This window comes from Bos mutus, chromosome 2 (assembly GCF_027580195.1).
Source record: "Bos mutus isolate GX-2022 chromosome 2, NWIPB_WYAK_1.1, whole genome shotgun sequence".
Taxonomy (NCBI): Eukaryota; Metazoa; Chordata; class Mammalia; order Artiodactyla; family Bovidae; genus Bos; species Bos mutus.
The window spans coordinates 121,284,029-121,356,117 of record NC_091618.1 but is presented as its reverse complement, the minus strand read 5'-3'; the positions used below and the strand labels follow the sequence as shown (position 1 = coordinate 121,356,117).

The window sequence follows — 72,089 nt, the reverse complement described above, 5'->3', positions numbered from 1 at the left end:
AAGTCACACAACTGCTTTATATTTCTGCCTCATTATCATCTTAATGCATTGTATTTATCTCTCACAGTAGTCCTTTAGGGTTATTTCCCTGCTCTACAGACAAGAAAATAGAGTTTCAGAGAAAATGTGTGCTTAAAATAGTAATGAATTTGAAAATGTTGCTGCTGCTAAGTCACTTCAGTCGACCCCAGAGATAGCAGCCCACCAGGCTCCCCCATCCCTGGGATTCTCCAGGCAAGAACACTGGAGTGGGCTGCTCCAATGCATGAGAGTGAAAATTGAAAGTGAAGTCGCTCAGTCATGTCTGACTCCTAACGACCCCATGGACTGCAGCCTACCAGGCTCCTCCATCCATGGGATTTTCCAGGCAAGAGTACTGGAGTGGGGTGCCATTGAATTCGAAACTAGGTGTAGCTATCTCAAAAGCTCTTGCAATTTCCCCCTATATCTTATGAGATTCCAGCACATAATCTTTACTTTGAGAATTGTACATTCTCACATAGAAAGGATATCTCCATTTTTCTTCAGAGAATGAGAGGGAGGCAATTGTAAAGAAGGGAAGGGGGCGGGGGGCGGGGGGGAAATGGTGTTAAAGAACTGCCACTCTATTACTCTAACATGTTTCCAAACTTACCTTACACTAACCCTACACAGACCTTATATTGTCCCAAATTGGATTCCCACAGTTCCTGGAATACACCTTATCTAGCCTCAGCGTCTTCACTCTTTTCTCTCTTACAATGCCTGACCTTTCTGCTCTGCTTACTGAAAGCCTGCTCATCCTGCAAAGTCCATTTCATGAGTCACTCCCCTCTCATGAGGCTGTTTGAACCTCAGTTTTCTCAATCACAGAGTAGAGAAAAGAATTCTGACTGAGATAATCACATCTACTTGGCAGAGTCATTTAAATGATGACTGACACTTCCATCAGTGATAAAAGGTAAAAAAATAAATAAATATTTTTTTTCTCACTGTTAAACATCAAATTTTAGTAGATCCATAGCTTTTATACTTGCTCTTAGGTCATGTTTTGGCATTAAAATTTCTAATCTAGTCTAACAATTGCAAAGATGGAGGCTAGTTCAATAAAGAAATAAATGATCTAAACTTTTATATGGTATCAAGCTTTAACCATTGATGGAGGTCTGGGAAAGGAGGGGAGGGGTGCCCTTCAAAATTAGCTTTGGAAGAAACTCATCTTCTGCCTCCTTTCTGTTAATTAAGCCACTGTTCTAGTCTCTCTCAAGTCAGCCTGGGAAAAGAGGGACTGGAGGGAAGGGGCCATGGCTGCATGCTCTCTTCTGAATAACTGTTTTGAGCATCTAGGAATCCACCATTTCTTCATGTACCATCACCCACCGAGGCTGTCTTTTTGGAGGAGATTCCTTTTGAAGATGACCCATGTCAACTCACTTTTGGAAGCGGTCTCATTTTGTTCCCACAAGCCAACTGGAGTGGAAGTGCATACCATCACAATGGTGTCTCCTTACACCCCTTGACTTTAGACTTCTGAAACTTGAACACCATTATCTGTCTCCTTCAATCTCCAGGACACAAATATCAGAATCTCCCCATTGTCTTTGCTCATTGGCATGAGGTGAAAATAAATTATCTTTCTATTTCTGTGAGAATGGAGAAGAGAATACAAGGCTCACACGAAGAAATCTCTCTACTCTGCAAACCTCGTCCTTATACCAGGGGTGCCTGATCAAGCTGGCAAGCTACCTGATAACAATCCTGTTATCCCTTAACATCATGCACAGCACTTCACTTTGAGATAGAAATTGTTAGGCAGTTGAGAACTCAAAGTGTGGGAACTCTGAGACCTCGGCCTGTTTCAATAAACATCCCACTCCATTAACCTAAAACTATATTCCTTTGTCCCGAGTTCTTGACTTTCGGAGAAATGTGTCCTTGGTCTGATAAACTATCAGCACTCAGATCCAGGAGAGGGTAGTAATTGTTCCTTGTCTGAAGGAAAAACAACTGGTGATCATTGATCTTTAGCCCTTACATCTGATCTATTGTAAAATGGCCAGAGGTCATGAGATAAGGTCACAGGATGACTGACTTAATGTCTAAGAAAAATAAGAATCTGAAGATCAAAAGAAGCCACAAAGATGTCAAGTTAAACATTGTGACCTTTAAGCTGATTGGTTAGAAATGACATATGTTAAAAGTAAGAACCAATCAAAAAGGTACAAATCAATACTAGTATAACTGTTTAAACTGCTCTAAGTCCCGCCTTTTCAGGCATGTCACCCCCTCTCAGTGTCTATGATGAGAGCTTTGAAGTAAATCCTGTTTGCTTGCTCTTTGCTTGCCATTTGAGTGTTTGCATGTTTGCTAAGTTCATTCTTCAGCTCTGAGAACAAGAGCTCAGATTCCTGTTTCAACTTCATTATCTGGACCATTGGGTGAGGGAAGGAAATTATTCTTTGGAATCTATTATACTGATCTTTGTCTTTGGGCTCCATTTAACAACCTGTTCAACAGATAAAGGGTTTAAGGGGTAATTGAACCGTAAATGTGAAAGTCGTCAAGAGCCAAGGAAACTCTTCTGTCTTTCCTTCTCTGTTGTGAAACGGCTACCGTAACTCTGCTTCTTCCTGCTCATAATCCATTTCATTCTCCTCTTCCTGCCCAAATTTTCTTTCTTTGTTTCTCTCTGTATCAATACATACAAAAAACAGCTATCCCACAGCTTCCAATGTTATATATTTGCCCCCAGAAGCCATAGAAACTGACTAGCTTGAATCTCACTCACTTCAAAATTCCTAGAGAGAAAATACAATTGGCCTGGTCCAGACTAAATATCTATTCCTGATCCACTGACCCTTGTTCAACAAACAGGCTATCTGACCCCATCCCTAAGGACAGGGAAATTCTTAAAGAAAGGAGGTAATAGGTTAGGTCAATAATCTCCAGGGCTGCCTACATGACTCAGTGGTAAAGAATCTACCTGCCAACTCGGGTACTCGAGTTCGATCCCTGGTTCAGAAAGATCCTCTGGAGATGGAAATGGCAACTCACTCTAGTATTCTTGCCTGGGAAATCCCATGGACAGAGGAGCCTGGCATTTTGCAGTCCATGAGATTGCAAAGAGTAGGACACAACTTAACTGACTAAACAGCGTTAGCAGTAGATATTCCCCCAACAGTGTCAGAAATACACATATTGCCTGCCACAGGGTCTGGCATAAATAGATGCTTAGCATGTTCTTCTGCCTTTTCAAGACATTTATTGTCTTCTGAGGACTTAGATAGAGCAGATATTGTGGTTAGCTCTCCAAATTACTCTCCCTTTCCTTAGTCACTGCCCCAGTTTTCATTCAGATATCTTCACCTCCCCTGGGCATCTCACACTAGCAGTGGAGCAAGTGGCTGGAGCCCAACTAATGAACATAATCCCTCTCCCTAGTCACAGTTATTTGTTCCGGGATGACTGATCAGGCTAAGGAGATCAAAGTAGAGGTTATCTGGTGACTTCTGGAGAAAAAGTGTCCTCCCCCTTCAATTTCCAGAGCTGGCAAGAGTAAGTTTTTGTCTTTGTTTTTAACTTCATAACCTCTCCTTTATATGTTAAGAAACAAAGCACAGAAATCTGAGGAAAGTATTTTTCTAAATATGAAGCATATAAGAGATGACAGGAGGGAGTTTTGGGGTCCAAAAAACAGAAACAAAAAAGTAACAAAACTCCTCCTTAGGTGTGGTATCTTAGACTGCTTGGGTTGCTGTAACAAAATACCGCAGACTTGGTAGCTAAACAACAGGGATTTATTTCTCATAGTTCTGAGCTAGGAAGTCCAAGGTTAATTTAGTTCTAAATTAGCAAGCCTGAGGACTTTCCTCCTGGCTTGCAGGTGGTCAGTTCTCTTTGTGTCCTTGTGTGGCAGAGAGAGAGAATGAGGATATGGGTGTCTCCTTATAAATATGCTAATTTTATCAGATCAGCTTTTTTCTGTTTTTTTTTTTTTTTTTAAGTATAGTTGATTTACGATGCCTATTATGTTAGTTTCAGGTGTATAGCAGAGTGATTCTATGTGTCTGTGCTTAATTTCTCAGTCATGTCTGACTTTTTGAACCCTTTTGGACTGTAGCCCACCAAGCTCCTCTGTCTGTGGGATTTTTCAGGCAAGAATACTGGAGTGGGTTGTCAATCCCTTCTCTAGGGGATCTTCCCAACTCAGGGATCGAACCTGTGTCTCCTGCATTGCAGGTGGATTCTTTACCTGCTGAGCCTTCAGGGAAGCCCTAGTAATTCAATAATATATATATTTATATTCCTTTTAAGATTCTTTTCCCTTATTATACAATATGTATATAGTTCCCAGTGCTATATAGTAGGTTGTTGTGGTTATCTGTTTTATATATATCAGTGTGTTTATGTTGATCCCAAACTCTAAATATATCCCTCCTCACCCCCTTTTCCTCTTTGGTAACCATGAGTTTGATTTCCTAATCTGAGAATCTCTGTTTTGCGAGTAAGTTCATTTGTATCATTTTTTTTAATAGATTCCACATATGAGTGATATCAAATGATATTTCCTTTGTCTGTCTTAATTCAATTAGCATGATAATCCCTGAGTCCATCCATGTTGCTATATACAAATGGCATTATTTCATTTGTTTTTATGGCTAAGTAGTATTCCATTGTATGTATATGTATATGTGTGTGTGTGTATGTATATATATGTATAGATATAGATATACTGCCTCTTCTTTATCCATTCATCTGTTGAAGATATTTAGATTATCTCTATGTCTTGGCTATTGTGAATAGTGCTGCTATAAACATAGTAGTTTTGCATTCTAGTTTTGTCTGGATATTTGCCTAGGAGTGGGATTGCTGGATCATATGGTAATTCTACTTTTAGTTTTCTGAGGGACTAAGAAAACTAGTGTTCTAGTTTTCTAGTCACTGTGTTCCTTAGTGGCTGCACTAATTTACATTCCCATCAGCAACAGAGGATTCCTTTTTCTCACACCTCTCCAGTATTTGTTTTCTGTAGACTTTTAATGATGACCATTCAGACTGGTGTGAGGGGGTAGGGCACCTCATTGTAATTTTGATTTGCATTTCTATAATAATTAGTGATGTTGAGCATCTTTTCTTGTGCCTGTTGGCCATCTGTATTCTTTGCAGAAAGTTTATTTAGGTCTTCTGCCCATTTTTCAATTGTTGGGGTGTGTGTGTGTGGGTGTGTGTGTGTTTGTTAAGTTGTATGAGCTGTTTTTATGTTTTGAAAATTAATCCCTCATTGATCTCATTTGTAAATATTTTCTCCCATTCTGTAGGTTGTCTTTTCATTTTGTTTATGGTTTCCTTTACTGTACAAAAGTTTATACGTTTGATTAGAATTCAGTTTTTTTTGTTTGTTTGTCTTTATTTCTATTGCCTTGGGAGGCTGACCTAAGGAAACATTGGTATGATTTATGTCAGAAAATATTTTGCCCAATTTTTTCCTCTATGAGTTTTATGCTGTCTTATGTTTAAGTCTTTAAGCCATTTTGAGCTTATTTTTGTGTACAGTGAAAGGATCTAACTTTATTGATTTACATGCAGCTGTAAATCAGAGACTGTAAAAAACAGACTGTCTTTTTCCCTTGCCCAAAGGAGCCAAGGTATATTCTTGCCTCCTTTGTCAAAGGTTAATTGACCGTAACTGTGTAGTTTATTTCTGGGTTCTCTCTTCTGTTCCATTGATCCGTATGTCTGTTCTTAAGCCAGCACCATGCTGTTTTGATTACTGTAGCTTTGTGGTAGTGTCTGGAATATGCCCCCTGCTTTGTTATTTTCCTCAGGATTGTTTTGGTGATTCTGGGTCTTTAACAGCTCCATGTGAATTTTAGGGTTATTTGTTCAGTGCATGTGTGCTCAGTTGTGTCTGACTCTTTATGACCCCATAGACTGTAGCCTGCCAGGCTCCTCTTTTGATGGAATTTTCCAAGCAAAAATACTGCAGTGGGTTACCATTTCCTGCTCCAGGGGATCTCTCTGACCCAGGGATCAAAACTGAGACTCTTGCATCTCCCACATTGTCCGGCAGATTCTTTACCAACCTGCACCATCTGGGAAGCCCCAAGTTCTATGAAAAGTCATGGGTAACTTGATAGGGATCACAGTAAATATACAGATCAGAACATTTTAAAATTAGTTTTGTTTATTCTTCTGGAGCCTTTAGCAATTAACTAAATTAATCTTTGACACTTGCTAATTTTGTATTTGTCAGAATTGTATGTTTAATTTTTTTGAATATTATGTTTTGATGACCATCAAATGCAAATGGTGAGTAAGCTCAGTTTTAAAATAAAAACCTACATTTATAAACATTTAATTCACAATGCATGAATTAAAAACATTTCAGTTGAGTCATAGGATTGGCTATCTGCATGGGAATTTTTATTTTAAAGAGATCAGCCTTTTCCCACACTATTCCTTAGGCTAATCTCCCAAGAAAAAATGTCAAAGCACTAGGCATACACAGTCTTACTAGCTGACCCTCAAGATAAGTACACAGATCTGTACTTTTATGTTTCACTAATGTTTATTTTTGGAAAACAAATGGACATGAAAAATAATAAAAATATTGGGAAACCTACAAAATACTATTTAGCCATAACTACATTTCAGTTCAGTTCAGTTCAGGTCAGTCACTCAGTTGTGTCTGACTCTTTGTGACCCCATGAATTGCAGCATGCCAGGCCTCTGTCCATCACCAACTCCCGGAATTCACCCAAACTCTTGTGCATCGAGTCGGTGATGCCATCCAGCCATCTCATCCTCTGTCATCCCCTTCTCCTCCTGCCCCCAATTCCTCCCAGCATCAGGGTCTTTTCCAATGAGTCAACTCTTTGCATCAGGTGGCCAAAGTACTGGAGTTTCAGCCTCAGCATCAATCCTTCCAATGAACACCCAGGACTGGTCTCCTTCAGAATGGACTGGTTGGATCTCCTTGCAGTCCAAGGGACTCTCAAGAGTCTTCTCCAACACCACAGTTCAATAGCATTAATTCTTCGGTGCTCAGCTTTCTTCAGAGTCCAACTCTCACATCTATACATGACCATTGGAAAAACCATAGCCTTGACTAGACAGACCTTTTTGGCAAAGTAATGTCTCTGCTTTTGAATATGCTATCTAGGTTGGTCATAACTTTCCTTCCAAGGAGTAAACGTCTTTTAATGTCATGGCTGCAATCACCATCTGCAGTGATTTTGGAGTCCCCCCAAATAAATCTGACACTGTTTCCACTGTTTCCCCATCTATTTCCCATGAAGTGATAACTACATTTAAGACCCTCCAAATTCCTTTAGTCATCATCTGTTGCATACAGTCCCTAATTTCCTTTTGACCGAGTGATAGGAAATCCTATTAAATTGTTTTACATGAACTTTGAAGTTCACAAAATTTGTCCCTCTTCTTCCTGAAAATAATCCTAAAGAAAGAGTATGTGGGCTTCTTTCTACAGAAGTCCTTCTTCTTAGCCCATGTTTTATGTAAGTCGTCAGAGTTGAACTGTGGGTGCCTGGTTTTCATTTCTCTTGATACTCTGCCATGGAAAGATCGTAGTTGCTGGCTTGTGCTGGTGATGAGTTTGCTCACAATACAGTCAAAAGGTGAGGGCCATGTTGATGGATGGCAGAAACCAACACACTATTGTAAAGCAATTATGCTTCAATTAAAAATAAACAATTTTTTTTAAAAAGATGAGGGCCATAGTGGAGCCCTCTCAAATGTGGAGTCCAGAAGAGTAGCTGCTTCTTTTTTAGTGTTGGAGAATGAGACCTGCCTCACAATCCTGAAATAAGGGATTATAAACCTTGATTAGTATCTTCTAATTGCAGAGAGAAGAATACTAAGGAAATAATCATAAATTAATATAAAAAATTATCCGACCAGAACAATCAGGAATAAAGGCCTGACAGACACTGATTCTGTTAAACTATACAAAACTAGACTGATAAACAACTAAATGTGAAATTCCACCCTTGCTCAACATTAGGTCTTGAGATAATGACTTGACTAAGTTGGTATGTTTCTTTCTTTCTTTTTTTTTTTTTTTCAAAAATTTTATTTAAAAAAAAATCACATGCTCCCCATCCTGAACCCTCCTCCCTCCCAACCTCCCCATACCATCCCCCTGGGCCTTCCCAGCGCACCAGCCCCAAGCATCCAGCATCGTGCACTGAACCTGGACTGGCATCTCGTTTCATACATGACATTTCACATGTTTCAATGACATTCTCCCAAATCTTCCCACCCTCTCCCACAGAGTCCATAAGACTGTTCTATACATCAGTGTCTCTTTTGCTGTCTCGTACACAGGGTTATCGTTACCATCTTTCTAAATTCCATATACATGCGTTAGTATACTGTATTTATGTTTTTCCTTCTGGCTTACTTCACTCTGTATAATAGTCTCCAGTTTCATCCACCTCATTAGAACTGATTCAAATGTATTCTTTTTAATGGCTGAGTAATACTCCATTGTGTATATGTACCACAGCTTTCTTATCCATTCATCTGCTGATGGACATCTAGGTTGCTTCCATGTCCTGGCTATTATAAACAGTGCTGCAATGAACATTGGGGTACACGTGTCTCTTTCCTTCTGGTTTCCTCAGTGTGTATGCCCAGCAGTGGGATTGCTGGATCATAAGGCAGTTCTATTTCCAGTTTTTAAGGAATCTCCACACTGTTCTCCATAGTGGCTGTACTAATTTGCATTCCCACCAACAGTGTAAGAGGGTTCCCTTTTCTCCACACCCTCTCCAGCATTTATTATTTGTAGACTTTTGGATCGCAGCCATTCTGACTGGTGTGAAATGGTACCTCATAGTGGTTTTGATTTGCATTTCTCTGATAAAGAGTGATGTTGAACATCTTTTCAAGTGTTTGTTAGCCATCTGTATGTCTTCTTTGGAGAAATGTCTATTTAGATCTTTGGCCCATTTTTTAATTGGGTCATTTATTTTTCTGGAGTTGAGCTGTAGGAGTTGCTTGTATATTTTTGAGATTAGTTGTTTGTCGGTTGCTTCATTTGCTATTATTTTCTCCCATTCTGAAGGCTGTCTTTTCACCTTGCTAATAGTTTCCTTTGATGTGCAGAAGCTTTTAAGTTTAATTAGGTCCCATTTGTTTATTTTTGCTTTTATTTCCAATATTCTGGGAGGTGGGTCATAGAGGATCCTGCTGTGATGTATGTCAGAGAGTGTTTTGCCTATGTTCTCCTCTAGGAGTTTTATAGTTTCTGGTCTTATGTTGAGATCTTTAATCCATTTTGAGTTTATTTTTGTATATGGTGTTAGAAAGTGTTCTAGTTTCATTCTTTTACAAGTGGTTGACCAGATTTCCCAGCACCACTTGTTAAAGAGATTGTCTTTAATCCACTGTATATTCTTGCCTCCTTTGTCAAAGATAAGGTGTCCATATGTGCGTGGGTTTATCTCTGGGCTTTCTATTTTGTTCCATTGATCTATATTTCTGTCTTTGTGCCAGTACCATACTGTCTTGATAACTGTGGCTTTGTAGTAGAGCCTGAAGTCAGGTAGGTTGATTCCTCCAGTTCCATTTTTCTTTCTCAAGATCGCTTTGGCTATTCGAGGTTTTTTGTATTTCCATACAAATTGTGAAATTATTTGTTCTAGCTCTGTGAAGAATACTGTTGGTAGCTTGATAGGGATTGCATTGAATCTATAAATTGCTTTGGGTAGTATACTCATTTTCACTATATTGATTCTTCCAATCCATGAACATGGTATATTTCTCCATGGTATGTTTCTTTCTAAGTAAATGATTTTGAATCCAGAACAAGTGACTAGTTGTTCGAATAATAGAAAATCATTTGTATAGAACTTGTCTAGAAATGCTAACTCATGGGGCCAAATTCTGTATATGTCTCTACGAAACTTGGGAAACACAAACAAGGGAAGCTCCTTCACATTTTTAGCTTTCTATAAACAAAGATGACAGAGAAAAGGATGAGCTGCTGATGTTTTTCCATTTCATCTTGTGAACATTTCATTCTGGGAATTAGCACCAGGGCTAAGGTCTTTGGGCTCACCATAATTGGACTGTTTTACAAGGAATGCAGCCCAACTGGTACTTACTTAGTTACTGTGGACAATGGCAGTACATGCTGCACAGGGAGAGACATACTTCACACGGGATCCGAGACAATCCCAAATATGTACATGCTGTAACACTGACTTCCAGTCGCCAAATACTAAATGCAAATGAAAGTATTTTTCATATATGTAACTTCAGTTCACCCCCTTAAGCTTAACATTATTGAAAGAATAAAAGGAAACGTGGGATAATTCTCTGTTGCTTTTCAAATGGGATTCTGCCAGTATTTACTATTTCTACTGACAACATTTGATATGATATTTTTGTCCTACTTTTTTCCCCACAATCCATGAAACATTTCTAATAGAAGCAATGTAATCTCCTTGTTCTGGGATTTATGGCTAAAGATATTTAAGTAAATTTTTCAGTCACACCAAATCTAGTAAGACAAGTATCATCTCCATGATCATCAAGAAAAGTATTGCAGTAAATAGAAGATAAAACCTTGTCCTGATCTTTGACAAAGACTGCATATGTCTGCTCTGAAACATTTAGTGTAGTTCTGGCCAATAGACTTTAAGAAAGACAGAGCAAATTCAGAAAATAGAAAAAGGAACTCATAAACTATTGAAGCAAAGTAGATGGTGGGTAGTGGGTAGGAGGAGATCTCATTTTTGAGAGTAAAAAATATCTAGTGTTTTGCAATCTGAAAGTCAGTGTGATCATTTATTTGAAACCTTTTAAAACTTATTATTAAGGCTTCCCTGGTGGCTCAGATGGTAAAGAATCTGCCTGCAATGTAGAAGGCCTGGGTTTGATCCTTGGGTTGGGAAGATCCCTGGAGAAGAGAATGGCTACCCACTCCAGTATTTTTGCCTGGAGAATTACATGGACAGAGGAGCCTGGCAGGTTACAGTCCATGGGGACACAAAGAGTTGGACACGACTGAGAAACTAACACTTTCACTTTCACAACTTACCAAAATGATGGATTAGAGACTTCTGGTTTTTACAATTCCAGTAATATTAAAAACAAGAAAATGCCCTTCAAAACCAGAAACATGAAAATTTAAGACACGTGAAAGAAAATACTTTGCTCAAGTGAGGCAATAAATAATCTGATCCAGCACAAAGGCAGTGGGAACTGACAAGGGCTGCCTCCTTTTTGGAGGATTTGGGGATCCAAGGCCCTCTTAATTTTATATCTTTCTTTCAGTCTAAGCAGATACAATTTTTTTTTTAAAACTTGAGAGTTTCTTATGTATCAGTTTATAACCAGCTCCATTAGACAAAATTCATATCCAAAAAACTCTTAAGGTAAACCCTTATATAGTAAGGCTTCTTTTGAGACTCCTGTGGGAAAATACACTTGAGAATCTTAGAAGTCTGACTATTTAACAGAAATGATGTGGCCAGGTGGAGAAGGCAAGGCACCCCACTCCAGTACTCTTGCCTGGAAAATCCCATGGATGGAGGAACCTGGTAGGCTGCAGTCCATGGGGTCCCTAAGAGTCAGACACGACTGAGCGACTTCACTTTCACTTTTTGCTTTCATGCATTGGAGAAGGAAATGGCAACCCACTCCAGTGTTCTTGCCTGGAGAATCCCAGGGACAGGGGAGCCTGGTGGGCTGCTGTCTATGGGGTCTCACAGAGTCGGACACGACTGAAGTGACTTAGCAGTAGCAGCATGTGGCCAGGTAGATATTAAGGTTTCTTAAGGACCTTTCCTTTGTTGAAATGTTTTATGAACAACTGTCTTAAATTCTTCTGAGGTATTAACAAAGATCTTATAGACTCATCTTCGATTCAATCTTTCCCAGCACCATTTTTTTAAAACTTAGTAATTGTTTTACAGATTTGGGGTATGAAAAATGCTTTTATTTAAAACTCAGCAAGTTTTGGTTCTTTTATATTTAATAGTTTATTCTTTAGATAACTTCTCTGTCCTCACGTTTTATCTTAGACAATGAAAAAAAAAAAAACCCAGGTGGCATTTTGAATATTATTCCTAGAACTCTCCTTAGCTAGGTCATTTAGTTTATTAGGTACATTCTTCTCTTTGCCACATTATTACAGACAACTATGTTGGCAGACTCTGACATCACAAAAGTTTCCATTCCTTAACCTTCCAATAATATTTTCCTCTCCTTTTTAATGACTTTGCTGACAGTCTGCTCAGGGCCTTGTAGGTCTTCCACAACCTGTTTCCCTAAGACCCCTTTGGTTTCACTAACAGTCTCCTCAACACCATTCCAACTTCTCCACACAGTCCAATTCCAAAGCCAGTGTCACATGTAGAAGGTTTTGTTATGGCAGCATCCCTGTTTTAGATACCTAAATTAGTAGTTGTTTCCTGTTGATATACAGATTATCCTCCAAACTTAGTGGCTTAAAGTAAAAACCATCATTTATTTTGTTCATTAATCTGAAATTTGGGCATGATTTAGCAGGGACACCTGTCTCAACTCTACATGGCATCATCTGGGATGACTTTCCTGGAAACTGGAGAATCCAAATTCATGATAACTTGTTCACATACTCGGCACTTTGGTGCTGTTCATTGGCTGGCAGTTCAGCCAGAAGCTTCTGTTTTTCTCATAGGTCTCTTCTTCCAAGATGTTTTGGCCTTCCTTACAGGGTGGTGGCTGGGTGCCAAAACCAAACATCCTGAAAGAACCAGAATGACATGCATAACATTTTTGTGTTCTAACCTGGAAAGTAACAATCCACATTTCTACTACACTCTAGCGTTTGAAGTAGTCATAAAGTTCCAACCAATTGCAAGGGGAAATAATATATATTGCAGCTCTTAATGGGGAGGTAGCAAGGTTTAGAAGAGTGCATGGGAAAGGAGATATTCTTGGGCCCATCTTTAGAAAATAGAATCTGCTACATTAAGTTAAAAATTATATAAAAGTTAATATTTTGGCAGTATATTTCTTATCACTGATACCAAAACTGTGAAGCATAGCTTTATAGCATAGCTCTTGTTCCTTTGAAAGTAAATGAAATTTGTCTAGATGGATTATAGATCTAACCCAGTTTGGGAATCTTTTTATGCCCATCTAAAATGGACATATCTTTGCACATAAAGTACATGTATACAATTGTTTTCTAAGAGCATTGAGTTGTTTAGGTAATAATAAGAAGAGTTATGCTGTTTTTTATAATGTTCAATACAGTATATTTACAAATTCCTTCAATAGGTGAATACTTCCAATTAGCAAATAGTGAGGGCTTCCCAGGTGGCTCAGTAGTAAAGATTCTGGTTTCCAATTCAGGAGTCACAGGAGATGTGAGTTCAATCCCTGGGCCAGGAACATCCCATAGAGTAGGAAATGGCAACCCACTCCAGTATTCTTGCCTGGAAAATTCCATGGACAGAGGAGCTTGGCAAACTACAGTCCATGGGGTCACAAAGAGTTGGTCATGAGCACGCGCATGCTTGCACACAATAAAATACAAGTTAGTTTCTAAATGTTAATCTAAATAATCACTCTTGCCTCCAAAACTATTCATCCTCCCCAGTAAAAAGTACTATGGTTCTGACTGTAAAATTAACATGTCTGATGCAGTAGCATCCTTTGGAATCATCTGTAGCAAGTTCCTGAACAACTTTTGATCCTGTTCTGACTCACAACCTTTATCAAGTGTTTAATGTCCTTTTCTCATCAACCAATAACATATGCTTTTTTATTAAATGCATGGCTTGCAGAATACAATAAATAATTTGACCTGAGTTTTTAAAAAAAATGGGCATATCCTTATAAAATATAGCTATCAAGTAATAGTGCATGCTTCGATCAAAATAATTTATTGTTTTTTAATAAGAAAAAATGTCTATATTTACCATCCAGTTCAGTTCCATTTGGGCTTCCTTGGTAGCTCAGCTGGTAAAGAATCCACCCGTAGTGCAGGAGACCCCAGTTTGATTCCTGGGTCTGGAAGATCCCCTAGAGAAGGGATAGGCTACCTACTCCAGTATTCTTGGGCTTTTCTGATGGCTCAGACTGTAAGGAATCTGCTTGCAATGTGGGAGACTTGGGTTCAATCCCTGGGTTGGGAAGATCCCCTGGAAGAGGGCATGGCAACCCACTCCAGTATTCTTGCCTGGAGAATCCCCATGAACAGAGGAGCCTGGCAGGCTACAGTTCATGGGGTTGCAAAGAGTCAGACATGACTGAGTGACTAAACACAAGTTCCATCAAGTATATTTTGAATATCTGTTAGATGCCAAGCATTGAGCTAGGTATACTGTGGTAAATAAGGCCTGTTCTCTTTGCATAGTTCTAAAGGCATATACTCCTGAAAAAAAAATTAAAAGTATATACTGTATCTACATGAAAATCAATGAAGTTGGACCCCTACCTCAAATTATATATTAAAATTAAAACTTTCAGTATCCATACAGATCTAAATGTAATAGCTTAAACCATAAAACTCTTGGGAGACAACATAAGAGTAAATCTTCATGACTTTGGGTTAGGCAGTGGTTTCTTTGATATGATACCAGAACACAGGCAATGAAAGAACAAAATAGATCAGTTGGATGTCATTCAAATTAAAAACTTTTGTGCTTCAAGGACACTATCAAGAAAGTGAAAAGACAGCACACAGAATAGGAGGAAAGGTTTTCAAATCATGCATATGATAAGGAACTCATATCTAGGGTATATAAATAAAAGAGAAATAGTTTGATTTTTTTTAAATGGTAAATAGATTAGAAGAGACATTTTTCCAAAGAAGATAGGCAAATGGATGATAAGCACATGAAAAGAGACTCGGTGTCATTCAGGGAAAGTTAGTCTTTCAGTCGTGTCTGACTCTCTACAACTCCTGCCAGGCTCCTCTGTCCATGGAATTCTCCAGGCAAGAATACTGGAGTGAGTTGCCATTTCCTCCTCTAAGGGATCTTCCTGACCCAGGGTTTGAACCTGGGAAATACCCATAGAAACCACAATGAGATATGACCCCTCACCTATTAAGATAGCTAGAGATTTAAAAAAAATTTTTTTGTCAAAAATGTGGAGAAACTGTAATCTTCATACACTCCTAGTAGAATTGTAAAATGGTTTGCATGGTAACTCTATTTAGCCTTTAATAACTCTAACTATGGGGTTCCTTTGTGGCTCAGCTGGTAAAGAATCCACCTGCAATGCAAGAGACCTGGGTTCAGTCCCTGGGTTGGGAAGATCCCATGGAGAAGGAAAAGTCTACCCACTCCAGTATTCTGGCCTGGAGAATTCCATGGACTATATAGTCCATGGGTTGGCAAAGAGTCAGACACAACTGAGTGACTTTCACTTTCAACTCTAACTAGTCACTTTGGAAAACAGTCTGGCAGTTCTTTAAAAGGTTAAACAAAGAGTTGCCATATTCCCAATAAAATCCACTTCTCAATATTTATCCAAGAGAAATAAAAATATATATCTATACAAAAACTTGCACATGAAAGTTCTTAACAATGTTATTATTAATAGGCAAAAAATGAAAATACTCCAAATGTCCATCAAATGATGGATAAACAAAATGTGGTATATCCATACAATGGAATATTATTCAGCAATAAAAAGGGATGAAGAATTGATACATAATATATATGTGGATGAACTTTAAAAACATTACGTTAAATGAAAGAAGCCAGTCACACAACTTAACATATTGTATTATTCTGTTTATCTGAAATGTCCAGAATAGGCAAATCTTTAGAGACAGAAAGTAGACTAGTAGTTGTATAGGAAGGAGGTGGGATGGGAAAAAATGGAGTGACTGCTAAGGGGAACTGGATATTTGGGGAGGTAATGAAAATATTCTAAAATTAATTGTGATGATGGTTTCCCAACTCTATGAATATACTGAAAACTGTAGTTTTGTACACATTAAATAGGTAAAATGTATGATATGTGAATTATGTTTTAATAAAGCTTATATTGGAGAAGGAAATGGCAACCCACTCCAGTGTTCTTGCCTGGAGAATCCCAGGGATGGCGGAGCTTTGTGGGCTTCTGTCTATGGGGTTGCACAGAGTCGGACATGACTGACGCGACTTAGCAGCAAAGCTTATATACTCATATAAAGATATGCACTAGGTAAAGTGGAGGTAAAGTAGTTATCTCTACTTGGTGGATTCCAGAGGGCTTCTAGGAGAAAGATATGCCTAGTGGGTGGTACTGGAGAAAAAGGAAAGGACTTCTAAGCAGAGAGAACAGAAATGTACAAATACAGGGAATGATGGAGTGGCATGGTTGAGTGTGGTTGAAGCACAGTTGCACATTGAGAGCTTTCCAGAAATGAGACTTGGAGATGTAAAAAGGGATGCATTTGGACTTTTAACTGCAAAACAATGGGAAGTCATTGTAAGGCTTTGAGCAAATGTATGAAGGTAATGGCATCATATTTGCATTCAGAATAATATTCAAACAATATGGAATAATATGGACTGTAGATGAATTACTAAATGCAGAATGGCCTAGGTGAGATATAGTACCATAACTCAGGCAAGAGGTCTTAACTGAGATATTAGCAATGGAGATGATTAGATATGAAGGAGCTAGACTCTCAGGACTTGTAAAGAAGCAAAATACCTAGCAAAAAAAAAAAAAAAAGGCAATATTTGCTAAGCAAAAACCAGAACTTGGGGCATTTACTCTGCTATTTCAACAATGGAAAAATGTAAAAAATTATGTGAAATGGCTAATGCCTCAAATGACATAATTTTTGTATGTAATATTCCCTTGAATGGAAAGACATGACATATGGCACAGTCTAGAAATGTATATTTATATAATTATAATCTATAAAAGTGGGCTCAAGTATATAAAATTGTTTATACAAACTCTTCAAAGAGAAGCCAAGAATTGATGCTTTTGAACTGCGGTGTTGGAGAACACTCTTGAGAGTCCCTTGGACTGCAAGGAGATCCAACCAGTCCTTTCTAAAGGAGATCAGCCCTGGATGTTCTTCAGAAGGAATGATGCTAAAGCTGAAATTCCAGTATTTTGGCCACCTCATGCGAAGAGTTGACTCATTGGAAAAGACTTTGATGCTGGGAGGGATTGGGGGCAGGAGGAGAAGGGGACGACAGAGGATGAGATGGCTGGATGGCATCACTGACTCGATGGACCCGGGTTTGAGTGAACTCCGGGAGTTGGTGATGGACAGGGAGGCCTGGCGTGCTGCGATTCATGGGGTTGCAAAGAGTCGGATACGACTGAGCAACTGATCTGATCTGATATAACTACTAAACCAGGGGCTTATTTTAGATATTTAGAAGTTTTTTTTAGAGTTATTTTTGTGAATTAGTGTCATTATTAATTAGGAGTCCCATAATGTTTGAGAAATAACTATGACATTTTGTACCAGCAACTGTAAAAATAGATGGACAGGGCAGCAGCACCTGCTGCATATGGGATGTTTTTTTAGCATCGTGCCAGAAAACTTCAGAGAGGTCTAAATTTTCCTTGTTTGAAGAAGAAACCAGGAAGTTGGCAGTGAACATCACTTCTCAAAAGTGCTTCTTCTTTTTTGCTTCTAATTAGATATCAGGTCATGAAACACTGATGTCCACACGTCCTTATTTTCAGTCTTTGAGATATACAAGTCATGATTAAGTAAGTATCACTCCCTTAGCAATCCTTATCACCCAGAGCTATAAACTCTCCCTTCTAGAGAGAAGATGCTAACTGCTCCATTGTACTGACTTAAAAGTTTGTTGTTGAAATTATATGAAATTTCTGCCAGTTGAATATTCAACTTTAGGTTGTATGTCTTTCAGAATTATATTAGCTTGAAAATAATTTGACCGTTACATATCCATTAGAGCTCTAATATTCTAATAGTAGAACCTCTCAAAAGTAAATAAATAGTCCAGGTATAGTATATTTTATTTCTAATATTTAAGTGTTGATAATAAATTGGCTTGATATATTAGTTTTTTTCAACTTTTTAAAACCCACACCTCACCAGTTCAGAAGATTTTGAAAGGTTGTGTTTTAAAAGACTTACATGCCAAAGAATTATTTCTTCAAATATAAAATTATAAAACTGAATAAAAACAACACACCTATGCATATATGCATAAATTGAAACACATAGACAGAAAAGCTTGGTGTGCTGCAGTCCGTGAGGTTGCAAAAAGTTGGGCACAACTTAGTGACTAAACAACAGCATGCACATTCACACATACAGCATATATTCTCATAACTGCCTTTGGCCAACTGAGAATCTCTGCTTAGAGGATTTTTAAAAGCTCAACTCTGTGGTTCATTAATTCATTTTTTAAAACTGAGAAACAGAAAAGAAACAGGAGTATTATGCTAAGAGGAACAGGAGCTTCCCTGTATCTCAGATGGTAAAGAATCTGCCTGCTATGCAGGAGACAAGTGTTCGATCTCTGAGTTGGAAGGATCCTCTGGAGAAGGGAATGGCAACCCACTCCAGTATTCTTGCCTGGAGAACTCCATGGACAAAGGAGCCTGGTGGGCTACAAGTCTGTGGGGTTGCAAAGAGTGGGACACAATTGAGCAACTAACACATACACATATGCTAAGAGAATGTTGTCAAGGACATTCTTATTAAAAAAAAACGATGAATGATTGCAGATAGCCAAAACTAAGGATTCGAGTTTTCTGAAACCCCAAAGCCTTCGAATAGGATTTGATACAGGATAAAGCATCTCATCATTGACAATTACCCTAATTAATCATTTATTGTGGTGCCAATTAAGTGTATTATAAATAATAGGAAAGACAAACTTCTGACAAGTGTACCTAATGTTGAGCTTTTCCTGAATTAAATAAAGCTTTAGCAAAACAAATCAAAGAATTTTGATTATGGTTCATTTAACATAAAGTTGGGAAAAGTCAACTGTATTTTCACGCATATTTGACTCAGATAATCAATACATCATCTTGATAGTTAATACAGTACTGTCTATTTTTGCTTTCTATTCTATTGTTATTATTCCTACCTTTTGCTAATAGCTAATATTAATTGAGCTCTTGTCATATGCTAGATGATATCCTAAATACCCTTATATTATTATACCTTATTAATCTCCTCTAGTAAACCAGAGAGGAAGGTGCTATTGTTATTTTCAGGAGACTGAGTAAAAAAGTGGCAGAGCTAAGCCTGGAACTGAGGTTTGTCTGCCTCTAGATTGGGACTCTTAATGCTTACATTCATCCACTCCCTTCAGTTAACAATATTTTCTCGTTAACTAAAAATACTGTAAATACTGTAAAAATATATGTGAACACAGATGTCTTTTTTTTTTTTTTAGCACACTCAGTACAGATTCAAACATGTAGCCCAGGTCACAGGAAGAACTAGTTTGTTTTACATACCTAAAGTCTCAAGCTCATTGTTCAAGGAACAGTGACATTGAAAGGAACATTTATTGATAAAATGTTATATTCTAAGCCACTTATGATATTTTAATCTATAATCAGATATGGTAATGCACAGATTTGAAAAAGGAAGCAATCTTCTTAGAGCAGAAAAGTAGGATTCAAGAAATCTCTTGGTGAGGAAATAATTTGTAGGCCTTGAAGAGCAAGAGGTAAGAAAAGAAGAGGAGAAAGGAAATGCTGAAATTGAGAACAAACTATAAAAGAAATACTCATTGCTCTAGAGTACCTGGGTTTTTCAATCATAGAAGCATTTCCTTATCTAACAGTTTAAGTTCATACTATTACTGATTGTCCTAACTGGCTCCTGTGTTCCTTTTATTTTTGTTATTAATTGGAAGGTATAGCACACTTTGAAGAACCTGGTTTACTGCCAGTTTTGGTACAAGTCATTTAATCCGTAAACCAAGACATGTTGTAAATGAATGGTTATCTGTTTCATTGGTGGTCCATGTTGGGTTCCAGGTTTTACTGATGAAGCCAAGCATTCTGTCACTTGGATTTCTAAAAATTAGTTTATTTATAAAATAGACACAATTCAAAATCTTTGGAAGGTTAAGCCTGTTTTGGGAAACTGTCCCCAAAACCATGAGTGATAATTACAACTGTATTCTGTATCTCACATAGTTTCTGATCATGGATACAGTTTTGTTCACTGCTACTGTCTATGGGATTGCACAGAGTCGAACATGACTGAAGCGACTTAGCAACAACAACTGTGTCTTTTTATAAATAATTTCTGTCAAATATATATCTAAAGTCTAAAGAAGTAGAACATCTTAAAAAAGATGGGGTGTTTCACTTTTTACCTTTCCCGTTATGTGCATTCCTGATGCTGCTGCTAAGTCGCTTCAATTGTGTCTGACTCTGTGCTACCCCATAGATGGTCGCCCACCATGTGCCCCCGTCCCTGAGATTCTCCAGGCAAGAACACTGGAGTGGGTTGCCATTTCCTTCTCCAACACATGAAAGTGAAAAGTGAAAGTGAAGCCGCTCAGTCGTGTCCTACTCTGCGACCCCATGGACTGCAGCCAACCAGGCTCCTCCATCCATGGGATTTTCCAGGCAAGAGTACTGGAGTGGTATGCCATTGCCTTCTCTGGTTATGTGCATTACAGGCAAAATAGACCAAGAAAAGACTCTCCTAGGAAATTAACGTTTACTCCAAAAACTGGTTTAGGATTATACCTGACAGAATCTGTGATGTTATTTGTGTTCTGGTTTTCACTTCTTGGACAGCAATTGAAAGACAACAACAACAACGAGAAGATGCGCCAAAATAAAATTTCTCTTTTGTTGAGAAAGTTGATCCAAATGCTGGCAAATTTGGTAATTTAGCCAATGTGTGGATGTGAGAGTTGGACTGTGAAGAAAGCTGAGCTCCGAAGAAGTGATGCTTTTGAACTGTGGTGCTGGAGAAGACTCTTGCGAGTCCCTTGGACTGCAAGGTGATCCAACCAGTCCATCCTAAAGGAGACCAGTCCTGGATGTTCACTGGAAGGACTGATGCTGAGGCTGAAACTCCAGTACTTTGGCCACCTCATGTGAAGAGTTGACTCATTGGAAAAGACCCTGATTCTGGGAAGGATTGGGGGCAGGAGGAGAAGGGGATGACAGAGGATGAGATGGCTAGATGGTATCACCGACTCAGACATGGGTTTGGGTGAACTCCGGGAGTTGGTGATGGACAGGGAGGCCGGGCGTGCTGCGATTCATGGGGTCCCAAAGAGACAACACGACTGAGCGACTGAACTGAACTGAACTGAACTGAAAATAAAACCAAAGTGCTCCGGCCGTGACAGACCACGCAGAAGCACGGCGGAGACGAGCTACCCTACGCCTGAGGTCAGGGACAGCGGCAGAGGAGCTACCCCACATCCGAGATCAGAGGCGGCGGCAGAGTGGAGCAACCCCACATCCAAGGAGCGGTGGCTGTGTGGGTGCAAGAGGGCCGAGGGGAGCTACTCCACGTTCAAGGTCAGGAGGGGCGACTCGCCCAAAGTAAGTAGTGGCTGCGCTTTGCTGGAACAGCCGTGAAGAGATACCCCACGTCCAAGTAAGAGCAACCCAAGTAAGATGGTAGGTGTTCGAGAGGGCATCAGAGGGCAGACACACTAAAACCATACTCACAGGAAACTAGCCAATCTGATCACACGGACCACAGCCTTGTCTAACTCAATGAAACCAAGCCATGCCGTGTGGGGCCACCCAAGACAGGCGGGTCATGGTGGAGAGGTCTGATAGAATGTGGTCCACAGGAGAAGGGAATGGCAAACCACTTCAGTATTCTTGCCTTGAGAACCCCATAAACAGTATGAAAAGGCAAAATGATAGGATACTGAAAGAGGAACTCCCCAGGTCAGTAGGTGCCCAATATGCTACTGGAGATCAGTGAAGAAATAACTCCAGAAAGAATGAAGGGATGGAGCCAAAGCAAAAACAATACCCAGCTGTGGATGTGACTGGTGATGGAAGCAAGGTCTGATGCTGTAAAGGACAATATTGCATAGGAATCTGGAATGTTAGGTCCATGAATCAAGGCAAATTGGAAGTGGTCAAACAGGAGATGGCAAGAGTGAATGTTGACATTCTAGGAATCAGCAAACTAAAATGGACTGGAATGGATGAATTTAACTCAGATGACCATTATATCTACTACTGTGGGCAGGAATCCCTTAGAAGAAATGGAGTAGCCATCATGATCAACAAAAGAGTCTGAAATACAGTACTTGGATGCAATCTCAGCAAAGACAGAATGATCTCTGTTTGTTTCCAAGGCAAACCACTCAATATCACAGTAATCCAAGCCTATGCCCCAACCAGTAATGCTGAAGAAGCTGAAGTTGAACAGTTCTATGAAGACCTCCAAGATCTTCTAGAACTAGCACCCAAAAAAGATGTCCTTTTCATTATAGGGGACTGGAATGCAAAAGTAGGAAGTCAAGAAGCACCTGGAGTAACAGGCAAATTTGGCCTTGGAATACGGAATGAAGCAGGGCGAAGACTAATAGAGTTTTGCCAAGAAAATGCACTGGTCATAGCAAACACCCTCTTCCAACAACACAAGAGAATGCTCTACACATGGACATCACCAGATGCTCAACACCAAAATCAGATTGATATATTTTTGTAGCTAGAGATGGAGAGGCTCTATACAGTCAACAAAAACAAGACCAGGAACTGACTGTGGCTCAGATCATGAACTCCTTATTGCCAAATTCAGACTTAAATTGAAGAAAGTAGAGAAAACCACTAGCCCATTCAGATATGACCTAAATCAAATCCCTTACAGTTATACATGGAAGTGACAAACAGATTCAAGGGATAAAATTTGATAGAGTGCTTAACGAACTATGGATATAGGTTCATGACATTGTACAGGAGGCAGTGATCAAGATCATCCCCAAGAAAAGGAGATGCAAAAAGGCAAAATGGCTGCCTGAGGAAGCCTTACAAATAGCTGAGAAAAGAAGAGAAGTGAAAGGCAAAGGAGAAAAGGAAAGATATACCCATCTGAATGCAAAGTGCCAAAGAATAGCAAGGAGAGATAAGAAAGCCTTCCTCAGTGATCAATGCAAAGAAATAGAGGAAAACAGTAGAATGGGAAAGACTAAACATCTCTTCAAGAAAATCAGAGATACCAAAGGAACATTTCATGCAAAGAGGAGCACAATAAAGGATAGAAATGATATGGACCTAACAGAAGCAGAAGATATTAAGAAGAGGTGGCAAGAATACACAGAACTATCCAGAAAAGATCTTAATGACCCAGGTGACCATGATGGTGTGATCACTCACCTAGAGCCAGACATCCTGGAATGTGAAGTCAAGAGGGCCTTAGGAAGCATCACTACAAACAAAGCTAGTTGAGGTGATGGAATTCCAGTTGAGCTATTTCAAATCCTAAAAGATGATGCTGTGAAAGTGCTGCACTCAATATGCCAGCACGTTTGGAAAACTCAGCAGTGGCCACAGGACTGGAATAGATCTTCATTCCAATCCCAAAGAAAAGCAATACCAAAGAGTGTTCAAACTATCGCACAATTGCACTCATCTCACACGCTAGTCATTCCCCGTGGCTCAGACGGTAAAGCATCTGCCTGAAATGTGGGAGATGTGGGTTCGATCCCTGGGTCAAGAAGATCCCCTGGAGAAGGAAATGGCAACCCACTCCAGTATTCTTGCCTGGTAAATTCCATGGACAGAGGAGCCTGGTGGGCTACAGTAGATGGAGTTGCAAAGAGTCGGACACGACTGAGCAACTTCACTTTCTTTCACATGCTAGTAAAGTAATGCTCAAAATTCTCCAAGCCAGGCTCCAACAGTTCGTGAACCATGAACTCCCAGATGTTCAAACTGCGTTTAGCTGGATCAAATTGCCAACATCCATAGGATGATAGAAAAAGCAAAAGAATTCCAGAATAACATCTACTTCTTCTTTATTGACCATACCAAAGCCTTTGATGTGTGGATCACAACGAACTGGGGAAAATTCTGAAAGAGATGGAAATACCAGACGACCTTATCTGTCTCCTGAGAAATCTGTGTGCAGGTCAAGAAGCAACATTTAGAACTGGACGTGGAACAACAGACTCTTACAAATTGGAAAAGGAGTACATTGAGTCTATATATTGTCACCCTTCTTATTTAACTTATATGCAGAGTTCAGTTCAGTTCAGTCCAGTTGCTGTCGTGTTCAACTCTTTGTGACCCCATGGACTGCAGCACTCCAGGCCTCCCTGTCCATCACCAACTCCCAGAGTTTACTCAGACTCATGTCCATTAACTTGCTGATGCCATCCAAACATCTCATCCTCTGTTGTCCCCTTCTCCCGCCTTCAATCTTTCCCAGCATCAGGGTCTTTTCAAATGAGTTGGTGCTTTGCATCAGGTGGCCTAAGTATTGGTTTCAGCTTCAGCATCAGTCCTTCCAATTAATATTCAGAACTGATTTTGTTTAGGATGGACTGGTTGGATCTCCTTGCAGTCCAAGGGACTATCAAGAGTCTCCTCCAACACCACAGCTCAAAAGCATCAATTCTTCCATGCTCAGCTTTCCTTATAGTCCAACTCTCACATCCATACATGACTACTGGAAAAACCATAGCTTTGACTAGATGGACCTTTGTTGGCAAAGTAATGTCTCTGCTTTAAAAAATATGCTGTCTATGGGTTTGTCATATATAGCTTTTATTATGTTGAGGTATGTTCCTTCTATTCCTGCTTTCTGGAGGGTTTTTATCATAAGTGGATGTTGAATTTTGTCAAAGGCTTTCTCTGCATCTATTGAGCTAATCATATGGTTTTTATTTTTAATTTGTTAATGTGATGTATTACATTGATTGATTTGCAAATACTGAAGAATCCTTGCATCCCTGGGGTAAAGCCCACTTGGTCATTATCCTCAATGGTGAAAAATTGAAAGCATTTCCCCTAAAGTCAGGAACAAGACAAGGGTGCCCACTTTCACCATTACTATTCAACATAGTTTTGGAAGTTTTGGCCACAGCAGTCAGAGCAAAAAAAGAAATAAAAAGAATCCAGATTGGAAAATAAGAAGCAAAACTCTCACTGTTTGTGGATGACATGATTCTCTACATAGAAAACCCTAAAGATTCCACTAGAAAATTACTAGAGCTAATCAGTGAATATAGTAAAGTTGCAAGATATAAAATTAACACACAGAAATCCCTTGCATTCCTATACACTAACCATGAGAAAACAGAAAGAGAAATTAAGGAAACAATTTCATTCACCATTGCAACAAAAAGAATAAAATACTTAGGAATATATCTACCTAAGAAACAAAAGACCTATATATAGAAAACTATAAAACACGGATGAAAGAAATCAAAGAGGACACAAAAGATGGAGAAATATACCATGTTCATGGATTGGAAAAATCAATATAGTGAAAATGAGTATACTACTCAAAGCAATCTATGGATTCAATGCAATCCCTATCAAGCTACCAATGGTATTTTTCACAGAACTAGAACAAATAATTTCACAATTTGTATGGAAATACAAAAAACTTCAAATACTCAAAGCAATCTCGAGAAAGAAGAATGGAACTGGAGGAATCAACCTGCCTGACTTCGGGCTATACTATAAAGCCACAGTCATCAAGACAGTATGGTACTGGCACAAAGACAGAAATATAGATCAATGGAACAAAATAGAAACCCCAGAGATAAATCCACGCACCTATGGACACCTTATTTTCAACAAAGGAGGCAAGAATATACAATGGAGAAAAGACAATCTCTTTAACAAGTGGTGCTGGGAAAATTGGTTAACCACTTGTGAAAGAGTGAAACTAGAACACTTTCGAACACCATACACAAAAATAAACTCAAAATGGATTAAAGATCTTAATGGGAGACCAGAAACTATAAAACTCCTAGAGGAAAACATAGGCAAAACACTCTCTGACATAAATCACAGCAGGATCCTCTATGATCCACCTCCCAGAGTAATGGAAATAAAAGCAAAAATAAACAAATGGGACCTAATTAAATTTAAAAGCATTTTTACAATGAAGGAAACTATAAGCAAGGTGAAAAGACAACCTTCAGAATGGGAGAAAATAATAGCAAATGAAGCAACTGACAATTAATCTCAAAAATATACAGCAATTACTGCAGCTCAATTCCAGAAAAATAAACGACCCAATCAAAACATGGGCCAAAGAACTAAACAGAATTTTATCCAAAGAAGACATGCAAATGGCTAACAAACACATGAAAAAATGCTCAACATCACTCATTACTAGAGAAATGCAAATCAAAACCACAATGAGGTACCATATCATGCAGTCAGAATGGCTGCTATCCAAAAGTCTAGAAACAATGAATGATTGAGAGAGTGTGGAGAAAAGGGAACCCTCTTACATTGTTGGTGGGGATGCAGAGTACAGCCACTATGGAGAACAGTGTGGAGATTCCTTAAAAAACTGGAAATAGGAATGGCATATGACCCAGCAATCCCACTGCTGGGCATACACACTGAAGGAAACCAGAATTGAAAGAGACACGTGTACCCCAGTTCATTGCAGCACTGTTTATAATAGCCAGGACATGGAAGCAACCTAGATGTCTATCGGCAGATGAATGGATAAGAAAGCTGTGGTACATATACACAATGGAATATTACTCAGCCATTAAAAAGAACACATTTGAATCAGTTCTAATGAGCTGGATGAAACTGGAGCCTATTATACAGAGTGAAGTAAGCCAGAAAGAAAAACACCAATACCGTATACTAACACATATATATGGAATTTAGAAAGATGGTAACAATAACCTTATATGGGAGATAACAAAAGAGACACAGATGTATAGAACAGTCTTTTGGACTCGGTGGGAGAAAGCGAGGGTGGGATGATTTGAGAGAATAGCATTGAAACATGTATATTATCATAGGTGAAACAGAATGCCAGTCCGGGTTCAATGCATGAGACAGGGTGCTCAGGGCTGGTGCACTGAGATGACCCAGAGGGATGGGATGGGGAGGGAGGTGGGAAAGGGGTTCAGGATGGGGAACACATGTACATCCATGGCAGATTCATGTTGATGTATGGCAAAGCCACTACAATATTGTAAGCTAATTAGCCTCCAATTAAAATAAATTTTAAAAAATATATGCTGTCTAGGTTGGTCATAACTTTTCTTACGAGGAGTAAGCATCTTTAATTTCATGGCTGCAGCCACCATTTGCACTAATTTTGGAGACCAACAAAATAAAGTCTGTCACTGTTTCCACTGTTTCCCATCTATTTGCCTTGAAGTGATGGGACCAGATGCTATGATCTTAGTTTTCTGAATGTTGAGCTTTAAGCCAACTTTTCACTCTCCTCTTTCACTTTTATCCTGAGGTTCTTTAGTTCCTCTTCTCTTTCTGCCATAAGGGAGGTGTAATCTGCATATCTGAGGTTACAGATTATTTCTCCCAGTAATCTTGATTCCAGCTTGTGATTCATCCAGTCCAGTGTTTCTCATGATGTACTCTGCATAGAAGTTAAATAAGCAGGGTGACAATATACAGCCTTGACGTACTCCTTTCCCAATTTGGAACCAGTCTGTTGTTCCATGTCCAGTTCTAACTGTTGCTTCCTGACCTGCATACAGATTTCTCAAGAGGCAGGTCAGGTGATCTGGTACTCCCATCTCTTTCAGAATTTTCCACAGTTTGTTGTGGAAACAACAGTCAAAGGTTTTGGCATAGTCATTAAGCAGAAATAGATGTTTTTCTGGAACTCTCTTGCTGTTCTGATGATCCAATGGATGCTGGCAATTTGATTTCTGGTTCCTCTGCCTTTTCTAAATCCAGCTTGGACATCTGGAAGTTCATGGTAAATGTACTGTTGGAGCCTGGCTTGGAGAATTTTGAGCATTACTTTACTACCATGTGAGATGAGTGCAATTGTGCAGTAGTTTGAACATTCACTCTTTGGCACTGCCTTTCTTTGGGACTGGAATGAAAACTGACCTTTTCCAGTCCTGTGGCCACTGCTGAGTTTTCCAAATTTGCTGGCATATTGATTGTGGCACTTCCACAGCATCATCTTTTAGGATTTGAAATAGCTCAACTGGAATTCCATCACCTCAACTAGCTTTGTTTGTAGTGATGCTTCCTAAGGCCCTCTTGACTTCACATTCCAGGATGTCTGGCTCTAGGTGAGTGATCACACCATCACGGTCACCTGGGTCATTAAGATCTTTTTTGGATAGTTCTGTGCATTCTTGCCACCTCTTAATATCTTCTGCTTCTGTTAGGTCCATAACATTTCTGTCCTTTATTGTGCCCCTCTTTGCATGAAATGTTCCCTTGGTATCTCTGATTTTCTTGAAGAGATGTCTAGTCTTTCCCATTCTACTGTTTCCTTCTATTTCTTTGCACTGATCACTGAGGAAGGCTTTCTTATCTCTCCTTGCTTTTCTTTGGCACTCTGCATTCAGATGGGTATATTTTTCCTTTTCTCCTTTGCTTTTCACTTTTCTTCATTTCACAGCTATTTGTAAGGCCTCCTCATACAGCCATTTTGCTTTTTTTCATTTCTTTTTCTTGGGGATGGTCTTGATGTACTTGATGCAGAGTACATCATGCAAAATGCAGGGTTGGAGGAAGCGCAAGCTGGAAACAACTTTGCTGGGAGAAATATCAATAATCTCACATTCGAAGATGACACCACCCTTATGGCAGAAAGTGAAAAAGAACTAAAGAGCCTCTTGATGAAAGTGAAAGAAGAGAGTGAAAAAGCTGGCTTAAAACTCAACATTCAGAAAACTAAGATGATGGTATTTGGTCCCATCACTTCATGGCAAATACATGGGGAAACAGTGACAGACTTTATTTTCTTGGGCTGAAAAATCACTGCAGATGGTGAATGCAGCCATGAAAGTAAGACACTTGCTCCTTGGAAGAAAAGCTATGACCAACCTAGACAACATATTAAAAAGCAGAGACATTACTTTGCTGACAAATGTCACCATAGTCAAAGCTATGGTTTTTCCAGTGGTCATGTATGGATGTGAAAGTTGGACTATAAAAAAAGCTCAGTGCTGAAGAATTGATTCTTTTGAACTGTGGTTTTGGAGAAAGCTCTTGAGAGTCCCTTAGACTGCCAGGAGATCAAAACAGTCAATTGTAAAAGAAATCAGTCCTGATATTCGTTGGAAGAACTGACAATGAAGCTGAAGCTGCAATACTTTGGCCACCTAATGTGAAGAACTGACTCATTGGAAAAGACCCTGTTGCTGGGAAACGTTGAAGGCAGGAGAAGGGGACGGAAGAGGATGAGATGGTTGGATGGCATCATTGACTCGATGGACATGAGTTTGAGCAGGCTCCAGGATTTGACGATGGACAGAGAAGCCTGGAGTGCTGGTCCATGGGATCTCAAAGAGTCAGACATGACTTAGTGACTGAACTGAACTGAACTGTCCAACTTTCCCAACCCCCCTTGATGAAGAGCCTCTTTTTCCCATTGTATATTCTTGCTTCCTTTGTCAAAGATTAATTGACCATAAATGTGTAAGTTTATTTATGGGTTCTATGCTGTTCCATTGATCCATATGTGTGTTTTTGTGCCAGATCATGATGTTTTGATTACTGTAGCTTTGTATGATTGTCTGGAGTATGTGACCTACTTTGTTCTTTTTCCTTAGGATTGCTTTGGCAATTCTCGGTCTTTTAAATGGTTCCATATGAAATTTAGGATTATTATAGTTCTGTGAAAAATGTCATGGATAATTTGATAGGGATCATATTAAATATGTAGATCATTTTGTGTATTAAGGCCATTTTAACATTAATTCTTCCAATCCAAGAGCTTGGAATTCTTTCCATGTCTTTGAATCATCTTCAGTTTCTTTTATTAATGTTTTATGGTTATTTCTAGCATTGTCTTTCACCTCTTTGGTCAGGTTTATTCCTAAGCTGTTTTTTTTTTTTTTTTTGATGTGATTTCAAAAGCAGTTATTTTATTATATCTTTTTGATATTTCATTGTTAGTATAAAGAAATGCAACAGATTTCTGTATGTTAATGTTGTATCCTGTGCTACTGTGATTAATCTTTTTATTCATTCTAGTACTTTGAATGTAGAGTCTTTAGGGTTTTCTACATAGAATGTAATATTTTCTGCATATTGTTGTCATTGTTCAGTTGCTCAGTCATATCTGACTTTTTGTGATCCCATGAACTGCTGCACACCAGGCTTCCCTGACCTTCACTATCTCCTGGAGTTTGCTCAAATTCATGTCCATTGAGTCGATGATGCCATCCAACCATCTCCTCTTCCATCTCTCCCTTCTTCTCCTGCTTTCTGTCTTTTTCAGCATCAGGGTCTTTTCCAGTGAGTCAGCTCTTCTCATCAGGTGGCCACAGTATTGGAGTTTCAGCTTCAGCATCAGTCCTTCCAATGTGTATTCAGCATTGATTTCCTTTAGGATTGACTGGTTTGATCTCCTTGCTGTCCATGGGATTCTTAAGAGTCTTTTCCAACATCACAGTTTGAAAGCATCAGGTTTTTGCTGCTTAGCCTTCTTTATGGTCCAACCCTCACATCTGTACCTGACTACTGGAAAAACCATAGCTTTGACTGTCTGCATATAATGAATTTTATCTCTTCCTTTCCAATTTGGATACTTTGTCTTTCTTTTTCTTGCTTGATTACTGTGGAACTTCTAATACTGTACTATTGAATAGCAGTGGTGAGACTGGGGGATCTTTGCCTTGTTCCAGATTTTATCAGGAAGACTATCAGCTTTTCTGGAGAAGACAATGGCACCCCACTCCAGTACTCTTGCCTGGAAAATCCCATGGGTGGAGGAGCCTGGAAGGCTGCAGTCCATGGGGTCGCTGAGGGTCGGACACGACTGAACGACTTCACTTTCACTTTTCACTTTCATGCATTGGAGAAGAAAATGGCAACCCACTCCAGTGTTCTTGCCTGGAGAATCCCAGGGACGGGGGAGCCTGGTGGGCTGCCGTCTATGGGGTTGCAGAGAGTCAGACACAACTGAAGCGACTTAGCAGCAGCAGCAGCTATTCACACCATTAAGTATCGTATCAGCTGAGAGTCTGTCATAAGTAGCTTCCATTCTGTTGAGCTGTGTTCCCTCTGTATGCAATTTGGTAAGAGGTTTTTATCATGAATGGTGTTGATATTTATCCAATGCTTTTTCTGTATCTATTGGGATGATTATGTGGGTTTTTTCTTTTGTTGATGTGGTGTATCATATTTGTTTGTTTTAAACCATCCTTGTAGCTCTGGGATGAGTCTAGTCTGGTCATGGTCTTTGATGTGTTGTTGGATTTGGTTTGCTAATATTTTCTTGAGAATTTTTGTATCCATATTCATCAAAGATATGGGCTGTAATTTTCTTTAGTATCCTTATCTTGTTTTGGTATACATTTGTTTCCAGTTACTACCTTTGGGCTATAATGAAAAGTTCCCTGAAGATGGCCTCTAAGTTGACATACCTTTGGATATAAAAATTCCTTTTCCTGCTTACCAACTGTCACGTGAGTGTATGTTCCTCGGTTCTTTGTCTCGTCACAACAAAGATTTGGAGCGACGGACATTAAAGCCCTCGGCGCATCACAGCTCTTGGGTCTTGGACAAACTGTGCTACAGCTCTTAGGCAAATCAGTGTTACAGCTCTATTTTATTTAGAAGATAGCAGGAAAGTGAGAGAGAGAGAGAGAGAAAGAAAAGAGCGCACGCACGTGGGAGAGAGAGTCCATGAGAGAGCGCTTTGGCTCCTCCTTTTATATGTTTTTTTCCTCCACCTGGGCCTGCCCTATGCAAATTGGGCTTAGCCAGGAGTGCTGTTTGTTCTGTTTGTTCTGCCTGAAGTCTTCACTCTGGTCCTCAGACCTTCCTTGTCTTTTAGCCACCGCAATTTTGGACTCCTTTTCCCTATTCTACCTACCTAACACAACTTTCTCTCTCCAAAGTAACTAGCAGATAGGTAGTAAGACTTACTAATATAAATCCTTGCTACTAAAAGTACAGTTAATGGATTAGAAGCATCAGTTTCTCCTGAGTGCTTCTAGAAATGCAGGAATGTGGAGCCAAGAAAGTAGGACCAGGACCTACGCAATCAGAATCTTCATTTCCACAAAATCTCAGGTAATTCGATTTCCATGCGTGGAGAAATATAGAAGCATTACTCTAAGTGGTATTTCATGAGAATTTTTTGTTGTTGTTCCAAAGGAACAAAATTGAAAATTGAAATTCAGTATTGTCCACCTTCCACTTAAAAAAGGTGAAAGATATAACCAACTGAATTCAGTTTCAAAGAATAGCAAGGAGAGATAAGAAAGCCTTCTTAAGTGAATAGTGCAAATAGAGAAAAACAATAGAATGGGAAAGACCAGAGATCTCTTCAAGAAAACTGGAGATACCAAGGGAACATTTTATATAAGGATGGGCACGATAAAGGACAGAACTCATTAGCATGACTTAACAGAAGCAGAAGAGATTAAGAAGAGGTGGCAACAGTACACAGAAGTATACAAAAATGGTCTTAATGACCCAGATAACAATGAGGTGTAGTCAGTCACCTAGAGCTAGACATCTTGGACTTCACAGTCAAATGAGCCTTTGCAAACTCTACTATGAACAAAGCCAGTGGAGGTGATGGAATTCCAGTTGAGCTATTTTAAATCCTAAAAGATGATGTTGTTAAAGTGCTGCACTCATTATGCCAGCAAAATTGGGAAATTCAACAGTGGCCACAGAACTGGGAAAGGTCTGTTTTCATTTCAGTCCCAAAGAAGGGCAAATGCCAAAGACTATTCAAATTACCTTATGACTGCGCTTATTTCACATGCTGTTAGTAGCAAGGTTATGCTCAAAATCCTTCAAGCTAAGCTTGAACAGTACAAGAACCAAGAACTTTCAGATGTATAAGCTCAGTTTAGAAAAAGGCAGAGGAACCAGAGATCAAATTGCCAACATCCATTGGATCATAGAAAAAGGAAGGGAATTTCAGAAAAACATCTATTTCTGCTTCACTGACTATGCTAAAGGCTTTGACTGTGTGGATCACAACAAACTGTGTTAAATTCTTAGAGATGGGAATGCCAGACCACCTTACCTGTCTCCTAAGAAACCTGTATGCAGGTGAAGAAGCAACAGTTAGAAACAAGCATGGAACAATGGACTGGTTCAAAATTGGGAAAGGAGTATGTCAAGGCTGTATATTGTCACTCTGACTGTTTAACTTGTATGCAGAGTATATCATGCAAAATGCTTGGCTGGATGAATCAAAAGCTGCAGTCAAGATTGGCAGAAGAAATGTAACAGCCTTAGTTATGCCAATGACACCACTCTAATGGCAGAAAGTGAAGAGGAACTAAAGAGCCTCTTGATGAGGATCAAAGAGGAGAGTGAAAAAGCTGGTTTAAAACTCAACATTCAGAAAACTAAGATCATGGCATCTTGTCCCAACACTTTATGGCAAATAGAAGGGGAAAAGTAGAAGCAGTGACAGATTTTGTTTTCTTGGGGTCCAAAATCACTGTGAACAGTGACTGCAGCCACGAAATTAGAAGATGCTTGCTCCTTGGTAGGAAAGCTATAACAAACCTAGATAGTGTATTAAAAAGCAGAGACATCACTTTGGCAACAAAGGTCCATAGAGTCAAAGTTGTGGATTTTCCAGTAGTCCTGTACAGATGTGAGAGTTGAACCATAAAGAAGGCTGAGCACCAAAAAATTGGTGCTTCCGAATTTTGGGACCCTTGAAGAATCCCTTGGACAGCAAGATCAAACCACTCAATCCTAAAAGAAATCAATGCTGAATATTTCATTGGAAGGACTGATACTGAAGCTGAAGCTCCAATATTTTGGCTACCTCATAGGAAGAGCTGACTCATTAGAAAAGACCCTGATCTGGGAAAGACTAAAGGCAGGAGGAGAAGGGGACAGCAGAGGATGAGATGGTTAGGATAGCATCACCAACTCAATAGACATGAATTTGAGCAAACTCTGGGAGATAGTGAAGGACAGGTGAGCCTGGCCTGTTGCAGTCCATAAGGCCACAAACAGTCAGACATGACTAAGCAACTGAACAACAAGAACTAAAATATTCTTAATTACTTAAACTCCATCCTTTCTATTTCCCATTAAGACTTTACTGAAACTAGGTCTTCTTGGTAAAGACTTACATCTCCAACCATCCCAGGCTCCCTCCTGCAAATTCTTTTTATGATTTTCATGTTTTTTATTTGGTACTTCTAAACTTACCCATTCAGGAAAAAAAGGTGCCCTGTTCTTCCATTTAGACCCCCTCTCATTCATTTCAGCAGCTAGCAGGGTGGCTTGAATACAGTAGCTTTCAAATGTTTGAGTACACAAGCTTTACATGGGCGTCAACATGAAACTCTGATAGTGCTTGAGTTCATTTTATTTTACATGCCAACTCTGTAAGGGATTTGCCCATTGAATCAAGCTATTTAATACTGATTATCAAATTCTGGGTTCTTATATAGTCAGAAAAGAACTGTTAGTGGCTACAAAGCTGATTAGTTAAAAATCATTGATATCTGTATTAATATTAGTATTAATATCAGTGCTTGGTTTATATGTATCATTACTATTATTAGAATTGGGTAGTCAAATTGCTGAATTTGAATTTGGCCAGAGAATAAAGTAGTATTTTAATGTCTGTTCTTTGTAGCTTAACAGTACAGTTTAAAGAAAATTTTTGACTCAGATGGTAATAATTAAAACGACAGAACTAGATGAGACCAAGAGGCATCAGTGTGCATTCTTTCTCCATGGTGGTCTAGTATTAACCACATTTTTGAAAGCATCGTAGACGCCTTTTCAGGAAAAGAGAATTTTAGCCTAATAGATTATATGCTCCAATTCTTTTGGGTCTTGTTACTTATCAAATCTAATCCAAATTCTTCATGTTGTGGTTCAAGAAAATAAATCACTAAAAACATGTTAGGCAAAATAAATACTTTATTAATTTTTTTTTAGAAATCAGCCTTTGTGTGATGTGATAATTCAAACATTTAAAAAACCTTTTAGATATTCTTTCAAAGTATATTGTTAACCTCTCAACCACTTTTGATTAAAATTTCACACAAAGAAATATAATAGGAGTTGAAAATTATAAATGCTAAAGAATAATTCTAATAACATCTGGTTGTTACTTTACACATTTATTTAACATATATAAAACCAAATAGGAAACTACCTTCCTTTTTTTTCCCCCCCATAAAACAAACAGTTCTCACTGGTTAAGAATGAATTAAAATTTGTTTATGAGAAAACAAAAATCTAAATTACTTCCATTATGAAAAAACAAAACCAGCTTATTCATTTCTATCCATTCAAGTCACAGGCCCCATTATTTTGGCAATAATCTACTATTTAGTCTAAAAGAAGAAACATGTCCTTATAATAAAGAAGTCTGGACAATGCAAAAAGTACATAGTGTTTAACATAAGACATGTTTCCAAAAAAACAAACAAACAAAAATCCCCAAACTACATAAGCTACAATAAAATTACAATTGTCTTGGGTAAAATAACAATGCTTACAGTGTAAGAACATTAAGTAGTTTTAGGTAACATAAATTCTATCCTACTGCTATTAGTAACCTCCTCAAGAATTAAAAGCAGTTTTTACAACAGGATAATTTTTCTTCTTGGAAGTGACACTAATTAACAGCAGTGGAGGGAGTATCATTGGTTGTTTCAAGCTCTCAAAAAATGAATCAGTTATTGCACAGTAAATACCTCATAGAGGTCAGTGTTTTAAGAAGCTAGTCTGAAGAAATATGTTATTTATAAGTTGGTTAATTATGGAAGTTTTCAAGTTTTAAAATTAATTCTACCTAGGCAATCAACTGGAAAATACTGACATACAAATAAATATTAGGCTTTTCAAATGGCTATGGTTTTGATAGTTTAGAAAAGAAATAAAGTCAGCAAAGTGCCTATGTTTCTATGTTTTTTGAAAAGATATGCACAGAAGAAATAAACATTGTATACAGTAGCCCAGCTCAGCAGCAAGTATCTTCTGAAGCACAAATGACACCCCCACCAGTGTATATCCTTGATAACTCCAGTATCACGCAGCTAACAGGACCCACGCAAACCTTAAAAAAAGGAAGAAAAGTAAAAATTAAGCATTTTTCAATTATTACTGAAAAGTCTTTAAAAGGAAGGATGAGAATAAAGATTCTCCATTATCTATTATGACATGATTAGATATGAGACCTAATGTACTATGTACAATGAGATCTATGGGATATGTTTCTTTAAAAAACAAAAGACACTAAAAATTTATGATTAAATCTTGAAATCTTGGTATGCACGCATGCTTGAATTCTTCATCCATTTGAAGTAATATTATAATCAGGGCAGTGCTATCAAAATTCAGGTTTGAAGGACCCAATTTCCCCAATTCCAGAATTTATTTACTATAATGAAATTTCAATAAAATGATAAAATATCAATATAACTTGGAGGTTTGAGATTATGAGATTTGAATCACTTACACTTCAAATGAGGTTATAAAAGGTTTTCACACTGTAAAATAACATATTACATACTTCCTAAAAATAAAAATTTAGCTAGGGAAACAGACCTATATACTAAGAAAAAGCATTAAAAACTAAGTACTAAGTTACCTTTAGCTAAACAAAGAAATTCAGAAAAATTTACCTATAAATTCCATTAGTGACTATCTTGCTTAGAATTGGATGCTTTACTTGAAGATACTGCTGCCAGAAGTCCACTTACAATTTCCCGTCTGATTTCCCCAACAATAGACTCTTTAATCTAGAATGGAAAAAAGAAGAAAACGAGAACTTAACAGTATCACTATAATCCATTTTATTCTGTTATCAGAAAAAACAAGTAAATAACATTTAATTTCTACAGTCAGCTAAACTACAGAGAAAACTAAATCTTTGTGTAAATCCTTCATGAAATAGAGAGAGAGAGCAGGGAATCACATCCATCTATCCTCAAACTCAGATCATGTTCTGAGATCTTGTCTAGCATAATTCAAATAACTCCATTACAAAATAACACAATTCTCAAGTTGAGAGCATTAACAAATGTTAAAGCTTCATAGATAATTTAGCCTATGACACAAAATAACCTGAAAGAACTGATTAAATATTATGTTCACTTTTATGTTGTTTTTCTTTTAAATTAATGTCTATCTACCTAAAGGCAGAAAGCAAAGAGGGACTAAAGAGCCACTTGATGAAAGTGAAAGAAAAGTGTGAAAAAGCTGGCTTAAAACTCAACATTCAAAAAACTAAGATCATGGCATCTGGTCCCATCACTTCAAGGCAAATAGATGGGGAAACACTGGAAACAGTGACAGACTTTATTTTCTTGGGCTCCAAAATCACTGCAGATGGTAAATGTAGCCATGAAATTAAAAGGTGCTTGCTCCTTGGAAGAAAAGCTATAACAAACTTAAGACAGCATATTAAAAAGCGGAGACATCACTTTGCCAACAAAGGTCCATGGTTTTTCCAGTAGTCATGTGTGGATGTGAGAGTTGGACCATAAAGGAGGCTGAGAATGGAAGAATTGATGCTTTTGAACTGTGGTGTTGGAGAAGACTCTTGGGAGTCCCGTGGACAGAAAGGAGATCAAACAAGTCAATCCTAAAGGAAATCAACCCTAAATATTCATTGGAAGGACTGATGCTGAAGCTGAAGCTCCAATACTTTGGCCACCTGATGCAAAGAGCTGACTCATTAGAAAAAACCCTGATGCTGGGAAAGATTGAGGTAGGAGGAGAAGAGGAAGACAGAGGATGAGACGGTTGGATGGCATCACTGACTCAATGGACATGAACTTGAGCAAGCTCCAGGAGATGGTGAAGGACAGGGAAGCCTGGCATGCTGCAGTGCATGTGGTAGGAAAGAGTCGGACACGACTGAGTGACTGAACACCACCACCAAAACAACCATAAACTCTAAATAAGTCAATATTTAGTTGTATGGTACGTTTGTCACCTGACTGAAAATTTTGCTTTGGATGAGGATTTACATGTCATTTTATTGTTAGAAAACGCAAACAGATCTAGAGGCAATGACAATTCCCTCGAGATTTTCTTCTCCAGATGCCCAAACACTACACATGCACACCTACATCTTTTTCTCTCTGATTTGTGACCCCATGGAATGCAGGCCACAAATCTCTTCTATCTATGGGATTTTCCAGGCAAGAATACTTGGGTGGGTTGCCATTTCCTCCTCCAAGGGATCCTCCAGACCCAGGGATCAAACCCACAGCTCCTGCATGTCCTGCATCGGCCACAGATTCTTTACTAACTGAGCCACCTGGGAAGCCCAGTGCATCAGCTCTGAGTAGCCCCCTGAAGGCTTTACATGTGTGCTTCCTCAAATAAACTGGTAATGCCTTCCCGAACCAGCACTCAGGACACACTCAACCAGCTTTTAAAAATTCTACATTTTCAGTTTCCTGCCAGCCTGATCTCTTTCCTAAAATGTTCCTAAGTACATCCTGAACACATCTCAATGGAAGTCTTTCCAAAAATGGCTCTGTAATAATGTCATGCAATATATACGTTACAGAATATATATATTGTGGTGTTGGAGAAGACTCTTGAGAGTCCCATGGACTGCAAGGAGATCCAACCAGTCCATTCTGAAGGAGATCAGCCCTGGGATTGCTTTGGAAGGAATGATGCTAAAGCTGAAACTCCAGTACTTTGGCCACCTCATGTGAAGGGTTGACTCATTGGAAAAGACTCTGATGCTGGGAGGGATTTGGGGGCAGGAGGAGAAGGGGACGACAGAGGAGGAGATGGCTGGGTGGCATCACGGACTCGATGGACAAGAGTCTGAGTGAACTCCGGGAGTTGGTGATGGACAGGGAGGCCTGGCGTGCTGCGATTCATGGGGTCGCAAAGAGTTGGACACGACTGAGCGACTGAACTGAACTGATACATAAATATTCAGAGAGACAAATGCTCCTTAACTACCAACTATCTATACTGAAATATATTTAAATAAATAAAATCTTCTCATTTTACCTTCTAAACTTTAAACATCAAAGGTCTGTTAAGTTCATAGTCCTTCAGATTTGTTTTTTAAACAAATATATATTGGACACAAATATGATACCAGAATTTCTTTGCCACAGCATACAAGTACAAATGCAGTGTGTTAAATTAGATCCTCTGTAAATCCATATTTACAAAAGACGATGACTTAGCAGAGTCTTTCAGTCCTGTTGTCCAATGCACATCTCATCACACTTCACTCAAAAATTCTTTTTCATTCTTCATCATTCAAAAACAAACTAGCCCAAAGTATTATCTACAAACCAAAAAAGTATGCCAACATTTGGAGGGTAGGGATAAGTACAGACATCACTGCAGTAAAACATAAAAAGTCTCTACCAAGGATGTCATTATCTATGTGTGCTCAGAACAAACATTTCATAAAATATTAAAAAGGAAAAACTGTTAACTCATTAATGACGTAAGAACAGAATAAAAAATGAGAGACTAGTATGGGATAGAAGAGGAAAAAGTTATCAGAGAATAGCGAATTTTAACATAGTGATGAAAAAGTGAGGCCAACTGCAGACAACAGTGAGGATGAAAGCAGTAGCAAGAGCACCTTAAGAGAGGGAGCAGAAAGAAGCCTAGCTGGTAAGATAGTCCCCACTAGTCAGAGAGCAGAAGGGAATCAGAATGGAAGGGGTGCACTCAAATGGAAGTTTATCAGTGTGTTCTGGCACACAGTAAATGCTCAATGAATGTCTGAATAAATGCCTTCAATGAGAGACTGAAAGAATATCACACACAAAAAAGAACAGAAAGTGAAAAAAAAAGGACTACATATAAGCACTGGAAAACAACAAAATGCCTTTGATTATTTATTGAAGTAACAAATGTATGAACACAGAAATTAGTTCCAAAGTCTCCCACGTTACAGAGGTGGGGAAGGATAAGTAGTGAGAAAATCAGTGGAATGGATGGTGAAGTCCATTTTATAACTTCCAAAAAGTAATATCCACTGAAGACCGACTCCTTGAGATCAAGGAACGCACATTGGCATATTAACAAGATGACAGCAAGCCTAAAGTGTGGGACAACACATCCATTTATTAGCCTCTACTGAGTGCCTCCTGTGCGGCAGCCATTATTACAGAGATCACTAACAGAATTGTAGTAAGGACACAGGCAAGCTGTGTAGTTACCAAAATACATACAAAAGTGTGCCAGATGAAATACAGTTACTCAGAGGCATGGACCAAGCCTAGGAACGTCAATGAACAAAGAAGAAAACTCTATACAGAGCAATCTATCTTTATACTCTGACATTTAATTCTGTTCAATTTGCTTCTGTGGACACATGCTCATTTATTCTATTAAGTTATCTTTTTAACTTACTTTTTCTTTCAGTGTTCTCTTTCAAAAGAATTCTACTGTATCAGTATTATAAGTAATGAAAGCATTCTTTTAAAAAACTTCACATATGGTGAAATAATGGAAACAAAGGCCTGACAGACATCGTTGTTTTCATGCACCCATGAGAGCAATAAGAAAACTTCCCTAAAAGTGTTTGCCAAACATGCTTAATCCTCACCTGCAAAACTGTTCAACCCAAGCTTAAATCTTCCCTTCCTGAATAATGGCTTTGTTTATAGGGTTAGGGACCCAGAATTTGCTGGGAAGACAATTCTGTTTTTCTTGGTAGCTGATACAATAAGAGTTTAAAAAAACTGGAATTCAGTAACATTAAGGGAAAAGATTACCCATTTTAAATGAACAGAATCAAGACTAATCTGAATTTAAATATTTTACAAAGTTTAACAGAACACCATTGTAACTGAGCTAAAATGATAATAACCCAAATGATTTTTAAAATTATAGATGACATTAGACTAATTTATCCATTAACATATGCTTTTAAAGTGCTTCAAAAGTTTTTTTTTTTTAAGGACATCAATGTTCCTCTTATGCCCTGTTTCATCTACTATACAATTTGCTTGGTAAGCTCTTCTTTGGAGACATTTAAAAGGGTCAGTGTTAAGCTAAAGTTCCTCCAAACTATGTCAAATTCTGAATCAGGAAGTTTCTAATTAATAGTAACAAATTCTGAAAAATTCTTCAAACATTTGTCTCACATGTCAGTCCTTCAAATCATAAAATCTCTGATATTTAATAGGGAGGTTCTTATAAATGATTAAGTAATTCTCTAGCACCACCACAGTATGATGGGAACAACCAAGTTTTCTATATATGCTAAGTTCTACCAGCCCAAAAAAATCAATGTTCTGGTTTAGGGATGCTTTGAAAGTGAAAGTGAAAGTCACTCAGTCTTGTCTGATTCTTTGTGATCCCACAGACTATCCATGGAATTCTCCAGGCCAGAATATTAATTAGAGTGGGTAGCCATTCCCTTCTCCAGCAGATCTTCCTGACCCAGGGATCAAACCAGGGTCTCCTACATTGCAGGTGGATTCTTTATCAACTGAGCTATCAGGAAATCACTTATAGCACACATCAGGCCATCCATTAGCAACATTAAATATGAGGACTCAAGTATGCATTAAAAGAGTATTTGTGCCAAATGAGTATATAAAGTCCAGTTTCCAAGGAAGTTTTTCAAACCAAAGCAAGCTAAAGGGAACAAAAATACCACATTTTGTGTCAAGGGAGTACCTTAAAACTGATTTCCTCAGTTAACAAATACATTATGAAGAAAAATAATTACTTAGTTCTACTCAAAAATTGATCTTTGACGTGAAACACCATCAGTCACACCTAACTAACTGAGCAAGGTGGATGTACAGAGCCTGCTAAAGAGTAGCCAGATACAACCAACCTACAAAATAATTACATTTATAGGACAAATAAATTTATAGAATTAAGATCTTTTAAATTTCAAGTTGGTAATTCACGTCATGAAAAGAAATTACATACATGCAGTGTCTTCTGCTATTGACAGAATGCTTGTTTTTTAAGTGTTAACTTGTCTGAATGCCAGCTGAACCTAGGAACAGAGCACCCAACATGCGCAAACATTGAACAGCTACCAGATGTCTTAGTTCACTGTGTTGTGAAGCACACCTGTCTGCACCTGGCATTACAATTTCTGTTAGATTTCATTATCACCCCCCTCTACCACATCACAGTAACTCACAAGTAACTTATTTTGCAGCCCTTCCAAAATCCAATTCCAGAAGCAAATTTCAGGTCTTTTTCAAGGCAGTGTCACACTATTGTAGCATTTATTTCTTAACAAAACAGTGTTAGGATTTTTATTAGGTTTTCATCTTTTCAAAAATCTGTCACTGACAAAAGTTTTGAATGTTATGCTTCTAATACTATTTTCCCCATGAGCTCTGTAGTTTTTACTACACAAATCTGCATAGCGTGATTTTTAGGAATGCATATATTAATGTCATATAAAGCAAAACTGACTTTATTTTCAAGGTACTTCTCAAGCTACTGTTATGCAGCTGTAAATGATGGCACCTCATACATACACTAATCTTTGGACCCAGAGGAGCAATGGCTCATTTGAAAAAAACATTTTGGTATGTTGCCACCATTCTTAAAAAAAAAAAAAAAATTAATTTTGTACTGGGTATAGCCCATTAGCAATGTCGTGAATTTCAGATGAAGAGTGAAAGGACTCAGCCATATATATACATGTATCCACTTTTCATCCAGGCTGCCACATAACATTGAGCAGAGTTCCATGTGCTACAAAGTTACCATTTTAAATATAGCAAGGTGTCCATGTCCATCCTAAACTTCCTAACTATCCCCCTCTCCCTTCCCCCTGCCAACCATAAGTTCAGTTCTCTAAGTCTGCAAGTCTCTCTCTGTTTGTAAGTAAGTTCAATTGTATCATTTCTTTATAGATTCCACATACAAGGGATGTCATCCTGTATTTCTCCTTCTCTGACTTAATCACTCAGTATGACAATCTCTAGGTCCATGCATGTTGCTGCGAATTGCTGCCACCATTCTTGACCTATAACCACTAAAAATTTGTTCAATGTTACTCACAAATTAATTCTAAAAATGTGTTACATTCACATCACTGAATTTATTGGAAGTACAAAGATTAAAAAGGAGCCACTGACTCTTATTTCTCTGGTTCATTTCAGTATTTTCCATTTCTAAATCCTTACTTCTCAATACATTATACTAAATGCTTTTCTGTATGATTTTTCAACTGTTCCCTGAGTTAGTTCTATTTACCTTCCTACTAGACTTTAAGCTTAAGGATTTCATGGTCTTACATCCATTTTTCTTTTCTCCTTTACAGAGCAGGTACTCATTAAGACACTTGTAAACCATTTTTTTTAAAAACACAGTAGGCTATTCTTTTTACTAATGGAAAGAATGAATGATCCTTTTTATCATGGATTTTAGTATCCCAGTTGGAAAGAACTATGAATAATTACAGTTCTTCCTCAGAGTTATTCTTAAGACAGGGACAGAATGAAAAAAATAAATTCAACACGTGTAATTTTTATCTTATGCATTCTACTGAATTTTGCATCCGAAGACACAATGTAATTTGAGAAAAGGAAAAAACAAAGTCATACATAAATATGTACCTATAGCAGTTTCCTTTTTTAAATGATATCCATACTGTTCCTTACTGTCTGATCCTGGTGTCAAAAGCAACTATTTTACTAATTTCTGAAACATTTTGCCTTTGATTACTAGTCCTCCTAAGTTTCTGCAGTCCTTTCGGTAACCTAGAACTATTGCTAAATGTTTCAGGTCTGCATACTGCTAACCACACAAGGTAAACTTTAATTCTATATTTCTATCTTTGAATGACTTACATACTTTCTATAGGTCTCTACTCACTAAACCAAATAGATTAAATGCTTCATACTTCTTAAAATCTCAACTGACATTATAAAATGGCAGATTTTAATCTTGGAAGAGATCTAAATTATAATCCTTAATTTTACAAAGGTGGAAACAGAGGTCTAAAGTCCTCGTCACATGTTCACCTATTCTGAAACCCGCACATACCTTCTTTACCAGAGTGAATATAGAGAATTGCAATTACTTCACATGGGAGTATGAAATTTGCAGAAACAGCATTACAAACATAATAGACACGAGCTAGATCAATGGGAAAATTACTGAATACAGTGAATCAAAGGAGTACCTTACAAATAATTAATGTTAAAATAAAACCTATTCAAAACAAATTAATTAAGCATAGATTTTACTCACCTCCCTTATGACTTGCTGTAACTCATCTTGCTCCACATTTTTATGCACTTCCTCAGCAGCTGGCAATAACGAGACTTTTCCCTGTTCTTCCTCCACTTCAGATTTAGGTCCTACAGCTTCTGAGGTTTCTTCAGTTGCTCCAGCTTCCTCAGAACTTTCCACATCTGGAGGTGTCTGCACAGAGCCTGTTCTAGAAGGAGCAGTTGGTGTTAGGGCCACTGATGCTCGGAATAATTTCTTGCTTGGTACCAGATGGGTTTTGGGTTTGCCCACTGAGTCAATAGGAGGTACTCCAGTTCTTCTACTGGCATGAGAGGGACCAGAACATACGGACGATGACTCTGATGTTGCTTGGGAAAAAACAGATTCTGAGCTTTCTCCAGGAGGAATTTCAAATCCCATTTCTCCATGGCCCAGGCCCAATTCAGACTTTAGGTATGACTGTTCCCGCATCAGTTCAGTGACCTAGAGATCAGAAAAACTGTAATTCTTCTCTCTTTAAATTAATATTCATAGTTAAAAGAAGATTAATATCCTCGATGCTGCCCCAAATCATTTAACTTGTAGAGACATGATTCAAATGCACTCATTTAGTTACTACTCAATTTCATTTGCAAAAACAGCAAGAAAAATTAAAATTTGCAGTGAGATCAAGCCATAAAATATTTAACTAGGCTATAGCTGGATGAAATTTTACTTGGTTCTACATGGGTGTCCAAATTACTTACAAAGAAAAGTAACCAGTAAAAAAAACTCATAATGCCCTCAAATGAACTAATTCATTTAAAATACAATAAAAATCAATCTTTGTTCAAAATGTAGTCATCTTAAAGATCCAATTACCTAAAGAACCTGGAATCAGACTGCGAAAGCACATTTCCTGAAATATAAATTACTTTTTATGATGCATTATTTCCTTTAGGCCATGAAGATAAATCATTATTGCAATTAACTGGCTTTCTAGTGGCCAAAGATGGCAACAGACTTCAAGAAGTGCCAGACTCATTTCTAATCAAATTAACTAACTTATCAAATTGTGTATTTAAATTTTTTTTCATCTACATTAGGAAAACTGTGTGTTTATTAAATATGATATCATTCCCTTCCCCAGTGATTTAAAAGGAAAGAGGCTTACTGGTTCCATTACATTCAATGGAGAAGGGCATGACAAGTTATCAGCGCTTCTACTGCCACACATTCCCTGAAAAAGCAAAACAATATATATATATGTGATATATGTGTGTGTTTCTGTGTGTAGTTTTTTCAAATTGCAAGTGCTTTATAATAAAATGAGCTAATTATTTTTGCTCTAAAGCAGTCCTTTATGTCACAAAAGTCAGCCTCAGCTGTCACAGGATCCTATAAAATGTGTTACTGTGACTGAAGGTTGCATAGAAGATGTTCTGATTCTCTGATCTCACCAATGCACATTTCTCAGAATAATAGATCAAAACTGTTGATGAGATGAAATAGATCAAAACTGCCGATGAGATATTCATTGACAAGATATGCATAGTCTGTGCTATCATATACATATACACACACACACACATTCTTACTCTACTTGCTATGTGTGCATATATATGTGTGTGTTCATGCAATTGTTTTTAACAAAATCAGTTATGTTCAATTAACAAAGAGAAGAATTCACTGTTTCAACATTTCAAAACAATATATTCTACAACTGAAAGATTTTGGCAAAAATAAGAATACAATTGTTGAAGTTCAGATTGCATGAAAAGGAACATTAGGAGTAAGAATAGTGGTACAAAATAGAGAGAGAGAGTGTTTGTCTCTATTTTTGTTTGTATACAGGTTTTTCTGCTTTTACAAAGATCTTATTTGATTCCTCAAAAAACATACAGAATGGAAAAGATCCAAAATAAAGGAAAAATGTAAAGGGAACAGTATTTTTTCAAAGGCAAGAAAGGGTGGGGGAAAAGGTTACATGAAATACATATGTGTGTGTTCTTCAGTTATACACAATGAGTAACATCTAAATTAGTCATATGCTAACCTACTATCATTTTTCCTTTAAAATCCTTAAATTTTTGCATTGCTCTTTATTCTCTATTATTAAATTACGATTTTTCAATATATTTATATATATATAAATATGCTAAATATTTAAGAAGTTAACCACAACTTACACATTCCATTGATTTGTCAGAAAGACTCATTAAACACGGCATGTCTCTAATGCCATTTTTAAAATATGTTGTTTTTAAATTAAGGCATTTGTCCTAAATTGTGTGGAACACTATTAACAAGTTCTGAGTGAAAAAACCGTGACAACCCGAGGAAGCATACCATGAGTGCGGAGGGGCGGAAGGCTGACGGCAAGTGCACAGGGCGGAGCTGCTCCTCCAGCCCCAGCAGGCGCTCCTCCAGCTGCAGCTCCAGGTCCTGCAGTTCCATTCGGACTGAATTTCTCAAACTCTGCAGCTGATCAACTTCATACCTATTAGTAGGAAACTCAGTGTCACAACTCTCACAAGCTTTTGGAAGTTACTGAAACTCCAAGTTCTATAGATTAGCACAACAGCGTCTGCAATGAGTATAACCATTATAACTGCTTTTTCTTCCTCTAGCTTCCATCACAAATATTCCAGACAATAAGAAACAGATTCCAACCACTGTCTTCCTCAGTTCAGCGAAGACAGAGAAGTTTACTTAGCAAAACATTGTGCCCAATTTTATTTACAATGGTTCACAGACTAGATAAAGGGTACACAGCAGTATAAATAAAAGTCAGCTTCCAAGAAAAAAAAAAGTTAAAATGCTTTTTAGAATGAAAAATATTTTAAGTCAACGTTAAGACATATGAACTGTTACCTTTCCTCCTCAGTCATATGATGATAAACCATGGTTTGCTGACGCAGCATTGCCAATTCTAAATCCATCATTTGCGTTCTAAACAAATTCAGACTCCGCCTCATTACTTGGAGCTCCTGGAAAGTATTCTAAAATGCAATATAAGAGCATTAACTTCTAAATCACACAAATTATTCTGTAACACAAGGATTTAAGTAACAACTTACTTCATAAAGAGGTAGAACAGATGATTTCTGAGTACTATACGGAGCAGCAGCAAGATCAGGTCCTCTCATCATAGGGTACTTCAAAAGAGTGAAAGTCTGATTAGAAAGCAATGTTAAAGTGACTACTTCCACATCATCTAAGGTGTTAAAAAGGCAGAATTTGGGGAGTACATATGTTTCTCTTTGGGGCATAAAACAAAACCTAAAACCACTTCATGTTGTACGCCAAAATCAGATAAATCAGTCACCAGTACCACCTACTACTCCTATCTGTTGTAGTTATAAGTCAGTGTATTTGGAACAGGAAAGAGGCAAAGGAACACATATAGTTTAAATCTATTAATATGTCTTACAGGACCTCCTTCTTGCCTTGAGAAAGTAGAAAAATAAAAACAAAACTCAGAAATACAGAAGCAATAGCAAATGTCATTCTGAGATGACAGAAACGACTGACTTGGCTGAAGAAAGTAGCAAGCAATCACCACATTCACTCTTAGATATCTGAGTATCTACTATGCACCCCTTAGGTAGTGAAAAAGATAAAAGGAAGATAGAAGGCATTCCCAGCCTTCAAGCATTCTCACAGAGGAAGAAACAAGGAGAAAACAGAAGTAGAAATATATACATAATATTGGTTGGGGTTGGTGTGGGGACTGCTATGATGAAAACAATCAAAAATCCAGATTAGGTTTGGGGTTGGTGTGGGGACTGCTATGATGAAAACAATCAAAAATCCAGATTAGGTTAAGTGTTTTCGACAGTGGTGACACTTGAGCTGTATCTTAACAGTAAACAGGACTTAGTCAGGTGAAGAAAGGCAAGGGCAGGCCATCCCAGGTTAAAAAAAAATGTGGCATGTGTAAAAAAAAAAAAACAGACAGCTAGGGACACACACCTAGGCAGGAGCCTGCATGTTATGTGGAGCATGCTCACAGGGAATGGGCCTGGAGACACAGGCAGAGGCCAGGAGATACACAGCACCTGTCTCCTGAGGTGGGGTGGAGTGAGGATGGGGAAATCAGCGGAGTCACTCATGAACACTGAAGAGAAAACCACATCTCGAGCAGAACAAGCTGGTCTAGGCAGGTGGAACATGAAGGTGTAGGTGGACAGGACCCTGGGAATCCCCAGCTTCCCGTAACTGCAGCTCAAAGGTTAATTTCTCATTTGTAGACAGAACTACATTTTGTAAGGAGGAAAGAGAGACACCCACTTTCTGGTTAGACTGAAAATCATTAGTAGAAGACAATCATCATGAGGATAAAATCGCTACTTAAAAGTGTGTTTTACTACATAACTTGAAAGGTTTCCAACTTTCATTTTTACTGTCAAAGGGGCTTCCTGTCTACTACATCATCATGAAAAGGAACGTATCATATACACTCTAGGCTTCTCGACTCTTAGCTGAACACCCCGTTCATTACATTACACTGTCATTTTCTTCATTCCTCAACTGCCTAATCTAAGTAGCTCAGGAAGAGATTTAGAAAGGAAATGTGAAAGGCAAACCAACAATTTACTTCTCAAAACTTATTTTGGAAATTGTTCCCATCCCACTAACAAATCTGAGAGCAGGGACTTTAAAAGTGACAAGACATATAGACTAGATCCACACGTTTACCTGATTTTTTCCTCTTCTTTTAACCCAGTGGAAGCAGACTAATTCTGTACCAGGAGACCAGCATCAGGAGTCAGCAGATGAAGGAAAAGCTTAGTCAGAGAGCAACGAGTGGAACCAGGAGAACACACGGCCACACAAGCCAAGGGAGGAAAACTTAGAAAGAAGTGGTGAACACTGTCAGATGGAAGAGAAAAGGACAGACGGCGCTTGAGAAGTTTTCTTTTTTAATGACAAAGACAACTTGACTAAGACAGAGACAATGGAGGAAGAGGCTAAAGAAAGGAGGACACCTAAAAAAACAAAATCTCCTCTCCAGAAGGGAAGGAGACTGTGAACAGAGACATTCACCTTGTTCAGAATTAGTTACAGCTTTTTCCTTGAGCTAGGAAGGAAGAGGCTGGGGCGGGGGTCGGGGGGTGGAGGGGGGGAAAGTACAGATAAATTTAAGGATGTAGGAAAATGAGGCTGAGGTGATTCATGTCTGATGGCTCCTAGCTTTCCAGTGAATTACGAGGTACTCAGACCAATAAAAGAAAACAAGAGTAAGAAAGATAAACTTGGTTTCATACCTGGGAAAGATTCTGCAGTGAGTTTCTAATATCATGCAACACTCTTCGCAACTGCATCTCGATGGCAGAAGGGGGGTTCACAGAGCACGCTCGGTAAGGGGAGGCAGCATGTCTGTGTGAGTAAGGACATCCGAGAGGGCACGGGAAGGCACTGCAGGTGGCGCCTGCTACACTGGGAACACTGTGAGTGCTCAGAGTTCTCATGTGTTCACACAGGTGCCTTTCCTGCCACTCCGAGTGGAGAGAGTGAAGGGAGCAGGTGGACTGAGATACAGGCGCTGGAGCAGGCAGCGAGCAGGCCGGAGTCCTCCGCTGATGGCACTCCTCCAGCCGCGTCACCTCACTCGGGGCATTGGCTTCTTTCTTCCCAGACGTCGGAGAGATGAAAATAGTGGATTTGACAGAAGACTGACCATCATGCTCAGTCACTTCTTTCTCTAATCTCTGTTCCTCCTCCTGTGTATACTTGTAGGTGAAGGATGGTGGACTGCATCTGGTCTCTTTTCCAGGGGACAACCGGACATTGACAGATGACACAACCCTTACTGGGCTCAGCAAGGTGGTTGGTAAAGACTGAGACCTCCTTAGAGGATAGCCAGCTTTTGCAAACAGGTACCCCTGTTTTAACAGATCTTTTGACTTTATCAAACTACGCCCCACTCTTTGATTAGACAGACTACAAACCTTCATTTGCGCTCTTTGTAAAGCTGTATTAACTCTGTCCACAGAAGAGGGAGACCCCATTGTATTTTCAGCCCCTTTCTCACCACATTTAGCTTCAATAGAAGCCAATGATTTAAGAATATGGTGGGTGGTATACTGGACAAATTCACATTCGCTGCTTTTATCCACATCACTTTCAGCACTTGCTTCCCTTAGTAATTCCACAGACTGTGCTGGAGACACATCCTCTTTCCTTTCAGTAATTTCAGTAGCGTGATCCCCTGCACTCCAGGTGGACTGCTGATGCCCTATGTTCTCAACAGTCTGGCACAGGAGGGAATCCTGGCCATCTGACCTTTTCTCAGCAACTGTTGCTGCCTTTTCTCTTTCCATCTGAGGACACGTAAGAGACTCCTCCTCTGATTCATTAAAATAAGACTGGTCTTGCACTGTTGGTGTGACAAGGTCTTCACCAAATGATGTGACTGTTGTCTCACTGTCGCAGCTATCTGCACTACTCCCCATGGCCTGCAAGGACTCATGAACCTGTGAAAGGAAAACAGGTAGAAGGATGGGGAACTCAAATAAGTAGTAGCATTAACAAAATACCAAACTGCTGTGAGGCTTCTTCACTTTCAGGGTCTCCCACCTTGGTTTTGGCCCTGGTGCTGCTCTAAACTGCTCTCAGTGTCCTTGATCAACAACTCTGCTTTCTCACAAAGATTATTCCAGATCTTTACTAATTTCCTTAAATACCCCCTTTCAACACCCATCTCCTTTCCTTCTTGGAAGAGGAAATGGAAACCCACTCCAGTAACCTTGCCTGAAAAATTTCACGGACAGAGGAACCTAGCGGACTACACTGCACGAGGCTGCAAAGAGTCGGACATGACGGGGCAAATAAGCACTCCATTCCTTCCAACATATGACACTGACTCAGAGAAAACAGACAAAAATGTCTTAACCTCTTCCTCAATACCTACAAACTTCCCTGTACCTTACCCCATCATTCCCTCCTCTCCATTCTGAAAGAAAACTGTGTCTTTTTTCAAAGCGAATCCGTCCAATCTATACTTCTGACCACCTCCTCTCAAAGGTTAGGGTATTTCTCCAGGTTCATCCCAGACTTTTCTGCATCAAGCTCTCTTTCTCTTAGCCTTCTCTTAGCCAAACAACTTTCCTAAATCATTATTGTATAAAAAAGACAAAAAGACTTGTAATCCTTAGCTATCATCCTTATTTGAAAAAAGAACATAATTCATATCTTCTCTGTCACTGATTTACTCTCCAATCACACTTCTCATTCAATGCATCAGAACTACTCACTTAAGTACTCAATTTCAGAATTAAACAAATTTTCATCTTTTCACTCCAATGGCTACAGCTCTCCTTTTAAAAGTTTCTCCTCCATCTCTCAATTTTTATGCCTGCTGGATTATTCTTAGTCTCCTTAGAAACTTCTCACTGTCTACTCCTTAAATGCTGTTTCTAAGGTACTTTTTTAGGTTCTTTTTTTCTCTTATTCCAGTTTTCTTTAAAATTTCCTTACATATGTTTAAAACACTTTTCATGTACATTATGTACTGCACACATAAACTATAAGTTCCTTGACAACAGTTTAAGACATGCCTGTCTTTGCTAACACACTATAGCATAAAAGTCAAGTAATATTGAGCAAGCTATGAAACCACAGTTTTAGTTAGTTATTAATTAATTATTATAAAATACTGAAATACAGGCACAAATTGTAAAGAATCTGCCTACAATTCTGGAGACCTGGGTTCGAGCCCTGGGTAGGGAAGATCCCCTGGAAAAAAGAATGGCTACCCACTTAAGTATTCCTGCCTGGAAGATTCCATGGACAGAGGAGTCTGGCAAATCCATGTGGTAGCAAAGAGTTAGACAAGACTGACTGACTAACACTTTCATTTTCTCTCATTGAAATACAATGATGATAGAAAATTAAAAAAAAAATAAAATAGGTTAAGGATTAAAATACTCTGTTTATTGGTGGTTCAAAAATGAAGAAGCTTTTTTGGTTGTTGTTTTTAAATATTCAGTCAGAGAAAGATGAATAATTAGTGTAACTTAACATTTATAGACAAATGCTCAGATAATAAGACTAAAACTCTAGGATACAGATGCTATCATTTGAAAAATAAATATTGCACAGATTCTCTTGAATATATAGACAATGAAAAATCACCTAAATATAAAGAAGTTAATCATAACGCCTACTATGATAGGAAATATTACCTGAAGATGATTAAGTGAGAGGCAGTCTGTCGAATCTTCAGCAAAACCACTGCTATCAGAGTGCTGACTTGCAGTACGTAATAATTGATCTACCAAAAAAGAAATGCAGTTATACAAAACTGCTACATAGGACTTCGGTGAGTACCTTTATTACATGATTTCCAAAAGATACATGGTACACAACAGTGACTCTTTCTGAGAAAAGTATGCATTACTTATGCCAAATTGTGGCTTCAAAGCATAGGAAGTGACCTGAATTCAAATAAAACTGAATCACATCAGAAATTCTCAGTGTTGCAAATTAAGCTCTAATTATCATGTATTTTGGTCTTATCCTTGGAGAACAACCTGCTGAAATGAAAAATGGCTCTAATAAAAATTAAAGTCCCAAATAAACCATTTTCATTATGTAAAATATGTAAAGACACTTAGGTGAAATCAGAAGTTTAAGTGCAGTGTATAAAACATGTACGGGCTTCCTTGGTGCTCAGTGGTAAAGAGTCCACCTGCTAATGCAGGAGACAGTGTGAGGCCTGGTCCACAAGGGCCCCACACGCCACGGAGCAGCTTGGCCACGGGCCACAACTACGCAGTCTGTAACTAGAGCCCATGTGCCACACCCCTGGAGCCTGTGCATCTACAGCCTGTGCTCCACAACGAGCGAGGCCAGTGGGGTGAGAGGCCCACGCACCATCGCTATAAGGCAGCCCCTGCTCGCCACACCTAGGGAAGGCCTGTGTGTGGCAACAAAGGCCCAGCATGACTGGAAATAAATACATAAAATTCTATGTATTTAAAAACACCTATTACCTTCCCAATAAGAAAATAAAAATACAATTAAGGCCAACAAATTAATAATTTATATGCAAGAAAACTTAAATGTCTCTGATGTTTCAAATGCTGCAAACATTTGTAAGTTATGAAACAATTATTTCTTAGCTAAATGAAAATCACATAGGTTCAACTAGAAGGTAATATTGTTAATTTTTATCATTCCTGGTTAGTATAAGCTAAAAAAAATTTTTTTAAGTAACTAAAAAAGCCAACTAAGCACAGTAGGCATGATTACATGCCCAGTTACACTGTGAGCACCATAGTAGGGGAGACTTTACAGCTGTTACATTTACTGAGGATGACATTTCATGACACAGTCAAGTTCTGCAGAAGCAATAGGCTAAATACTCTGTGTTTACCAAGTCCACATTCATTTAAGATTTGAATGACAGGAAGTACTCCATAATATGTTTGAATAAAATCCAAAATTAATTATTGGTTGCCTGACTTTGAAAAATATTCTAATTACCTTAGGTTCAACCTGGAGCAACATGAAATGGAATAATATTTTTCCCATTAAAAATGTAAAATAATTCTGTAATGTTTTGAAGTCAAAAAAATTGTATAATATAAGGAACTGATCCATATCTTGATAAGTTTAGGTAAATTGTAATAACTGTGAAACTGAATTAGAGTAAGCTGTTACTACAGGTACTAATTATGCAGTACATTATCCGAGAAAATGATTAACATGCCACAGGAGTCATCACCATAATTGTATGTTTGCATACCTTTTTAAAAAGAAAAACTAGATTGTCAGTATTCTGAAAACAGGAACCTTATTTATTCCTGTTTGTATCCCAAGTAACTAGAGCAAGCCAACAATAAAAACGTATTTGCTGAATGAATCAATCTCCATAAAGTTATCTCCATAAAGCAACAACAGACTTCAACAGTTGCTTAGAGGATTTAGAGGTGAAACTGCCCAATCTGCTTGGGCAAAGGGCAGCTGCCAAAGAGCCCAGGAAGCCCTGACCAGCTTCCCTCCGGTTCTCTCCCCTGAGTCGTCTTGGCCACCGTGCAGCACCGCCCGTGCCAAGAGCCCCCTCCGCAGTCAGCCCAGTCTGAATTCACACACACACCAGGTCAAGTGTGGACTGCTTAGGCTTCAGAGCAGATGTCAGGCAGTGGAAAGAACAAGGAGACCTGGGTCAAGTCCTGGCTTTATCATCGTAAGCAGTAACTCCTCTCCTCAGAAAATGAGACAATAGTTCTCCTACCTTACCGTGTTACTTCAGAAACTAAGTAGAATGTAGGTGAAACCGTTTTTGTAAACTATAAATCACGATTGAGACTCTTTAGTCAGACATTTCAGTTTCACAAAAAGCATAGTTTACCAAAGAAAAAGGCAGAATTAAAAAGAAACAGACTTGTGTCCTAACTGAAGAGGTAAGACATTATTTCTAATTAAAAACTAGGAAGTTAAAGCAAACATTACAGTGAGAACAAAACAAAAGGTGCCAATTCTATTTATCCAGCATCACAGAGAAACAGTGCACCTGCATACCCTGCTAGGCCAAAGAAAATATTGAACATCTTTGGCAGTAAGGACACTATTGGACTGTTCTTAACATGCCAGTGAATGTTAACTTGTGACATGAGTTGCGTCACTAAACCTCTATTGTAAATCCTGGGACTGCATCTGAGATTTAGATTACTGTAGCTTCAGAAATTCTATTACCAAAGTGGGAAGCATTTTTATACATGCGCTGTGTGCACTTTTACTAAACTTGTGAGATGAATATATTACCAGTGATTCAAATTCTGCCACTAGGATTAACATACTTGCATATCACATCAAAATTTGGAAGGCTACTTTAAAAAAAATGACTAAAACACACTATTGTTCTTTCTCCCTCTTTCATGCATATACACAAAACTATTTTACTGTTAATTTACAAAGATGTGATTCAAAAAAGAGTTACCATTTTTAGTTATGGCACCAGAAATAAGAGCTCCTACAGAAGACAAGAGGAAGAAACTCAGATGTGAATACAAACCACATTCCATCTTTCCCACTACAGGAAGCTTACTCCTCAAGGATCTTAAGGTAATTATACTGTTTTCATCCCCCTTTTGACACAGGGCAAGCTGCTTTATCCAATGCATCCCTTTACCTATCTAAAGCAAAGATTCCTGGATGGCTATGAACTCTGCCTTACAGCTCAGGAACACATATATTTATGGGCTCACAAAGGGAAAAAAATTAAGCAGTAAAGTTCATTTTGTGTCTGAGCAGAACTGTGGTGCCCTAGGGAGAGTGGGGATCTTGTTTGTCAGTACTGTACTGCAATAGAAAAAGAAAATTTATATGCAGATTGTTTCATATGGAGTCACTCCAGAGATCAGAAGAGAACATGTAATTTCCTATTCTAGGAACACACATATGAATCTTGCTTTAAAAAAAAACAAAAACAAAAAAACAGGGTGGTTCAGCATGTGTGAAGTTTTAAAAATAAATACTCCTACCTTCAGTGGTCATTTAACTTCTCTTCTCCTTTCCTTTCTCCCTAAATTTCCAAAGCTTTACAACTTTGAAGATGATCAGACATGTTTTTCTTGTTGCAAGTTAAAAGTGAAAGAAATTGATTCAAAGGGTCTTTGGTCAATAATTAATAACTCAAGAGAAGAACAGTACCTACAGCAACTCACCTTTGATCTAGTTTGAATTTAACTAGCTTTAACTATCGCTGAGAAACTGGTGTTTTCTGCCAGAGGCACATTCATGTATTATACCTAGGAGCTAGATTTAAGTAATGAAAACCCAGAGGTGGCTAATACAAGTCTACATCTCAAACATAAGCATGTAAAAAGCAGGCCTGACTTTGTTGCTCTACCACTTCCCATCTAGCCCTTGTGCAGAACTAAAACATTATTTAGAATACACATAACTGTGCAAGGAGGTCATTACAAGATAAGTGAATTAAAATTACTTTATGAGCACAAAAGTCTTCAGGAAGATACCAAAGATTCTACAATCAAACCATAATGAAGCATGCACACCTGTGTTCTTCATCTTCTTTTTATATTTATAAGCACTGCAAACACTGACCGATGAAAAAACCCCTTTTCCACATCACCCAAAGACATTTCGGTAATGTGCTCAGATACCAGTGAGTACAGGCTTACTTACCTCTTTTTGACTTGTTAAGACCTAGCTGGTAAGTGGTTGGAACATGAGGAGCTTCTCCCTCTGTACTTTGGACCTACAGAAGAGTTTTAGGTAGTTAAAACTTGAAGAATCGGTGGCAAAGAAGAATACTTCTTAATAATCATTTACTAACAACCAATCTAACTAAGAAGGTACCAATGCTTTATATATTTAAAAAGTGCAACCTATCTCAAAATTGTTATAATGTCCCACATCTCAATTTTATGATCTATTTTTCTGTTAACAACAGGACTTTCTAGCTAACAAAGAAAACTAACTACATGCGTAAAGTATAATACTTCATTAAAAATAAGTTGCTATTAAATGAAAAACAGAGCCATAAGAAAAAGTTCTTCTCTAAATGTTAAACTTAGAAGTGTAAGGTCAATCCCAGAGAAACACTAGTACACTCACTGCAATCACTTAAGGCGATTACAAGTCTTGCATCTTGAAAACCAGCACATCATGCTCCCATTGCAAAATCTTATAAAAGTCCACAAATTTTCAGGTTTCACATAACCACTCATGTGTAAGATGGCTTTGTCTTGACATAAATGTTCTTTCAAGACATAACTTGGAAGTTGTATGTGGACAAGCAGGTTTCATTACAGGATTAAAATGTGAAAGATCTTAGCCATAAATTCTCCATGAAAATTACGTTCAAATAGATACCAAACCCACAGAAGCTGTCCTTTTATGCTGTCTTTTTGTTTTCCTACCTGAACAACTACATAATTTAGGAACTGCCTGATTCTTTACTCATCATACCCACTCCTCCAATATTCTATCTATCCTAACAACCTAACTCTATCCTAAAATTAAATACTTGCGGGAGTATAATACTAATGCCCAACCGTTTACTCTGAAATGATTTGTACTTAAAATACTAAATAACATCCTAGTAAAGTGGGAAAACCCGCCAAACGTTTGGGCTTTTGGCCTTGAACAAACTGGAAAGTAAATAGCAAACAAGTTTTAGATAGAACCCTGTTTTTGAGCTATGAATCCCATTCCAGAGTAAGAAATATTCCATAGGAATGAGAGTAGAAAAGCCAACATGAAAAACTTAAAAGGTTAAAGATCTTATTATCCAGTTTTAAAACTGCTCTGATCTGTGCTTTGTTCTTAGCAGTAGCAGCAGCTACATAGTTGAACATGAATCCATGTTTGTCTATCTTTTGAAAACTGAAAGCATACTGGTCATTTAAAACCATCACCTATAAATTACATATAAAACAGTTTCTACTATTCTTTGTTATTATCAAAAAATTATACTCTTCAAAGCAGCAGACATAAGTTCAACAGGAAAACCATTGTTTTGTGTGCAAAGAAACAAAATACATTTTCTTTTTATAGTCAACAGAAGGTCTATTATTAGCCTCTATTCAGGCCTAGCCTACTTCAAAGAGTTTTCTGTAAAACCAAATATCAAACAGACTGAAAAAGTATAACAGAAACCAAAATGTCTCCTTAATTTTATTCTAAGAATCTCAGCTTAGGCAAAAGATTATGATCTCTCGTTTTTAAATGCAGAATTATCACATATTCTATTCTTCGTGTGTGTGCTCAGTCATGTTCAACTCTTTGCAACCACATGGACTGTAGCCCTCCAGGCTCCTCTGTCCATGAAACTGTCCAGGCAAAAATACTAGAGTGGGTAGCCATTTCCTTCTCCAGGAGGTCTTTCCGACCCAGAGATCAAACTGTGTCTCTTGCATTGCAAGCAGATTCTTTACCACTATGCCATAGGAATTCCCTATTCTATTCTTCAGATTTATAAATTTAGTCACAAGATAACATGACTTTAATGTATATGTATCCTCAGTGAACTATCCTTCAAGATGCTACTCCACTGTCAAAAAAAACCCAAAAAACAAAAAACTCCCTCTCCCTCCACTACAAATTCCATAATTAACAAAAAAAAAAAAAGAACAGGGCCCTTAAAAATGAGCTGACAGTATCATATTTTACTAATAAAGCCACTAAAGTTAGGATCCTTCCTCCCACTTACTTAAAATCATCAATCACTTGGAAGACAGAAAAAGACTTGCTAGCGATAATGGTTGAATTTCACAGCTCATTATGTTTCAGTATTAGTTATAGTCTATGGGGTCGCACAGAGTTGGACACGACTGAAGCGACTTAGCAGCAGCAGCAGCAATAGTTATAGAAGTGCAGAGGAAAGCATTCAAATTCAAGATGGGGTGCCCCACAGAAAATTATAATCCAAACACAGATCTTAAGATTTATTTGGCAAGATTTTTCCTATTCCATGGTTTTAAATCCTTAGTGAAATTCTGGTCCTTTGCTATAAGTTGATCTTTTATCAACTACAGCTAAATATTGATAACTGAATTAAGTGATGGATAATGGGTGTTCCCTCTACTATTTAATCTCTGGGTAAGTTTGAAGCTTCTCATAATAAAAATTAAAAAAAAAACACTCAAAATGATAAAAATCACTGGGTCTCAGTGTTTTGGGATTTAAAGCTATAGGAAAACAGCTTTAGAATAATCCACACATTTGAGTTACGACATTTTAAAAATGTTTTAATCAAACAAAGATTTCTTTTTGAATCAATGTCCTGCTACCACGCAGATACCTAGTTTGGTTTTTCAAAACCTGTCACATTTATCTTGACTAAAATACATCTTCTTAGGCACAATACTGTTGTACTGTGTTTTATAGAGCAGCAAACACACAGAATGTTCTAACTCAACCCTTCCTCTAAGATTTAAAAAAACGTATACAGCAAAAAGGTCTTCCCAGGTGGCGCTAATGGTAAAGAACCTGCCTGCCAATGCAGGAGACATAAGGGACATGGGTTCAACCCCTAGGTCAGGAAGATCCCCTGGAGGAGCGCACAGCAACCCACCCCAGAATTCTTGCCAGAAGAAGCCCATGGACAGAGGAGCCTGGCGGACTACAGTCCATAGGGTTACACAGAGCTGGACATGATTACAGCGCCTTAGCAGGCAAAAAAACAAAAACCAACTTAGTATAGCAAAAAACAAAACTGAAGCTTCAAAAATCACAATCCTAATTTTTAATGATGCCTCAAAAAATTCAAAGGAAAGCATTATTTTTCCAAAGAAGTGGCATGAAGCTGTGCATTGCATGACTTGAGTTCTTGCCAGTGTCTGACCCTATTAACCGTCGGACTGTACAAATTGTATGGCATAATCAAAAGGAGTAGGTTTGTACAAAGACCCAAATTCAAGTCTTATTCTGAAAGACCAATGGAACAAGTTAACTGTCAGGTATTTGACTGGTTTGGGATTTCTTTAACTCAGGCCAGTAAATGTAATAAGAATCCTGAAATTTAATGGCTAAAAATAGGTAATGAAGTACATAAGTTAAATCAGTAATCAGTGTGAAGACAGGATTAGAAACATTTACTAAAGCATCAGTAGGTTAAAAAATTGCATATGCAGCTGATGGTATCTTAATTTAAATATAAACTTATTTATAGAGACACAAGGTAACTTATTTACAGAAATACATAGATAAAAACTCTCCTTCCTTTAACGTTCAAAGTATAAGAAATTTTTCCTTTACACCTAAAAGATGAACAATTGCTTATAGAGTAAAATCATTCTGGTTTAACTGTGAATCATTCATACTACTAATCTGTGGCTCTAGACAGTTACCATGATGTATCTATTCGAAATAAATTATTTCAAGAACACAAGAATAATCCAAGCAAGTCATTAAGAATTAGAAAACTCAAGAGTAGGTCTTTAAAACTTTCAGATACAATGAAACTAGCCTGCAAGATAGTTTTTATAAGGAAAATTGATTTTTAATTGAAAAGTATCTGACCCTTTTTTTTTATCTTAAGAGATAGTCATTTTCACTCTCCAAGGCCTGGCTCAGTCTTGTCATCTATTTAACTCTTTTTACATTTAAATAGTTCTCTCTGCTCCTGGTGACTGTCAGATCTTACCTTCTGCCTCAGGGGGACCACGCAGCTTCATACAGAGAGCCACGTCTGCAATTTTTTCTCCCACCTAGTTACCTAGAGCAGTTGGCATTCAAGGAACCTGAAAACTGGCTTACTGAGAGACAGTGTGTGTGCTCTAGCTTATATTTATTCTCTGTTTTTACAAAAGGAAGAAAGTTCCCAATAGGAATCAAGCCTCAAGGGAAAAGAGTGCAAAAGAAAAAAGTAACAACCTACTTTGAATAGGATCTAAAAGTTTGCTTTAATAAGATTGTTCTCTTCATTTGTTGGTATGATTCAACAAGCTTGGGAGAAAAGGAAATTAAAGAAACACACTATTTCCTTTCTTTATCCATTGTTCTACAAGCTTTCTTTACAGTTCCCAAAGGGATTAAAAACACAATTCTAAGAGGTTTTTATCCATATTTGAAATATATCTGAAGAATAAGGATTATCCTTAAAATTCCCTGTATTTACAACATAGCTATGGTTGACTATGTATTATTTTTGGAAAACAGAAATCTTCAGTTATTCTTAAACCATCCATGCCTGTAATCTTGGACTTCAAAAAAATACACTTCCATGTCAAGTTACTTTCTTCAGTAACTGCTCTTGCCAGCAGAGGGAGCAAAAAAAAAAAAAAACAAAACCCTGCCCATAAAAAAACAACCCAGTTTTAATGTTCACTTGCCACCAAAGTACATCTATCTAGCACTTAATAAACATTGTAAAGAACTTTTGTGTATGGTATCAGTAACAAAACTTTGGCTTAGAACTCAAGAATTCTAGAAATTAAAAAGCAACATGTAAGAGTGTTTTTTCATCTGAGTCACTAAATCAGGTCTACAAGTAACCAACAAGTATTTGCACTCTATTTGACTGTCATAGAAGAGGGGCCCTAAAGGAAGGCAAGAAGGTACACTTTATGAATGCTAGGACAAGTTTAGACCAAAACAAAGACAAAAGAGCAACTCAACAACAAAATGGAACAAAAAGGTTCTATTAAAGTTGTCATCTTCTGAATTCATTATAATGAGAAATAAAGCAGCTTACCAAAAAATGTAACATATTTCAAAGGCCTGCTCTTGCCTCCTTTTTAGTTGGAATTAAAGTACTAAAAGGTGCATTCAAAGACCACAAAAAAGATATGAACAACTGGAATTTTGCAATAAATGAAAAGTCTTAACTGAATGAGGGATACACACTCACCTAAGAGGACATTTTATGGGCAGAATCAATTATCGCTTCCTAGTTCCCTAAAACAATGGCAAGCGATTCTAAAACAGCTGTGAACTATCACTATTCTGTAATAAAATTTAAAAAGAAAAATTACACACTGTACAATTTATAGCCACAAATCGTCCAATTTGAAATTTATGTAAACTAGTAAGAAAGTCAGTCAATCCTAAAGAAAATCAACCCTGAATATTCACTGGAAGGACTGTTTTGCTGAAGCTGAAGCTCCAATGCTTTGGCCATCTGATGGGAAGAGCAGACTCATTGGAAAAGTCACTGATGCTGTGAAAGACTGAAGGCAAAAGGAGAAAGGGGTGACAGAGGATCAGATGGCTAGACAGCACCACTGGCTCCAGCTCAATGGATATAAATTTGAGCAAACTCTGGGAGACAGTAGAAGACCAGGGAGCCTGGCAGGCTACAGTCCATGGTGTCCCAGAGTCCGACACGACTTAGCGACTGAACACCACCACCAACAAAGAATACCACGTTTAAAAAAAAGTAACCAAACACTCACTGGTGGTCTTCCCGGGCTGCAGAAATTCTTTCAAACCTTCTTCCTCAAGGTTTCCTATAGCTTCATGTTCTTTCTAGTCCCATACCCAGACCTAACCTCAAAATCTTCACACTTACCCTTCCACTGAGATAACATTCAGAAAAGCTTGCCCAAAGGCACACAGCAATTCAGTGGCCCAAACAGAACTCAAACCCATCTGGCTTCAAAGCCTGTTATCTCTAACTACTAGGCAACATTGATCTGAGTTTGAATATACTCTCTCAGGGCATTCTCACAGCATCAAACTGTTAAAACTGAGAAAGAAAAACAATGGTGACAGAAGACCCAGAGGAGCTATTATACTGACACCACACAGTCCAGTGACATCTTGGTCTGTGAAACAAAAAACCTGAAAAGTCAAAATCAAGATTTTTTCTAGTATACATCCATTCACCAACTTTCATTTTAAAGACATTTGGGGGCACTGTTTTCCCTAACTCACTGGTTGAAACAGTCCTCAGTAGTTTTCCACCTACCTCTTCCATTTCAAAGGAGTCCTTCTGCTGTGCCATTATATTTCTTATGGATGGGATCATGAGTGGTGCACATGGCTCTTTTTCAGGTGTGCACAAAGGGACATTTTTCAGCTCCCCGCTATTTTCCAGCTCACTATGACTGGACATGTTGAAATCACCACCTAAATCAGTTTCTAGAATACCAGATTCCTCATCCAGTTTATTCTCATGACTTTGAGTTTCTTGACTTTGTCCACTTTCAGCTTCACGGTTAAAATTACTATTTGCTTCATCAGAAAGTCCATCAATGTCAGAATTCTCCACAAGAGCTGCTGAACTGCCTGACACTTCTTCTTTAACTGTAGCCAACACAGAAGACGACTCTTTCTTCTTCACAACTTTCTGAGACTTCTGATCGTTTTTATTGCCACTTTCTTCCATCACTGAAATGTTTACTATCTTTCCTTTGTCAACTGCCAGGGAAGGAGTACTGCCTTCTCCTTTCTCTGTTTTTTCAATACATAAGTTTAGTTTCGATAGTGTTTTCATTAAGCGATTTGCAGTGTTACTCCGGGTTAGAGGTGGAGGTGAGTCTGTCTCCTTGTTAGAGGTCACTGAGGACATACTTCCAATTCTCTGCAGGGGAGTCCCAGAGACTTGGGAATATAAAGAAGAAAATGCGTTGGCCACAGTAGTAAGCACTTCAATTTTGTAAAACGCCTACAAAAAGTAAATAAATAAATAAATATATATATATATATTTATGTTTATATGTGTATATATACACCTATTATTAATTAAACCATTATTATGGTTCAGAATTTCAATAACTGAACTACTTAGATCACAAAGATTATGAAACCAGATTCTTTTCTTTATCTAACACTTAAAACCTCTCTATTTACTGTGGAGAGGGAGAAAGATTTTTCACTCTTAAGTACTAGAATTTATGTTTTAAAAAATCACAAGGAAGGACAAAGCATAACGACAACACGGAATAAAATAGACAGGACTGCTATTGATCTATAGCTGCTATTGAACTCTTCCAAATGTTAAGTATATGTAAGCATATATTTTATACCTAATGGGAGGGGGCTTGGATTTACAGATCTCTTAAAACTAATCCAAGGACCACCGAGTTTCCCACTGTTGGGAATGCCTGGTCAATAGAAAAAAATAAATAAGCAAGCAGAAGATTTAACATGAAAAATCATCAGATTAGCCATACCTTTATAGATTTATAGGAAAAGCATCTGAAAGTGACTGACCTCAACTAATAGTAAAAGGCCTCTCCTTTATTTATTTTCTTTTGGAACAAAAGCAATCTGGAGATATGTGTAAGGTTCCACAGGTAAGTTACATTCTCCAATGTAACACTTAAGTGGAGAATGGGGTGGGAGGATAGGTAAATTAACTTCTATAAATAGAATAATAAAAATTTAGAATAAGCAAACAGCTTTTGTACTAACCTCAATAATTAAATTTCCACAATTATTCTTAGAAATTAGTAAGGTTTTAAAAACAAGACCATCTTGCTGTGTAGATGAAAAAATTTTTAAAATAATATGCTAACATTTAAAAACCTTACTTGTTAAAGCGTAATTTGGATTTTCTACTTCCATCCGTTGCATCTGTGCACTCAGAAATACTTTAATATCTATTCCTCTGGCAAATGATGATGAATTAAAAAATCTGGAAGGAATTTTGGAAGCAATATCTGGTTCATCTCGTCCAAATCCAAGATTATAGAGGATTTCTTCAGGGTCTTCCTCATAAAGTTCCAACAATTCTGAAACACTAAAAAAGAAAAAAAGAAATCAAGATGTAAAGTAAGTTTATAGTCCACATCACATTATAAATGAATTCACATCCCTACTTTCTTGTGAAAAGATCCTATACCCCTTCTACTCTTTAAACCATTATTTATTTCAACATTTTTATACATTATGCACCAAATGCAATAAATAACCCTTAAAAGGAGTCTGTTCTTTCAAGCTGTTAGTTTTGAGAAAAAGAGCTAAGCCCTAAGAACACCAATAACACCCTCAGTAAAGAAACTATCTGATTCCTCACCTTATTTTTTTTGTCATTTTAAGAGATGTCCAGTAAAGCAGCTAAACAATTAGAGGACAGATGAGGGAGAACAAAGAGTAAACAGATTAAAGAAAAAATGAAAGTGGAAAATGGACTAGGAAGTTGGTACAACTTTGGTATCAAGGGACACTCTGCAGAACTTGAGTTTTTCTGCTATCTTTCGCTGTCCTAGAAGAGGCAATACAGGTAACAACTGATCTCAGAAAGGTGGGAGGAGCTTACTTTCAACTTTTTTCTAACCACTTGCACCCAGGAAGCAGGAGGAGTAAAGTAAGGAGAGTTTGGATAACACAGGGGTTAATTCCTGCTCTAATTCTATTGGGAATTGAACACTTTGTAACCCTTATCTCTCATGCCGGGGATAATCCAAGCTGAGACTCACTGGGGAAACCAGGAATGTTAGAGACAGAAGGTGAGCAGAAGGAAATTTCAATTTGTTTCAGAGAAAATGTTCAAATTTCACAACAATAATCTGGACAATAAGCTGCTTGTTTATGCATACGTATTTGCTTATTTTTATATTTTAAAGATATTTGGTTTTATATGAAGATAAATCTATGTTTCAATATCAAGCTTTAAATTACAAAGATTTATTCTGATATTTATATCAGAGTAACTCAAGACTCTAGCAGAATGGAAAATTTTGGAAGTAGAAATTATTCCACTATGGAGTTCCTCTCTCATAGGGCTCAAAATACTCATTATGGATTCCAGCAACATTATTAACATATTTGTTAACTTTTACTTAATCTTAATTTAAAAAAAAAGACACTTCTGTCAGTTATGTTGATCTATGAAACACTCTGGATTCCTTTTGACTTCACACTGTCAAGCCAAATCCAAGGCTAAAAAAGTGATCAGATTAGGTCATCTACAACACAATGTAATTGCAGTATAAGCTCAGAATAAGGTACCTTGAGACTGTCCCACTACTTTTCCCAGATCCAGTGGAATTCATACTTCTTCCCTTCTGATGAAACTGTAGTCTTCTCTCTTTGGCCAAAATATTACTGCTATAAACAAAAGTATATTATATAAATTTTATCTCCACAAATATTCCTAATGTTTAGAAAGGAAAAAAAACAAACAGCTACATACCAATTATCAATTTGAGCATCAATTTCATGAAGGTGGTTCGCTAAAGGTAAAAAGAGTAAGTGGAAAGCACAACTATTAGCAAGACAATAACTACTGTGATACAATCATTTAAAAAGCAAATTAGCCACTGATTCTTTTCTTACCTATCTGTATATTATCTTTAATGACAGATTTAATGTGCCAGGACAAGAGTTTGGTATATTAGACATTTAGCAATAATAATGTGGCTAATTTGCCTTATTCTAGGTTCATCAACTGTAACAAATGTGCTAGTCTAGTAGGGGGATGTTGACAACAAAGAAGCTATGCATATATAGGGCAGAAACCATATGGGAAACCTCTGTACCTTCCCCTCAATTTTTCTCTGAAAAGAACTGTTTAAAAAAAATAAAAATGAAGTCTTACAAAGAAATTCCATATTGTGAGGCTACTAAGGTAGTTATTAAAAGTGCTATTTACAATAACATTGGAAATGCATTTTAATACTGATTGGGGAGCAGTAAGTTTAAGCTTTACAGTTTATTTTATAGAGTTTATTCCTGGAAAAGATATTAACAGAAATATAAAAACTAACATATTCACATATTCTATAGAGTTTTCAGTGTTAGATGGCTCTTAATAAGTAATCTATCACACAGATTGGCTTCAAACAGCAAGAGATCAAGAATATTAAATTCAGTGGGTAAATTCACTATACATCAACTTACAATTCAAAAAGATTTAATAAAATCCTTAACTCTTTTTTTATAAAAAGCACTCATTAATAACCTAGCTAAACAGCAACGAATAATTTCAAAATACCAATAAAACAATAAAAAATTCTTAAGTTTACATTGTGGAAAGCTTTATTATGAATCCACAGGAAAAGATAATCTGCGAAAATTTAAACATAGCATAATACACTTTTAAAATCCTAATTTAGCTTTGAACAGACATCAGTATAATGATTTCTAATTAACTTCTAGTAACTCTAATTTGTCTTTTCCTTTAATCTTCTAAAAATCTGGAAAAAGAGGAAGGAAAGAAAGGCACTTGAATGCAAAAAAAAAAAAAAAGACAAGCTGCAGCTGTATACCTCACACTAAAATAAGTTTCACTGCAATTTTCTCACATATAAATATTTAAGCTTCCTTTTGTGGGACAAGTCTTCCCTCAGTTATATCACCATTATTTGCCCCCAAACAGTTCCTTTAGAGCATTAAAGTCCAATGAAAACCTTTGAGTATTTCACAGTGGTTTTTCAGAGCCATTTCTACAGGTCTCCAAAAGGCTCTCACTAGATTAACACCTAAAAGTTTCTGTAAAATGTGTCTGAGCCACTTTTAAGAACTTTAACTCTGAGGGTCATAAACCTGAAAACATGTCACTTTCTGTTTTTTTTTAATTTTAAAACTATATGAAAATACAGTTCTTCCAAACATACCTTCAGCTCCCAATGACAAATCATCTTCAAAACTTCCCCCATTTCTCACAAGCACACCTGAAAGAAACATCAGAAGATTCATCCCAGTCATCTGTTCTTCCTGACCCCCATATAAAATCATTGTTTTAATTTAAACAAACTGACCAAGCAAAATATAAGACAGAGTAAAGGATTTCAGACATGAATGTCCTCATAAGTTACTCTCCTTATAATTTCAGGAAGAAGACACACGTTTTCACTTCATTGTGAAGGAAACCATCATTTGCAACCAGGTAAAATTGCTAGAAGCTAGAATCTACTGGCTACTTTATACTCAATAAGCCTTTAAGACGTTGAATTAGATAATGTATCTTACCCAACAGTTTCACGGAAAACCAGATTCCGGTACAGTCACTTCTTTTACCCCCTTATATTAAGTTGGGAGCTCAAGCTAGATTTTCCTGATACTGTAAATAGTTTTTATATGCCTTGCCACTACCTGCACATTCTTATTGTACTTTGAACTTTAGAATTCCACCTTGCACAGGTGGTAAAATTTCAGGTGTGGCAATTTCAGTTCATGTAAGCAAAGAAATGACCTAATTCACTCAATATATATTTTCCCTATGTTTACACATCACATTTCTGTATTTAATTAGTCTCTATAATATCTAACTGAACAATAAAAAAAAACGAGTTTCACATTGTGCAAAGGCTTAGTAATTTGTTTAAACTCACCACAGTTTTTATGGTTCATGACAAGGTTTCCCCCTTTTGGCTTTTATCTTAGAACTGCATATTTTATAAACATGAACATCACTTTTATAATTTATATATACACACGCACACATTCACTTTCACTCCCAGGACAATAGTAGGACCCTTATAAAGAACAGATTTAGAAAGGCAGCTTTCTCTTACCCTTGAGCGTACTACCGCTTTGTTCATCCAGTGAGGCTCCCAAAGGGGTACTGAAATCACAGAAACATATCAGCCTTAGTCTTAAAAAGCTGTCTGGAGAGCTGCCATTGCCCTGCCTGACACTTTAAAGGGTTATAGCTAAGCAAGCTTCTAATCACAGTTTAACATTTCTCCCCAACACACAGGGAATGCAAGTGGATTACATAAGTAATATGCTACCAAGCAAATACCTATCATCAAGTCAGCTCACCAGGAATGATTTAATCACATGTCTGATCTGCCAGCAATTAAGAGCAAGAATGGCAATTACAAATGATATGAATTGGCATTTTCTTTACAAAAACAGAAAAAAGAGAATGACAGTAGGCATTTAGAAAATGTCTGCTCCTCTCAATCCCTTCTCTAGAAACAGGAAACAGAATTAAAAGAAAACAAGTCCTTATCTCAATAAAATTAAAAAGTCAAAGTCTAGTTAGAAATAAGGCTCAACAGTTTTCTTAAATCTCATCTAGCATTTTAGAGCGCCACTCAGCACCTCCCCTACACCAACTATTATCTTTTCTGATACAGTAGAGAAGTTTGGAATTCATTTTATGCTTTTAAACTGAAAAAATACATATATTCTTCATTTAACTCTGAAAAGATTACTAAAAAGTTGGCTTGAGAATCTATCTTAAGAATTAGCCATTACTAAAATTCTTTCACGTTCTTATTGTTCAAACAAGTCTTTTAAATGCAAAATATTTATCTCTTTCTCAAAACTAAGCTAAAGAAACAGATTATTTTATTATAAAAGTTCTACTTTGTGTCATAAGTCTTTTGCCAGTAACAATTTGTACCTGTTATAGATTCACACCAGACATGGAATCAATCATAAAAATATCAGTTTCAAAAAAATATTACTGAAACGCCAATATTAAAAGTTTCTACAAACAAATATACAAGCAATGGCAATTCTTTAAAAATTAGTGTTTTTGAAATCTAAAAGAATAAGCAGTGACCATAAAATCTCTAAGTTTTTGCACATATTTTAAAAAGCTAAACTTTATGCCTTCAAAAAAAGTCATTCCTCTCCCATGATGGCTTCTTGTGTAGGACAAAACACTGCCTTACTCCTGCAGATATCTCTACTGGCCTGGGCACCAACAGAAGATGGCAAATGAGCAGACTATAACTGCCATTCTCCTTCAGAAACAAGTCTCTCATAATTGCTGTCTTACAAATCTTATCAAAAACTCTATATCTTCTTAGAGGCTACTTTATTCAAGCAATGTGTTTCCACTTAGCCTGTGGTGGGGGGAGGTGGATTTTTAAAATAAAGACTCCCTTTAAGAAAAAACAACAAGGTATCTTTATTCAGGATATAGAAAGCAATAAGAAAACAAAGATTATTTGAGAACCTATCATGGGGGAATATGCTGTCTTTAAATCACCTGTACATAATACACAAAGTAGACTGAGTCTAGGAAGGATCCTAAATTGTTATAGGGGAAAAAAAAAAAAATACAGTCACATATACTCTACAGTCAAATCTGTGATGATTAAAACTCACAGTAAAAGACTGTTCTAGCATTCCAGAGTACAAATGAATGTCCCTTTTGTACAGAATAGGTACAACAGTAGGGAACAAGAAAGAAATTGATGAAAGAAATCCATGAGGGAAGAAGCAAGAGAATTTAGAATCTGCCTATATGAATCAAGATTAGCAACAAAACTTCAGGAATTTTCAGAGATCACATGTCCTGGTGAATGTTAACATTTGCCCATTGCATTTATCTGTAAAGATGTACTTATTTATTGTCTGCTTGATGTGATCTCTTATACAATCTTAATTCCTACACGTCATAAAAACATGATTCTTCTCTTTCTCTTAAACATTTTTTTGTGTATTTTTACAAAGAGGGTCCATATATCTCATATTTCAGAAGGGTCTGTGATATCCAGAATAAAAGGAGTTCAATAATGGAGTGTTCAGCAAGACTCCAAGCAATTCACCAAAACAGGATACCAACAGAGCAGTGGCCAGTATTTTGGGTCTTTAGGAGAGAAAAACAAACTGGCATCTATAAGAATCAGTTCTCTCTCCTCTCCCAAAAGAGACTTTCCAAACTCTGGTACTTGGACAAAAAGGTGAAGAAAAGCCCAAATTGACATGGCAAAAAATATATACAGAAGCAAACACCTTAACAAAAGTTAAAAAGCCTACATTCTTCACAGGAGATTTTATAAGTAGCAAATAAGTTGGAAAAAATAATTAAAATATGAAACAGGCACATTTTACTGTAGTAAGATATGATCAATCTCCTCTGTACTTTATCAAACATTTCTGTGCCAGCTATCAAAGCATGTAATTAAACTGATTTATGTAGCCTGAATGTCTTCAAAGCTCTATTTCCCTTCTGTGAATTCCAGGGCCATCTGACAAATCCACGTCCAAGGTGTAAACTAGAACAAAATTAGCTAGTTTTAATAGCTCTCCAAACAGAATTAAGGCACCAGCATAAAGTTAAAGCCCAGTTAATGTAGTTAAGTAAATTAAACTCATTTAAAACACATTTGAAAAGGAAATGACTCTATGCCAGATGTACAGATGTCAAAACAAATGCAAAATAAAATACTGTGTGAAATGTGACATGCCTTTCAAATAAAACCGGGCCAGCATAATAATATGGCATGATTATCTGTTTTAGGTTTCTGATCTCTGATGCTAACATCACGCTCCGGAACTGAAGTCCTAACAACTGTAAAGTCAACATGGTCACCAAATAATCGGCGGTCACAGCACTTCCATTTCTAATCGTTTAAAGGAGGAAGCTATCCGCCGGCTTACTTTCCGGTTCAGAGCTTATGAGGTTCACGGGACCCACAGGGACTGCGGCCCGAGTCACTCCGCCCGGGCGTCCCAGCTGAGCGGATCTCCCCCCGGACGCGAGCGAGGACTCACCGGCAGTCCTTGAGCCATATCGCGATCTTCTCGTTGGGCACGTTTCCTGCAGGACAGAGCGAGGGGACAGCTCGTTACCGACCCCAGGGGAACTCTGTCCACGGGGTCACCCTGGATACCCCTAGGGAGAATCTTACTGGGGACAAAATGCAGCCTAAGCCACACGTAGCAGTGACCACCTGAAGGGAAATGATGGCACCGGGGTGTCTGTGTTGACGCTGGAGACGCCTTGCCAAGCGCGCGCGTTTAAAGGTCGAAAGTGTCCCCTCTCCCCCCTGCCTGGAGCCCAGGAGGTCTTCCAGAACTCAGAGCAGTCGCCCAAGGCGCACGAGACTTTCCTCAGCCAGCCCGCACTCCCCCGAGCTCCCGGCCCGCCGCTGCCCGGCCGGGCGCACGGACCTCTCCCCGCGGCCGCCGGCAGCTTCGTTCCGGAGAGGTCGTCCTCGTCCTCGTCCTCGTCCTCGTCCTGCGTCGTCGCTTCTGTGGACAGGTCCTCTGTCTCCGACGCCTGCCAGGAGCCGCGGCACTTGGCCCAGGCCTTCCTCCTGCGACTCGCCACTTGCCACTCGAGTTCCTCCTCCGCCTCCGCCGATGCCACCAGGGGCCGGTCCATGGCCACACTGGGGGCTCCGCAGCCCCAGCCGGAGCCTGTGAGAGACACGGCGGCGGCAGGGACCCCCGCCCCTAGCTGTCAGCGCCCGCCGGGCTGGGGGCCCCGGGGAGCGGGAGCGGGCGCGGGAGGAGGAGGAGGAGGGGACGGGAGGGAGGGAGGGAAGGAAGGGGAGGGAGGGGGCGGAGGGCCAGCGCTTCACATGAAGCCGGCCGGGCGCGGCGCGGGAGCGCGAGTGGCCCGAGCGAGCGCGGCTGGGAGCCGAGCGCCTGCCAGCCCCCTTCCCGGCTCCCCCGCCCCTGCCTCCGCCTGACGCCCAGGGGCCTGGCCGGCAGCCGCGCGTCAGCGCGCCCCTCCCTCGGCGGCATTCCACGCCCCCTTCCGGCCGGGGGCGCGCGGGGCGGGCGCGACGAGCCCGGAGCGGGGAGACCCGCCCCCGAACCCCCGCCCTCCGCCACACGCCGCGGCTTTT

The 72,089-nt window shown here is 38.2% G+C and overlaps 1 protein-coding gene across 1 annotated transcript; it reads right to left on the bottom strand.

The window, feature by feature from the left end:
* Window positions 1–34,941: 34,941 nt before the first annotated feature.
* Window positions 34,942–71,768, bottom strand: ITPRID2 (ITPR interacting domain containing 2). Its single transcript, XM_070359219.1, has 18 exons — window positions 71,407–71,768; window positions 71,008–71,053; window positions 68,064–68,113; window positions 67,164–67,220; window positions 65,741–65,780; window positions 65,557–65,655; window positions 64,132–64,345; window positions 62,570–63,268; window positions 56,341–56,413; window positions 52,374–52,462; window positions 49,455–50,663; window positions 47,265–47,342; window positions 47,059–47,186; window positions 46,534–46,684; window positions 45,359–45,424; window positions 44,224–44,688; window positions 36,672–36,788; window positions 34,942–36,103 (listed from the first exon to the last, which is right to left on the bottom strand). The coding sequence occupies exons 1-17, from the start codon at window positions 71,618–71,620 to the stop codon at window positions 36,684–36,686; spliced, it is 3,783 nt and encodes a 1,260-aa protein (XP_070215320.1). The 5' UTR covers window positions 71,621–71,768; the 3' UTR covers window positions 34,942–36,103; window positions 36,672–36,683.
* Between the last annotated feature and the right edge of the window lie 321 nt (window positions 71,769–72,089).

Coding starts and splice junctions, on each gene's coding strand:
- ITPRID2 (XM_070359219.1), bottom strand. CDS start 71,620: ATGGACCGGCCCCTGGTGGCATCGGCGGAGGCGGAGGAGGAACTCGAG. Junction 47,343..49,454: donor CACTGCAGAATCTTTCCCAG/GTATGAAACCAA, acceptor ACTCTTTTGAAG/TACCCTATGATGAGAGGACC. Junction 44,689..45,358: donor CATTGAATGTAATGGAACCA/GTAAGCCTCTTT, acceptor TCTGATCTCTAG/GTCACTGAACTGATGCGGGA.